This window comes from Phacochoerus africanus, chromosome 8 (assembly GCF_016906955.1).
Source record: "Phacochoerus africanus isolate WHEZ1 chromosome 8, ROS_Pafr_v1, whole genome shotgun sequence".
Taxonomy (NCBI): Eukaryota; Metazoa; Chordata; class Mammalia; order Artiodactyla; family Suidae; genus Phacochoerus; species Phacochoerus africanus.
This window is the reverse complement of record NC_062551.1, coordinates 128,299,487-128,370,957: the sequence shown is the minus strand read 5'-3', so window position 1 is coordinate 128,370,957 and position 71,471 is coordinate 128,299,487. Positions and strand designations below refer to the sequence as shown.

The 71,471-nt window shown below is 42.7% G+C and overlaps 1 protein-coding gene across 3 annotated transcripts; it reads right to left on the bottom strand.

Annotated features, from left to right (window-relative positions):
• Nucleotides 1-29,683: 29,683 nt before the first annotated feature.
• Nucleotides 29,684-47,325, bottom strand: LOC125133583 (taurochenodeoxycholic 6 alpha-hydroxylase-like). Of its 3 annotated transcripts, none has more exons than XM_047791877.1 (12): nt 47,100-47,325; nt 40,607-40,748; nt 39,951-39,995; nt 39,325-39,452; nt 38,254-38,378; nt 37,724-37,878; nt 37,172-37,278; nt 36,892-37,082; nt 36,654-36,787; nt 35,702-35,766; nt 35,476-35,552; nt 29,684-30,616 (listed from the first exon to the last, which is right to left on the bottom strand). In XM_047791877.1, the coding sequence occupies exons 1-12, from the start codon at nt 47,292-47,294 to the stop codon at nt 30,448-30,450; spliced, it is 1,533 nt and encodes a 510-aa protein (XP_047647833.1). In that variant the 5' UTR covers nt 47,295-47,325; the 3' UTR covers nt 29,684-30,447. The 3 variants fall into 3 exon arrangements, with proteins under 3 accessions (XP_047647833.1, XP_047647834.1, XP_047647835.1); XM_047791878.1 differs by having other exon boundaries at nt 30,395-30,616; nt 37,724-37,782; nt 47,100-47,294; XM_047791879.1 differs by lacking the exons at nt 36,892-37,082; nt 37,724-37,878 and having other exon boundaries at nt 30,395-30,616; nt 36,654-36,842; nt 47,100-47,294.
• Nucleotides 47,326-71,471: the final 24,146 nt, after the last annotated feature.

The following is a 71,471-nucleotide window of genomic DNA, read 5'->3' as shown; positions in this document are numbered from 1 at the left end:
GCTTTCACTCTGGTCCATCTTGCACCAGTCCAAAAATTTCACCTCTAGTAACACAATACAAATGACCCTGGCCATCCCTCTTAATCATGGCCTCAGTTCAAAACAAAACAACAAAAAGAACCATGGTCCTATTACATTATTCCTAGCTGCAGTATCCAGGTGGCTTGAGCCTGCTTTGAACGTAATTTTTTGTCATAATAAATGCTTCAGTTCCCATAGGACACTCAGCTAAGAGCATCAAGGGGGTACCAAGAGGCAAGGGGCAGGGATAGGCAGTGGCTCACCTCATGGCAGAGCACCCACCCACTCCCAACATCCAACTTCACCTTTTTAACTGCAGCAACTTTAATATACACTATTGAAGCTGAAATAACCACAGCTGCTGACATCAGACTTGCCTTCCAATGGATCCTTGCTGAAGGATTTAAGGTGGACTCATTTCAATTGCAGGGCTTCAAATGAGTCCTGTATTCTCTGTATATATATAAAATGGTTTTTTTTTTCCATTATAGCTGGTTTACAGTGTTCTGTCAATTTTCCACTATACGGCATGGTGATCCACTTACACATACATGTATATATGCTTTTTTCTCACATTATAATGCTCCTTCATAAGTGACAAGACATAGTTCCCAGTGCTACACAGCAGGATCTCATTGCTAATCCATTCCAAAACCACTATGAGAACAGTGTGGAGGTAGCATCTATTAATCCCAATTTCCCTATCTATTCCACTCCCTCCCTCTCCCCCTCCCCCTTGGCAACCACAAGTCTATTCTCCAAGCCCATGATTTTCTTTTCTGTGGAAAGGCTCATTTGTGCCATATATTAGATTCCAGATATAAGTGATATCATATGGTATTTGTCTTTCTCTTTCAGACTTACTTCACTCAGTATGAGAGTCTCTAGTTCCGTCCATGTTGCTGCAAATGGCATTATTTCATTCTTTTTTATGGCTGAGTAGTATTCCATTGTGTATATATACCACATCTTCCTAATCCAATCATCTGTTGATGGACATTTGGGTTGTTGCCATGTCTAGTCAGTGAATAGTGTTGCACTGAACAAATGAGTGCATGTATATTTTTCATGGAAAGTTTTATCCAGATATATGCCCAAGAGTGGGGTTGCTGGGTCACGCAGTAGTTCTATATTTAGTTTTCTGAGCTACCTCCACACTGTTCTCATAGTGGTTTTACCAGATTACAATACCCACCAACAGTGCAGGAGGGTTTCCTTTTCTCCACACCCTCTTCAGCATTTGTTATTTGTGGACTTATTAATGATGGCCATTCTGACTGGTATGAAGTGGTATCTCATGGTAGTTTTGATTTGCATTTCTCTTATAATCAGCGATGTTGAGCATTTTTTTCATGTGCTTGTTGCATCTGTATATCTTCCTTGGAGAAATGTATTCAGGTCTTTTGCCCATTTTTCCATTGGGTTGTTGGCTTTTTGCTGTTGAGTTGCATAGGTTGTTTGTATATTTTAGAGGTTAAGCTGTTGTCAGTTGCATCATTTGAAACTATTTTCTCCCATTCCATTGTTTTTTTTTTCTTTTTGGTTTCCTTTGCTGTGCAAAATCTTGTCAGTTTGATTAGGTCCCATTGGTTTATTTTTTCTTTTATATCCATTGCTTTGGGAGTCATAAGGTTGATGTCAGAGAATGTTTTGCCTTTGTTCTCTTCTAGGAGTTTGATGGTGTCTTGTCTTATATTTAAGTCTTTCAGCCATTTTGAGTTTATTTTGGTGCATGGTGTGAGGGTGTGTTCTAGTTTCATTGATTTGCACGCAGCTGTCCAGGTTTCCCAGCAAGACTTGCTGAAAAGACTATCTTTTTCCAATTATATGCTCTTGCCTCCTTTGTCAGAGGTTAATTGACCATAGGTGTCAGGGTTTATTTCTGGATTCCCTATTCTGTTCCATTGGTCTGTCTATCTGTTTTGGTACCAGAACCACACTGTCTTGATGACTGTGGGTTTGTAATGTTGCTGGGTCTTTTGTTGTTCCATATAAATTCTTGGATTGTTTGTTCTAGTTCTGTGAAAAATGTCATGGGTAATTTGATAGGGATTGCGTTGAATCTGTAGATTGCTTTGGGTAGTATGGCCATTTTTATAATATTAAGAGTCCTGTATTCTTATATTTTGTCACTACCTCCCTCAGTCAGTAGTGGTTAATTTGTTCCCTTGCTGCCTTCTTTGGAAGTGGTAGCCATTTCTCATGTTCCTTCTCTGGAATCAAACTATGATCCTGCATCTTTTGTGGTCACCATGTGAGGTATAGTAACTGTATTCAAAAGTTGATAGGGCAGGAGTTCCCATCGTGGCTCAGTGGTTAACGAATCCGACTAGGAACCATGAGATTGAGGGTTCGATTCCTGGCCTTGCACAGTGGGTTAAGGATCCAGCATTGCCGTGAGCTGTGGTGTAGGTCACAGACATGGCTTGGATCTGGTGTTGCTGTGGCTCTGGCGAAGGCCGGCAGCTACAGCTCTGATTAGACCCCTAGCCTGGGAACCTCCATATGCTGTGAGTGCAGCCCTAAAAAATACAAAAATACAAAAAAAAATTGATAAGGCAGACTTTGAATGGGTCACTGATACCGCAGGGGTGTGTGTGATCAGCCCAAGGTGGTCCTGAGTCACCAAAGCCACTGCTGCCCACATACCTGACATGGCCAGGGGGAGGTTGACAGCGTTGGTTTTGATCTGATAAATGCATGCATCCCAAGGGATTCAGAATCCGCCAGGATGTATCAACTCTAGAATTACAAGTTATCATCCAAACAGGACAGGAATAGGTGACCAAAGGGATCAACCAATTTACTGAGCCATTTGCAGTTTCACTGTCTCAGCCATGCATACTTGTTAGACATACATGGTTTAATCTTTGAGACAAGCACATGCTACTGGTAGCATCCACCAGGCAGATGAACATGTTACAAGGAGCCAGACCATGAGAGAGTGCTCAGAGCCATGCCAGGCATGTGGAACAAAGGGCACTGGAAACACAGCAGTGGGAGGAGGGCCAAGGTGGGAAAGGGGGAAGGCAAACACCAGGACCTGGCCATCCTCCCTGCCCAGGGCAAGAATGACTGACCATCCACAAGCAAACAAGGGTGGTGTGCCTAGGTGGCATCCCCAAGCACAGCCCCTTGGTGGCATGGGAGTAGGGCTGGGGCAATGGGAACTTATGTCAAGGCTAGCCAACACATGCTAGCATTTGTGTGGGCAGTGGTTGATATAGCCAAGTTGTCTGGTCACAAAGTCTTGTGAGAGCTCACCAGAGTGGAGTAAGGCAGGAGAAGGCAGATCCTTGTCCACATGCAATGTTACCAGAGCTAGGGGTCACTGTGGATACAGAGGAGAGGCCCAAGCATGCCCATGAGGAAAGCTACACCAGGGCACCTCACTGGGGTTGACAGGTAGTGTGGACAGATAGAGGAGGGAGGTAATGAGGCAGGGCTGGCACCAAAGGTAGGCACTGAAAAGCATTGAAGGAAGGGGGTCTACATGTAGCTGCAATGGGCATAGGGCTGACCAAACAACCTGGGCAGGAGTCAGCTGCGAGGGCATGGCACTGTGTCTCACTTCTGGAGAGCACATTGAAAGTCCTATTGCCTTCTTGGTCCCCAGGGTACTCTCACAGGGCTTGCAACCCCTACCTCCAACAGCACAGATCCACAGCCAGTCCATGAGAACTCTCTCCCACACACCAGTGATTCTTGGCCTCACATACACCTCCTGTTGCTGAGTCCCCCAGTGGGCCCAAGAACACTTCATCTGGGGACACTTCCAGCCATGGCAGCCAGGGATGAGGCAGACAGTGCAAGGCCATTTCAGTCCCAGTTGCTGGTGGTGCTAACAATCATCTGGGCCAGAGAGGACCAGTGATAATGGAGAAGGGCAGCAGCAGGCAGGTGCAGGGCCAGTAATCAGAAAAAGAAAGGCTCAGATGTGATTGGGCCGCCAGGAAAATGAGCGTGTCGGCTCACCACTAAAGGCACAAGATTGGTCCCACAACACTTGGGATGTCAGCCGGTCTTGACCACTTCTAAGTCTCCTTTGACCCAGGTACACCACCAGGCCCATGTGTATAAGTCCTGCCATGGAGGAACCACCCACCTGGTCACCCATCCATGCAGATCTCTCCATCTTCATCTGCTCTGCCCCAGGCTCATAGCCAGTGGAAATATTCCTGAGCTAGGCAGCCCAACCCATGACTGCATGTCATCACAGGCTGTGACCAGGATGGGAGTTGCTCACAGCGGGGGACAGAGGAGTCAGGATAGAGCACCCCCCTTGGCACTTGACTGAGGAACCACAGACGCATGCACACACACAGCCCTGTGCTGGACACTGGCCTGGCAGGACCCTCCCCCCGACATGGAGAGATGAGGCATGGCCCACCATACACAAAGATCTGTGCTTGGCTCCACTGTGTGATCAGCAACCCTTCACAGGAAGGTGAGGGACTCTGCTCACAGGCTGGTGCACAGGGTAGCAAGCTGGGTGGTGCAGTGCCCCAAATGCTCCCCCTCAGATCACTAGAGAGGGCATTCTCACTGAGGATACATCATGGTTCCCACACCCATTGTCACCTCCCTGTCAGGCCCACAGAGGCACTTCAAGAGATGCCAGGGCTGGGCTAGGCATGGGGTATTCGTGACACGAGTAAGCAAAGGGCCAACCTGAGCATTTAGAGTGAGGGCTGGGGAAACCTTCTCTATTTCAAGTGCTCTGTTTGCCACATGGAGGGGCTTGCCTGAAGTCAGACTGAGCTCCCTCCTGGCATTGCCTGGCCTACCACTATTGTGCGCATGCCTGTGTGCAGTCCTGGCAAAGAGGGAGCTCATGGCATGTGGCTGGCCAAGTTTGTTCCTCTGGCACAGTGAGGACAAACAGAATAAGCTTCTTGCTACACAAGTGGGACAAGGTGTGCCTCCCTTACTATCCCGACCCTGAAGAAAGCTGCTCAAAGTAATGGGAGACCCAAGGGGCTCACTGGGAATGGGAAAAACACTTTGCTTGGCCTCAGGCACCTGAGGGTCAACCTGGATCACTCCAGGAGCACCTCAGAGGAGCAGGTGAGTCCTACTCACACATCAAGGGGAGCATAAAGCACAGTGGTGGGGTGACCCTACCCATGGCAGGGAGGGCCACTCACAAGATATGAGCCAGGGAGGTGAGACGTATGTTCCCTGCATCAGATGACACTGGCCCACCAATACTCTGAAGAGGAGGGTAAGAGACAGATCAGGCCAGATTCCACACCCCTGCCTCCCACACACACCAACAGGGGGGGAGGAGAAGCAAGGGGCACAGAGACAGGACAAGAGCAGCCCCATTTGCCACGAATGCCTGTCTTTCATTAGGCGTGGCTTAGGCCTGGCCCTGGAGAGCATGACAGCACCACATCTGTCAGTCCGGGTGCTTGGAATCTCCACGTGAGAAGCCAGCGAGGACAACTGCCAGATGTGGCTGCCGTAGCCTCACCATCCACCTTCTCTCCAGTGAGAGGGCATAATAGTTCTGGGAGGACTGTAGCTGAATCTTGAACTGGCATGGACCTTACATGATGCAGTTGTCACATCTACTGCCATGGGCCTGTGGTGGGGAGCACACGGGGTGGGGGACTCACACCGCATGGTCCCCCTGCCCTTGGGCTGCCAGAGACCAGAGACTGCACCGCAGGTCAGGTCAGCTGGACACTCACTTGAGAGCTGGTGCAAAGGCCCAGGCAGGCAGCTCAAGAAGGAAGGGCAGAGATGGGTGTAAAGTTGCAGTCAAGCCTGGGGCCCTGTGCACATCCAGACATCCAATGTCCTTTGCTACAGGCAACAAGACCATGTCAATACCTACCTGGTGGTTAAAAAAAAAAAAAAAAAAAGCCAATTTGGGTAAAAATTTACTGTACCTGGCAAGGGAGCCTTTCCACTAATTGCATGGGGGGTCCCTGGGACCTCAGTCCAGCCACTGGTCCCCAGCAATTCTCCATCGCTGCCATCCCTGGAGCTCTCAGGGCCATCTAGTGAACCCAAGCAGTGTTGTGGCAAAGGAACAGGTACTCAGAGCGTGTGGGAGAGAGGGAACCGATTTGATATACCCTCCCTGTGGGCAGGTACCAGTCCATCCAAGTCTCCAGATTGGGACTTGGGGAAATTCTGCTGATGACCAGGGCCCACAAAGGGCAGTGCCCAGGGCTATGACACCCTATCCAGGTGATCTCCCACGGTCCAAGGGAGTCCTCAACTCCGGAGTTTGACTTGGAAAATGGGACTCAAGCATGCCTGCCATCAAGCCTGTCACACCCTCCACAGGCCTCACCACAAGCCAGCCCTCACCTCTGGAGCAGAACATGGAAAGGGAGCAAGGGACACTCTCCCTTTCCCTGTGGCAGCCCCACCCTTGTCAGGTCCATCCCTGGGGCCAGAGGGGCACTGGATGCTAGTTGCTTCATAGACATGCACACCCCGTCTCTGGCGAGAGCAGGATGCTTCTATGCCTGGGCACAATCTGGACGGTCACAGCCAGTGTAGTGGGCCTTCTGGCACTCTGCCTCAGGCGGGGGGCGGGGCAGCTGAGTCACCTCCCTCACGAAGGTCACCAAAGCTCTAGAGGGACAGGAGGATCTAAAAGATGCAGCTAGGAGTTCCCTTTGTGGCGCAGTGGTTAACAAATCCATCAAGGAAACATAAGGTTGAGGATTTGATCCCTGGCCTCGCTCAGTGGGTTAAGGATCCTGCGTTGCCCTGAGCTGTGGTGTAGGTCACAGACACGGCTCGGATCCCGCGTTGCTGTGGCTCCTGCGTGTAGGCCGGCGGCTACAGCTCCGATTTGACCCCTCGCCTGGGAATCTCCATATGCCCCGGGCGTGGCCCCAAAAAGACAAAAAAAAAAAAAAAAAGATGCCGCTAGATGGCGCCCGACAACCGCTGCAAACATCACGGGGAGGGACGCTGATCGCTGGTCTTCTGGCAGGGATGCATGACTGACCCAGCACAATCACAGGGAAAGAATGTGTGGGGGGTAGTCGATAGCTGTCCACTAAGCAAACCGAGTTCCAATACATCTTTACCATGCAACCCTATTAATGTGTGTCGTGTGTGGTTGTGATATGTTTAATGATGATAAACTGTACTCCAGTAAAAACAAACCAAAAAAAAAAAAGCCAAAAACCAAAACTCAAGTTGTAGAACTTCTGCCTACTGTTTAAGATATAAACAAAAATGGAAAAAACATAGATGTTTTTGGTCAAGAGTTCATATTAGAAAGAGATAAAAAAAATTACACAGCTCAATCCCCAAAAAACAAGTTACCTGTTGAGAAAAAGAGCTGGAGGTCTCAATAGACCTACAATTTGCAGCTCAGACAAAAAGGAACTCAGAAAGGTCACACACTTTTGGTTCTGATTCATCACAGCATCTCCAAAAATAAACTCATCAGGCATCAAAGACTTCAGCCTGATACCTGAAATCTTAAAATTCCAAGAAGAAAACACAAGAAATATGCTTGCTTTTTGACATCAGTCTTAGTAAGATTTCTTTAGATCTCTCTCCTCAGGCAAGGGAAAAAAGCAAAAAATTAACCCATGAGACTCCATCTGACAAGATGTGGCACAGTGAAGAAAATCATCCACCAAATGAAAAGGCAGCCTATTAAATCGGAGAAGAGATTTGCAAAAGACACATATATATCTAGATATATACAGAGGTATATTTTCTGTTACAAAGATAGGGTTATTTATTCAAATTATTCATATATATAAACATACACACATGTATACATATGTGCATACATATATACATACAATATGTATCAGTACATATCCCTGATATATTTATATCTGATATGTAAATATTGTATATCTATCTCCAGTATTCCTATCCAGGACAGATCAAGAACTCACGACTCAAACACTGAGCCTCTAAAAAAGTGAATAATCTGTTGGAAAAAAATAGGCAGGAGGCTGGAACAGATATTCTTTTTTTTTTTTTCCAAAAAAGACCTATGGATGGCAAACAGGCACTGTTTTCAACATCACTTATCATTGGGAAAATGCACATCAAAACCACAGTGATATATCACCTCACATGTGCAGAATGGCTATTCTACAAAAGACGACAAATAAGGGGTTAGTGAGCAAGGATGTGCAGCAAAGGAAATCCTTGTGCACTGCTGATGGGAATAGTCATTGGCACAACCACTATGGAAAACAGTGTAGCAGTCCCTCAAAACTCTAAAAAGAAAACTGCTGTATGACCCAACATTTCCATTTCTGGATATATTTTGAAAGTATACTCTAATAGTTTTCCAAACATTCAACAGTCCGAACAGAAACAAGATTTGAAAATTATAAGGTAATTATGCACCAGCTTTTTAAATTGACATAATTACATGCAGTCCTCACTTTGCAGGGTAGTTCAGGATCATAAAATGACCATGAAAGCTGAAACTGAAAAAAGCAATCTTTTTAATCAATGTGAAAGATATAATTGTTTAACAGCATTCAAAAATTTTCTCTAAATATTAAAACCTCACTTTCAATTAAAACTGCATAAAACATAAAAATACCAAAACATTTATTTACTATACCGTAATTGAAGACATTGAAATTAAATCATTTTATTATTTTTTTTTAAAATCATGGTAAAGTAGTTTGAACAGATCTGTATTCTTTGCATAGCATATTTGCTATGTCTTAATAAACTCATATTCCCTTCTAAGTTAAGATCAGCTTCTAACATGTTACCCTTTATGCTTTCAATGTCCTAAGGAATCTCTCTTGGGGTTCCTTGAATGGGAAGGCATTTGCCAATATCACTTCATAGTGTTGAGCTCTCTTGCATTCAGTTCCTCTGCTGGCATATCTACAGTCTCACACATGGTGTCGTGTGGTCATATGCATGCATAGCTGTCTCCTAAACACATCCAGTGTCATCACTTTTTGTTTTTTTGCTACACTTTTTCATCTTACTTGGGCAATTCTTTTTAGTTTCCTTTTATGGGAAAAAGGTAGCAACACAACTACACCTGGAAAACAGACCCACACCTAGCAATCACCAATAGGCTCTGAAAAGGATTTGTTACTAATCATGACACACATTTGTTATCTGTGGTGTGACTGCAGACTAAACAGCCAGCAACAAACGTTATACTTCATACAGTCACAGTTTATAATTTGTGGAAACTGAGATTTGAACCGCATTGTTAGGGTATTGGTGTCCTAAGCCACAATCATTGAAATTTATACATACTGGAACCATGCAAAGTGAGAATTCTCTCTCTTCCTCTCCTCTTTTTATCTCTCTATATTTATATTAAAACATCTGGAGGAATATATTTTTTTGCTACCTGTATTTGAGCACACTTTCATTTGTGTCTACCAAGAAATAGATATAAATTTATTTAAAATATTTCATTAGTGTCCTTTGAAGATCTGTAATATCTATACTTATATAACCTCTATTATTCGTAATTTTTCTGTTTTCTATTTTATTGATTTCCAGTTTAATAATTTTTCTATTTTATTCTCTTTTTAATCTTTACTAGTACTTATTATCTCCTCTGTTTTCTTTGAGTTTAATTTTATTTTTAAATTTAATTTTATTTTTATTAGAGAATTGTTGATTTACAGTGTTGTGTCAATTTCTGCTGTATAGCATAGTGACTCAGTCATACATATATGTATTCATTCTCTTTCTCATACTATCTTCCATCATGTTCTATCCCAAGAGAATGTATATAGTTCCCCATGCTGCACAGTAGGACCTCATTTCTTATCCATTCTAATTGTAGTAGTTTGCATCTACCAACCCCAAACTTCCCATCCATCCCATTTCTTCCCCTCTCCCCCTTGGCAACCACAAGTGTGTTCTCAATGTCCCTGAGTCTCTTTCCATTTTGTAGAGAGGTTCATTTGTTCAATATTTAATGTTACACATGTAAGTTATATCATATGTTATTTGTCTTCTCTTTCTGACTTCATTTGTTATGAGAATCTCTAGTATCTGTGTTGCTGAAAATGGCATTATTTCTTTTTACGGCTAAGTAGTATTCCATTGTATATGTGTACAACATCTTTTTTCTTTTTAAATTTTTTTATTAAAGTGTAGTTGATTTATAGCATTGTGTCAATTTCTGCTATATAGCATAGTGACCCAGTCATTTATATATATGTATATATATATATATATATATACACACACACACACACATATATATGTATATATATGTGTATATTCTTTGCTTATACTGTCTTCCATCATATTCTATCCCAAGAGATAGTATATAGTTCTCTGTGCTGTACAGTAGGACATCATTGTGTATTCATCTACCAACCCTAGACTCCTCATCCATCCCACTCATCCATCCCACTCCCTTCCCCCTCCCCCTTGGCAACTACAAGTCTATTTCTGTTTTGTTGATAGGTTTATTTGTACCATATTTTATATTCCACATATAAGTGATATCATATGTAATTTATCTTTGCTTTCTGATTTACTTCACTTAGTATGAGAATCCCTAATTGCATTCATTTTGCTGCAAATGGCAGTATTTTCTTTTTTTATGGCTGAGTAGTATTGCATTAGTATATATACCACATCTTCTTAACCCATTCATCTGTCAATGGACATTTAGGTTGTTCCCATGTCTTGGCTATTGTGAATAGTGCTGCTATGAACATATGGGTGCACATATCTTTTTGAATTGTAGATTTGTTGAGACATATGCCCTGGAGTGGGATTGCTGGATCATATGGTAGTTCTATATTTATTTTTCCGAGAAACCACAAAATTGTTTTCCTTAGTGGTTGTACCAATTTACATTTCCACCACAGTGCAGGAGGGTTCCCTTTTCTCCACACCCTCTCCAGCATTTGGTATTTGTAGACTTGTCAATGATGGCTATTCTGACCTGTGTGAGGTGGTACCTCATTGCAGTTTTGATTTGCATTTCTCTGATAATAAGTGATGTTGAGCATTTTTTCATGTGCATGGGCATCAGTATATGCTCTTTGGAGAAATGTTTATTTAGGTCTTATGCCCATTTTTCAATTGGGTTATTTGTTGTTGTTGTTGTTGTTGAGTTGTACATGTTTGTATAATTTGGAGATTAGGCCTTTGTTGGTTGCATTGTTTGCAAAGATTTTCTTCCATTCTGTGGATTGTCTTTTTATTTTTTATTTTAATTTAATTTAATTTTGTCAGAGGAATATTTCATTAAAATCTGTCATTTTATTTTTTAATGATTTCTTTTTTTCAGAGCTACAACTGCTGGCCTATGCCACAGTCACAGCAATGCAGCACATCTGTGACCTACACTGCAGCTCATGTAAATGCTGGATCCTTAACCCATTGAGTGAGGCCAGGAATGGAACCTACATTGTCATAGATATTAGTTGGGTTTGCTACCACTGAGCCAAAATGGGATAGTGGGAAAAGAACCAAGGAAAGTCTAAGAGACCTCTGGGATAACATTAAACGTATCAAGATTTGAATCATAGGAGTTCCAGAAGGAAAAGAGAGAGAGAAAGGGCCAGAAAAAATATCTGAAGTGATTATAGCCCAAAACTTCCCTAATATGGGAAAGGAAACTCTCAATCAAGTTGAGGAAGCACAGAGCATCCCATACAGGAAAATCGCAAGGAGAAACACAGCAAGACACATACTAATCAAACTGATATCAATAAATATAAAGAAAAAGCTTTAAAAGCCACAAGGGAAAAGCAACAAACAATATGCAAGCCACAAGGGAAAAGCAACAAACAATATGCAAGGGAACCCCCAGCTGATTTTTCAGCAGAAACACTACAAGCCAGAAAGGAGTGGTAAGATATATTTGAGGTGATGAAGAGGAGGAACCTAGAAGCAAGAATACTCTGCTCAGCAAGGCTCTCATTTAGATTTGAGGGAGAGTTCAAAAGCTTCACAGACAAGCAAAAGTTAAGAGAATTCAGCACCTCCAAACAAGCTCTCCAACAACTATTTCTTTTCTTTTCTTTTTTTTTTTTGTCTTGTGTCTTTTTGTTGTTGTTGTTGTTGCTATTTCTTGGGCCGCTCCCGAGGCATATGGAGGTTCCCAGGCTAGGGGTTGAATCGGAGCCATTGCCACCGGCCTACGCCAGAGCCACAGCAACGCGGGATCCGAGCCGCGTGTGCAACCTACACCACAGCTCACGGCAACGCCAGATCGTTAACCCATTGAGCAAGGGCAGGGACCGAACCCGCAACCTCATGGTTCCTAGTCGGATTCGTTAACCACTGCGCCACGACGGGAACTCCTCCAACAACTATTTCTTTAAGGAACTTCTCTAAGCAGAAAAGGAAAAGCTGCAATTAGAAATAATATTATGAATGAAAAAGCTCACTGGCAAAAATAATATACAAGTACAAAATCACCCATTGACAAATATGATATCAAAACTAGTAAGCACAAGAGGAGAGAACAAATGCAGAACATTGAAAATGCATTTGGAATTAAGAGACCAGCAGCCCAAAACAATTCTCTACACGTAATAGATGTTTATATAAAAAATATGGTGGGAACCAGAAACAACAAAACTTTAATGGACACAGACATAAAAAAGAAAAGGCAATCCAAATACAACACTAAATATAGTTAAAAAATCATAAAAGAGGACGGAAAGGAAATAGACCAAAAACAACCAGCTAAAACAATTAAGAAAATGCAATAAGTGGTTAACGCAGTGGTTAAGGAATCTGACTAGGAACAATGAGGTTGCAGGTTCGATCCCTGCCCTTGCTCAGTGGGTTAGCGATCCGGCGTTGCCATGAGCTGTGGTGTAGGTCGCAGAGGCGGCTCGGATCCTGCTTTGCTGTGGCTCTGGCATAGGCTGGCAGCTACAGCTCCGATTCAACTGGGAACCTCCATATGCCTCGGGAGCGGCCCAAGAAATGGCAAAAAGACGAAAAAAAAAAAAAGTCACAAGAGACAAAGAGGGACATTACATAATGACCAAAGGATCAATCCAAGAAGTAGATATAGTAATTGTATATATACACATAATGTTTGTGGATATTCAGACAGCGAAAAATATTCAAGAAACACTTGGAAAAGAATAAAGTAGTAGGACTTTATGTAGGTTACCAAGTCTCATGATAAAACTACAATAATCAAAATATTATGGTCTTTAAGCAACAATGAACCAATACACCCGTGGAACAAAATATAGTATGTAAATACAAGAATACTTTCTCTGTGAAGATGGTATTGCACAGACATGGAGGAATGGTGGTCTTTAATAAATAGTATTGGGACATCTGGGTTTGCGCAAAGGAAAAAAAATGGAGCTAATTCCCATCTCATACTATTGTCAAGAACTGAATTCCAATTGTATTTTGAAACTGTATTTGTATTCTGGAAAACAAATCAAAAAATTTTCTTAGGAGGTAATGTTTCCCCATCTGAGCTCATTGACACCTTCCACATTTACTTCTCCATTTCCCTCACCACCACCCCAAGCTTCTCTCTCCCATGCATTGACCAGCTGCTTAACTGCCAAATCAAAGATTCATTTCAGTCCTTTCCCTACTTAATCTCTCCCCTTCACTCTTTTTTGAGCTCCTTGGGGACAGAAACTGTGTCTTCATCATAGTCATGTTTTCCTTCTCTAGCAGAGAGCAGGCAAATAACAAGGTCTCAGTTCTGTCTTTTTACGAAGCTGGTCTGAAGCATTCAGCTTTCCATGATAGCATCCACTCTCCTCCTCAATCTTAGCACCTTATGATTTTCTTCATTACTTTACAATAATGTCTCCCTCCCTTAAAAGTCGTCATCTTTACATGACCTTTGCTTCAGATTCTTATTCTCCACTCACTGTCGACTATTTCAATTGAAGCCATAGATCTATATCACTACCTATACTGTTGATAACGCCACAAATTCTTTTCTCTTTTAAAGACATGCATGGATTTCTAATCATTTCCGAACTTGATCTATATATATATACAGGTACCATGACACCTAAAATTCACCGTATTTTAAAAAATACTAAACGTACCCATAAGCACACCACTTCTAAAACTTCTTCTATTTGCAGTGTTCAGATGCAATGCTATCACTTGGTTACTCTACTTGGTTACTCAAGCCAGAACCATGGGACATATATTTTCAATAGGTCTCTTGATTTCATATACATCATTTCCTTCTTGGAATATTGCAGCTGGTTTCCCTGTTTCTGGTCATGCTCTGTTCTTACCCATTGCCCTCACCCCTTCTAGAGTGCTCATTTCTCAGTGCGTGCTTAATTGGTTCAGTACCCTCTGTCAGTTTCTCCCCATTGCTTACAGAATCAGTTGTGAGCTTTTCGGCAAGGCATACCTGATCTTCCTTATGATCTCAACCTGCTTGGTCCTCTAGCATAATTCCTTGTCTGTTCTACAAATTCACACTGTGAAACAGCCTCACTAAACTATATACACTTCTCTCTTGCAATGTTACTTTATTTTCCCTTTTCTCTTGACCCATATGCCTCCTCACTTCAATTCATCCTCCAACCCACGATGACTATCATCACGTCCTCCATGAATGGATCCCGTAAGGCTGCACATTGTGTTACATATATCCCTGCATCATAGCAATTACTGCATTGATTTATAACTATTTATATATCAACATCAGCGTTATGGCCTGTGGTCTCTCAAGGAAATTATGTTTACATTCTACATGTGTATGAGAACTAGTATGATGTAGTTTGAGCATCTTTTGAGGGAAACAGATGATAATTTAGTTACTTGTTCTGTAAGCAGAGATAAACACTTGTATCAGATATTTAATTTATCTAATTCTTCTGTAAAGTTTTAAGTAAAAATGGGATAAAGCAAGATGGAAAATATTTATGCAGTGTCTGGCACAGATAAGGCTTTTAATAAGTGATAGCTGTACCATTACTGGTATCATTACTATTGTTATTGTTTAATTCCCCAGCCAATCTCAATATTGTCTGGTTCCTATTAGATATTAAGTGTGTTTGATTATATATATATATATCTATCTATCTATCTAGAGACTGGTGTTGATATTGGTTCTACTTAATAAATACTGGACTCCAAATAACTTTATTTATTTATTTATTTTTTGGTCTTCTGTCTTTTTAGGGCTGCACCTGCAGCATATGGAGGTTCCCAGGCTAGAGGTCCAATCAGAGCTGGACTTACACCACAGCCACAGCAAGGTGGGATCCAAGCCACATCTGTGACCTACACCACAGCTCAGGGCAACACCGGATCCTTAACTCACTGAGCGAGGCTGGGGATCAAACCCGCAACTTCATGGTTACTAGTCGGGTTCATTAACCACTGAGTCACTATGGGAACTCCCCAAATAACTTTTAAAATAAGTCTTTTCAAACGGTAGGCATTTACTAAATCTTGGGTTTTTCTGTGATCTTTTGCTTCTTTGGAAAAGATGCAAATTTGATTTCCTCACTTATTTCCATTCACACTTTTATAGACAGTAATAAATGTATAGAGTCTATATTTGGATTAGATTAAAGATTTTATTTAACAGAGTTTCAAGAAGTTAAAGGTGAAAATAAGCCCAGTATGATATACTCAATTCTTCTGAGCAGAAATAACGTTAAAATATTATGTACTGTGCAAAAACTAAGATTACAGCTCTCCTGTTTAATATTTGATTGTGTCTGATTATAAAACATTCAGGATCTATTAATAAAATATGTGATATATTTGTAGATTTAGTTTTTTAATTATTTAAAAGGAACTCTGGTGTGGCAGCACCATTATGTAAATATAATAAAGTAACTATAATGATGCCTGAGCTACTGAAGATAAAGACTTAGCATTATCTTTTTGGTATTTATGGCATTTATCATTAAGCTTGGTGGCCAATATGACAGTGGCCATACTTACTATGGCTGCTTTGGGTTCTAATGATGACCTCATTATGAATGTCAGTGAATGCATAGTCCAAATTATTAGATATTCTATAAAACGCACTTTCCTAAGCACATTAGAAATATCTTACTTCTGCACCATGAAGTTTCCAAGTAAAACCAGCAAAACAATGCCAAAAGACCTTTGTTTACTAAAAAATGAAACAGAATTTCAAATAAATCAATAAATGACACCAAGTGTTTCAACCTCCACAATTTAAAAAATTGATATCCTGTGGTTTTAGATAAGTTTTAAGTTTACAGTTTTAAGTTTAAATTGAGCAGATTGTTCAGAGAATTCCCATATACCTCCTTTCTCCCATGCTCAGTTTTTGCTGTTACTAATATCTTGCATTACCGTGTGGCAATTGTCTCCATAGATGAACCAATATTAATCCATTGCCACTAACTAAACTGCATACTTTACATTAGGATTCATGCTGCAGAAAATCCTACAGTTTTGACAGACATATAATGGTACATATCTACCATCACATCATCACCAGCATCACATCAACATTCACTTGCCCTGAGGATGGGCTGTCCCTGGTTGAATCGTTAGGCTGGTATTTCCCTATTTGGGATGTTTCATTTTCAGCCCATCTCCGTATTTCTACTACGGAATCATGAACACATGGAAAGGCAGGGCAAACTCTGTTATTTCTGAGATTGCATTCAGGCTTAGGTCAGTTGTATTTTTGGAGGCATCTCCACTGATCTAAGGTGATTTGTAGGATTTCTCTTTCCAACGGCTGTTCCTCCTAACCAGGGATTCTGAGACTGGAGCCTCTTTCAGGACCCCCTTTTGGCTGCCATGATTCCTGTATAGTCAGCCCTTGGGGATTTTGGTTTCCACTTTTTGACATTCTTCCAGGGTCTCATTCTGAGTAATTATTGCGGATATAAAAAAGGACACAGGAACATTATCTCTGGGCAGAAGAAAAGTCACAGGTGGTTACCTTAGCATTGTCCATTTTATATCACTGGCCATTTCCAGGTTTAAAGAAAAAGAAGTAACATCCTCTGTGCATATCTACCATCTACTCCACTCTGCCTGCACCACTAAGGCATAAAGCACATAAGCAAGCAGTTTCGTCTTCTGCTCAAGATGTATGTTACCAAGCAAGGCAATCAGGACATCACCCTTTCTTAGTCTTTTTATCCCTGTGAAATCTGAGCAATTTTGCATTTCAAGGAGGATAAGGGGTTTGTAGGCTATGTGCAAAGCCAACTTCTTGGGACAAACACTTGTTATCATGCAGCTCTTCAGGCTTCACCAAATATCTAAAAACTTGGTTCACCCTCTGAGCTGTCTTGACATCCAGGATGAAGCCCAGATAATGGTCAAAAATGTCTGAAACACCAAGGCAGTGGAGACCAGATTTGAGATCTCCCGGACAACTCCAAATATTTGAGTGGTGTTCTCTGAGTAATGATCTAACAGCTAGAACCCTCCCAAACACACTTACTGCAAGGCATCCACAGTGATCATCAGAAACTCATGGGCAGGTTCTTCTCGTGTTCGTGGAATCCAGTAACCATTGTTTTGGGGTCTGAATAATGCTCCAACATAAAGGAGTGCCTGGGTAATGTAAGCTTGTATAGCACACAGCATGCATAATGTCTGATTCTGACAGTTTGTCCAGTGCTGCCGGGACAGCATAGAACTGGCCAGGAGTGGGGTGTGTGAAGGACTCTGTAGCACTGCATTCACATAGCAGTATTTCTCCATGATCTGAAGTCAGCCCTCGCCACATGAACTCTATTCCAAATCAGAAGTTTCATTGTGAAAAAACCTACTGAAACAGGAGCCAAATAGCATGCAGGCTGACATTGTCTGTAATGTCGGTGATAGTTTCTCATGTAGAAGGGGGTCCCCAATGGACAACAGTACTGTCTGCTTTTGACCAAGAAGATTTGTGGTTTACAACACTGCACTGTATACCATATACAAACTTACCACGAGGAACCTAGATATCCTCTGTTACCTTAGAATTGACCCACATGATCCGCTGCACCCTTTACACCTGATATCCCTGCCAGTATTCACAACTTAACTCCATTCTCTGTAAGTTTGTAATTATTTATGTGACCTTAAATATGTTTATTATTTTTTTGTTGGTTTGTTTTTTATATTCCACATATGTTTGAAGTCGCACATTATCTGTCTTCTCCATTTGATCATATAATTTTCATTGTTGGAGAAAATGGCAAGATTTTATCTTTTATTGCCTGAATTGTAGTCCATTGGATAAATACAAGTTTGTCTTTATCTATCTTCATCAAGGAGCATTCTGCTTTTTTTTTCTTCTGGGAGTTTTACACTACACTAGCAGAAGACTTCAAATACCTCAAAGGATAAGAAATATCTCCATGTAACCAGGTAGGATGGTAGGAAAAAAGAGAAAGAGCCCAGCGATGAGCACAGCCCACCCCCCTAAAATACCACTGCAGTAACACACTGCATTCACGACCAAAAGCTCCAGAAGCCAAACTCCCCACCACGCTGATTCTAGAAAATGGCACCTCCAAGATTCAAGCCAAGTGTCTGGGTCCAGAGTTTATATCCAAACAAGCAAAGGGCACTCTGACCCCAGATGGACTGTCAAACTCTCTAATCACTGGGCAATCAGACAGGAATTTTGTGATGGCAGAACTAATGTCTCCTCTCTGGTTGAGGCAAATAGTGCCAGAGTTGGAGGCACCACATACCTATATGCACATGTCTTGGAACTTCCTTGGGCTTCCACCAATCTATCTCCAACTATGTATCTGAGGCTGGAGATGTGGCCAGGGAGCTACAGAGTGGATCTGCTGGTGATCTGGCGCCATCTGGTGGACATATGCTCTAACAGTCATTCTCAGCCTGGCCTCTGCCTTTCACAGCAGAACCCTGGTCTGCCCTGGCCTGGGACAATTGCTAGCGTGATTTCTTTTCTTCTCTCTTTCTCGGCACACGGAAATACATGTCAGGTGGGGATATGACTATCTCAAAGTTAGCCAGGGCTCTCGCCCCACCTGAAAGCATTATACTCCCTGAAATCAGAGACCCCACTTGTTAAGTCCATTGAGTCAGCTTTTAATCAATCAGCACCCTTCAGCCCTGGCCTCAAGTCAAGGACCTCCCAGGCATTACTCACTTTACCTTGATTTAGGTGGGTTCCTTGACACAGGGGTCCTGCAGGTGAGGAAGAGGCTCAGGTGGAGAGAAGGAAGGAGGTTGTGTAGCTCTCTGGAGAGAAAGAGCCCAGGGATGAACACAACCAGCCCCCTAAAATACCAATACATGTCCACATTGCATTCATGACCAGAGGCCCAGCTTTCCAGGCACCAAACTCCCCACCAGGCTGATTCTAGAAAATTGCACCTCCAAGATTCGAGCCAGGTGTTTTTGGGTCCAGAGTTCTGCCTCCAAACAAGCAAAGGACACTGAGACCTAAGACAGCCTTTCAGGAGTTCCCATTATGGCTCAGTGGTTAACAAACCCAACTAGTATCCATGAAGACACAGGTTCAATCCCTGGCCTCGCTCAGTAGGTTAAGGATCTGGCATTGCCATGAGCTGTGGTGTAGATCAAAGATGTGGCTCAGATCCTGCATTGCAGTGGCTGTGGTGTAGGCCGGTGGCTACAGCTCCGATTCGACCCCTAGCCTAGGAACCTCCATATGGCAGGGGTGTGGCCCTAAAAAATAAAAAAATAAGAAAATTAAAAAAAAGACAGTCGGTCAAACTCTCCAATCATTGGAAGTCCTGGCCAGCCAGAACTAAATTTTGCATGTGATATCCCCTTTCCAAGTTGAGGCAAAATTAAGCCAAATGGTCAGAGGCACCATGGACCCCAACACAAGGCTCTGGGCACCTCTTTGTGGTTCCTCCATCTCATCTCCAACCACTTCTCCGAGCCTGGAGATACAGCCAGGAGCAGCAGAGTGGATCTGCTGGTTCTCTGGTGCCATCTAGCAACCATCTGTGCTAACAACTTTCAGACTCCCCAGCTGTTCTAGGGTCTGCACTGACCTGGAGCACTTCCCAGCATCATCTACTTCCTCCTCTCACTCTCAGTGCACTGAAATGCCCTACAGCCAGGGTATAACTTTCTCAAAGTCAGCCAGGGCACTTACCCGCCCTATACCACCCCACTCCCTGAAATCACTCAGTCACCCCACTTTTTAAGTCATATGAGCAGGCTAAATTTCAACCAGCATTCTTTAGCCCTGTGACCCAGCTTTAAATAAATAACCCCCTAACTTTATGCATGTGACCAGATTTTAGTAGGTTTCCCCCAAAAGGAGGTGGAGGAGAGGTGGAAGAGGCTTGATTTAAAGAGATGGAGGAAATTGGCAAGAACTCTCAGGAGAAAAGGAACAGGGATGTCCACAGGGACGCTTGAGCTGGCTGGAAGTCCCATCAGATGCTAAAAACAGAAATATGTCCCTACTGTGAGGTGAGGTGACTTGGGCCAGAGAGTCAGAGGTATTTTGCAAATAACCTCAACACTCTGGGCACCTCCTGGGGGTTCCATCAACCCATCTCCAACTGCATGGCTGAGCCTGGAGGTGTGGCCAGGGAGCTGCAGAGTGGCTCTGCTGGTGCTCTGGCTCCATCTGGTGGCCGTATGCTCTAACAGCAACTCCCGTTTCCCTCCGCAGTCCCTGGGGCTGCACTGGCCTTGGGCACCTGCCAGCACCTCCTCTCTTTTTAACCTATATGAAATAAACTACAGGTGGGGGTATGATTTTTCTCAAAGTCGGCCAGGGCATTCACCCCACCCAACACCACCCCAAGCCCTGAAATGAGTCAGCCAACCCACTTTTTAAGTCACGTGAGCAGGCTTAAACTCAATCAGCACCCTTCAGCCCTAGGACCCAGGTTTAAGTCAACAAACCCACAAAACTTTATACATGTTACTGGGTTTTAAGTAAGTTCCAAACAACAGGGGTTTTATAGAGGAGGAAGAGGCTCACATGGCAAGAGAAGCAGGAATTTGGGAAGAACTCCTGAGAAAAAAGGCACAAGGATGAGCAAAGCCTGCTCACTAAAATGCCACCACTTTTACAGTATTATGAGCACAAGTCCAGCTTTCCAACCGCCAAACCCCACACAAACCTGATTCTTGAAAACTGTAGGCCAAGATTCAACCAGGTATTTCTGGGTACAGAGTTCGGCTCCTGGAGAATCAAGAAACAGACCCCAGACAGCCTGTCAAACTCTCTGACTACTGGGCCTCCTGACCAGGCTCAAAATGACACACAGTTGTGAAGACAGAGCTATATACCCTCTGTGAGGTGACGCCGTTTATGTCAGAGGCGGCCAGTAATTAACCCCTGCTCTCTGGGCATGACTTTGGGGTTCTGCTTACCGCATCACGAACGGGCATCTCAGAGCCTGGAGGTGTGGCCAAGAAGCAGCATGTGGGCTCTGCTGGTGCTCTGGCGCCCTCTAGTGGCTGTTCCCTCTAACAACTCAGAGCCCTTCCTTTTGCCTCCCTGCTCAAAACCAGGGTCTGCACTGGCCTGGAGCATTTGGCAGCTTGATTTCCTTCCTCCTCTCTGAGTAAGAACAATCAGGTGCCCTACAGGGGGTGGGTGGTATTTCTCTGAGTCTCCCACTGGGCACTCAGACCTCCCTATTCAACAATACTAATTTTATTTTTTTAATTTTTAATTTTTAAAAAATTTTTTATTTGGGGAAAGCCAGCAATACTAATTTTAATCAATAATCCGAACCATCTTTTAGTCACCTGTCTTTAAATAAATCACATACACCCCTTAATTCTCGCGACCTGGTTTTAGGTCAGCATCTTCCCTCAGGGTCAATGCCAGGAGCAAGAGGCTCAGATAGAAAACAAAGAAGAAACCTTGGAAAGACTCCTGATAGTTCAGAGGGATGGGAACAGCCTGCCAACCAAAGTACCAGAGCAATTATACAATGCTCCCCACCAGCGGCCCAGCTTTCCAGATGCCAAATCCCAGGAAAGGCTGATTCTACAAAACTGCCAGTTCAAGATTCAAGGCAGGTATTTCTGGGTCCAGGGTCCTCACTCTAGAGAATCAAAGAGCAACCAGGTCCCAGAAAAAAAAAAAAATTGAAACTCTCTGGACACTGGGCTACCCACAAAGGCTGGATCTGTCCATCAGATGCTTAGGACAGAACTATGTCCCCTCTGTGAGGTGAGGCAATTTTTACAGGGTCGGGGCACCCTGTAATCAACCCCAACTCTCTGAGCACCTTCTTGGGGTTCCACCACCCCATCTTCAACCCCATCCCTGAGCCTGGAGGTGCAGCCAGGGAGCTGAAGAGGCTCTGCTGTGCTCTGGCGCCATCTTGTGGCCATTTGCTCTAACACCAACTCTCAGCCCTTCCTCTGCCTCCCACAGCAGGACCCAGCACTGCCCTGGTCTGGGGCACGTGCCAGCCCTCCTCTCCCTCTCAGTGCATTGAAATGCCCTACAGGCAGCTGTATGACTTTCTCAAATTCTGTCAGAACACTCACCCCACCCTACATTACCCCACACTCTGAAACCTGTCAACCAAACTGCTTTTAAGTCATGTGAGCAGGCTTAAAATCAATCAGCACCATTCAGCCCTATTATCCAGCTTTAAATAAGTAATACCCCAAACTTGATCCACATTACCAGATTTTAGGTAAATTCCCCCAAGTAGGGCTCGGGGGGAGGAGGAAGAAGCTCAGATGGAAAGGGAAGGGGGGGCGTTTGGGAGAGATCTTGAAAGAAAGGGCGCGGGAATGAGCATAGCCCCCCTCCAAACACCAAGTCCTTAGCTAGACTTCAGCTGCCCCCTAAATAAGGCCCTGGGCTGTCCCTGCCAGCTTGATGTCACTCCTCCTCTCTTTCTAACCTACATGAATAAACTACAGGTGGGGGTATGATTTTTCTCAAAGTCGGCCAGGGCATTCATCCCATCCTACACCAACCCCAAGCCCTGAACTGAGTCAGCCAACCCACTTTTAAGTAACATGAGTAGGCTTAAACTCAATCAGCACCCTTCAGCCCTAGGACCCAGCTTTAAATCAACAAACCCACAAAACTTTATACACGTTACTGGGTTTTAAGTAAGTTCCAAACGACAGGGGTTTGATAGAGGAGGAAGAGGCTCACATGGCAAGAGAAGCAGGAATTTGGGAAGAACTCCTGAGAAAAAGGGCACAGGGATGAGCAAAGCTCACCCACCAGAATGCCACCACTTGCCTCTAAACTGAAGGCCTGCATGTCCTTAGCTAGACTTAACTTTCCCCTAAATAAGGCCCTGGGCTGTCCCTAACTATGGGCCTGAGATGTCCCTAACTAGACTTAAGTTGTCCCTAACGAAGGCCCTACACTCTCCCTAACTGAGGCCATGAGCTGTGCCTAACTAGACCTATGCTATCCCTATTTAAGGGCCTGCTCTGTTCCTAACTATGGCCCCGACCTCTCTCTGAGACCTTACACTGTTCCTAACTAGACTTAAATACAATAGGACTGAGGTCCTACAAGAAGAGACTAGGACACAGGCACAGGGGAGACCACATGAAGACATGGCTGCATGCCAAGGAGAGAAGCCTCAGTCTGCAGACACCTTGATGGCCGATAGCATCCAGGACTAGGAGACAGGTCTGTTGTTCCAGTGCCTGGTCTGCGGTGCTTGTTGTGGCAACACTGAGCAGACTCAGACGCAGGGTAAATCAGGTCTCAGACTGGATAGGGCCCACGCGCCATTCCCCTGTAGGTGAGTTACAGGAGCCTCAGGAGCTGAGGAGGGGGCCCCCCGAGGAGAGCACAAGAGAGAAGAGGTCAGGCACTAATGCGACTGCACTCATGTTACACGGGCCTGATCCACATGCGCACGGGATGGTTTTGTCCTGTATGTGCACCCACGTCAGTCTGCACTGCGCATCTTTGGCTTCACCACCTTCTCTGAGAACATTAGCTTAACCTGCTGTGGGACACCTCCTACGGGACTTGCAGAACCAGAAAGCATTCCAGAGCTCCTGCCCATGTGTAGTCACATTGCACAGGACCCAGAGACTGTGCGCTAGCATCCTGGCGACCCTGCTGCAGCAGAGCCGCACAGCTCCCACCACAACCCAGTGATCCCTTTACCTGCTCAGGGCTGCCCTGCACCTCCCAGCCTTCCTGTCCCCTGCAGCTGGGGCACAGCATCTCCTGTTACCAAGGGGAAGAGGCGGAGGTGGTGAGGGCCTTGGCCAACCTGTGTCACTGCTCCCCATTCTAGAAGGCGAAGGTCTGTCTTCTGAGGCTGCTTCTGACTGAACATGGGCATAGGTTTTCCCTGGATTGGAGGAACAGAACTGGTCCTGCCCAGCCTAAAAATAAGTCTAATTGTCACCAGGCTTCAGCCCCAGTGCTTGTATCCTTGTGTTAGTATCATCTAAAGCTGGGGGGCCTCGAGTCCTTTACTAATGAAGTTGACAAGGCAGTTAAGGAGGCAAGGCCTGAAGATGAGCAGGAGGTTAACAGTGGGCCAAGAAATGGATGAAACCAAGTTAAACTAGAAAGGCTCTGTTTGACCATTTTCCAGATTGAGCTTGGATCAGGATGTTTTGTGGTATGTCTTTGTAAACTTTGAGCTTACTCATATATCTATTTTTATGTTTACCTCAATCTGACCAGAGTTTTTGACATGCATGTGGTGGGTTTTATTAATAACCATGCAGAATTTCCCTTGCTCGGCCAGGAGATAGTCAAGAGCTAGCCTGTTGTCAAGCACAATATTTTCTACTGAGTCCAGAGATATATGGGGTCCTCATGTTTTTAGGAAAGTCTTCAAGGGCCCATGTGAGATTTCATACAGCGATTTCATGGGTTGCAGGACCCCCCGGTGGCCGCCCGTCTAAAAGCATTCCCTCCTCCTGCCAGAATGAGTCTTATTGCCCTTTTATCTTGGGCTGGGTGATATTATGAATGATTATACCTATATTCCTAGAACTTAGCCAGCCTAGCATGCATTGTGCACAAACTGGGCATCATCTAAGCAAGGGTTAGCTAGACCCCATCCCAGAGGAGTTAGGGCTGTTCTGATGGGGCAATTGATTTATTCCTGGGCTCCAAAGGAACAGGTACCCAGAGGGAAGTGTTGCCTGTTGCACTTCTAAGGAGTTGAACCATATTCATAAGAGGCTAGCCCAAGAAGGGGGGCCCTTTCAGTGTGGGAAGAGAAGCCCATCTGCATAGTGGGGGTCACTGGGGGATTGTTGACTGGTGGCTTTTTCCACCAGTCAAGTATATGTTAAGTATATGGAGGGCCATATACTAAACACCAGACAGGCTACATCTTCCCTTTCCAATAAATACATTCCCTGTCTGGTCCCTGTGTGAATTCATGGAGTCAGTGCAGAGGGCACCAATGGGAAGATTTCCATAGAAGTCAATCCTTGGACATATAAATTGTGAGGTAATGGAAGAAGCATTGATCAGAGTCCAGAGCAGCTGCAGGGTGTTATTACAAGATTCTCACTTTGGTAGGGGCTTTAGATGGGGCAGTGGCAGTGAGATCGGTTAGAGAGATGGCACTTTAGAGCGAGTGCTTTGTATTTATTAGAGATAGTAATGCAGGGTGAGGTCCAAGCAGGTAAGCTACATTAGGGATGGGACATGAACTTCAAGAGGGGTAAGTTCAGCAGACTTGGGAGCCAGGGTGAGAGTGAGGTTGTCATTCTTAGGGGTAAATTGTAATAGCTTTAATCCATAGAAATCACTGTGTGGGTGGGGGTGATGGACCAGCCCTGGGATAACTTTTGTCCATGGGCTACAATCCTGGAGAAATTTGCAATTGTGTTAACTTCCCATTCTGCATGAACAATTGTAAAAGATAGAGCAGAGAATATAAGAAAGAATAGTCAATAATGGCTACTCATCCTGCTTTCTGTATTAATATCCAGCAGGGGCAGATGAGATGTTTGCCAGAAGATGGAATCTGGCAGAACAGTAGAAGCCAAATAAAGCGATAGCAATGGTAAGGCTGAATACTAAGCCTGTCCACCACATTACTTATCTGTTGACACTTTCGTCATTTTTTTTGGGAGGGGGGCTTTTTGCCTTTTCTAGGGCCACTCCTGTAGCACATGGAGGTTCCCAGGCTAGGAGTCTAATCGGAGCTGTAGCCGCTGGCCTACGCCACAGCCACAGCAACGCGGGATCCGAGCTGCATCTGCAACCTACACCACAGCTTACAGCAGTGCCAGATCCTTAACCCACTGAGCAAGGCCAGGGATTAAACCTGCAACCTCATGGTTCCTAGTCGGATTCATTAACCACTGAGCCAAGATGGGAACTCCCAGATACTTACGTCCTTTTGAAAAGTAACTTCAGGCCTGGGACAGGTTCACAAGTGGGTGGCTCAGTAACTTCTTTTTCAAGCATAGGTTCTATCTTCACTCTGGTGTGATGGGGTCATGGGGTTATTCCCTGTAATTTTAGGGCAGAATGAGTGGTCAAGATGGCTAGATAAGGTCCTATCCATGTGGAGGTTAACTGGTCATGTAGATTTCCAGCCTTCCAGGTTTTCAAATAAACCCAGTTCCCAGGGGAGAAAGGATGTACAACCATGTCAGAAGGGGAAGGTGGTTCTGGATTGCTGTATGGTGCAAAGCTGTGAGTATTTTCCCCTCTCTAGTCAGAATCATTACCACTGAGTCACAACAGGAACTCCTTGTCTTATTTACTTTTATTCTCCTACAAAGACAGCAACTCCCAGGCAAGTCTTTTAAACCTAAATATTTGCTTACTTTCCTCATCCAAGGGAAGCCATGGAACTATCGTGTTTATTTTTGGCTGAGGACAATCTGTATCACTGCTTCCCACCTGGAATGAAACACAGAGGTGATGCTGAGAAAGTGAGGTATCCTTACTCAGTAAGTTGACTTTACAGGGGCGGAATTGAGGTGGTTTCTATGTTGCACTACAAGCTGGAATAATCTTCCTAATGAAAAACTTGAATGCTGAGAAGAAATCTCTGGCTGCTGTGTTGATAGGGGGTTGATGGCAGGCAGCAGATGGAAGCAGGTGGACACTTTGGGGTTGCTGAGCTAACCAGGAGCAGTAAGAGGGTGGCTTGGACTTAGAGCCATGGCTGTGGCACTTGGGAGGGAACTGAGCCCAGGAATGTGTAGGAGGGTGACTGTCCAGGAGTGAGGGAGCAGAAGGAGGGAGGGATACACCTTGGGCCTCCCTGAGCATCCTCCTCTCTTCCCTGCCCAGGGCCTCTGGACCAGGCTGGTGATGCTGGGTTCCTGAATGGCCTGGCCTTCTGTTGTCACTTCAGATCCAGCAGGTGGGGAGCCTGGATGAGGTGGTATCTGGGACTCACCTCTACATCCATCCAGTCTTGCTTGTACAGTTCTTCGGCTTCCTGAATATCTATGAGCCTGAGAGCTGTGTACAGCTGAGGAGGTAAGGGCTTCCAGGGGAGGATGGGCTTCCTGAGAGCAAAGGGGCCAAGGGTCCAGGGCCTGCATCCTAGTCTGGGCAGTTGAGGTCCCCACCCTATTTATTACCAAGACTCCTTTGGGAATCCTTCAGTCCTCCTTGATTCAATCTTCTCTTTCTTGTGTGATGCTAAGGTCCAAGATGTGTATAAATTCCTCCTCCAGTGGATTGGTGAATGGACACCTGCCTTCCATGCCCTTCCCACTCCCCCTCGGTGCTGGGGGACCAGGACCTTTTCCTGACCTGTCTCTCTCTGCTCTATTCCCACTCAATCCCATCTACCAGACCACCTGTCCCCACGTTCCCCTTTAACATCAGCTGCTGGGTAAATAGGCCTTCTCCAGCTGGTCTGCCTTTTCCTGGCACAGACATCTATTTTTTTTTTTTAATTTGCTTTTTAGGGCTGCAGGTACGGCATATGGAAGTTCCCAGGCTAGGGGTCAAATTGGAACTGTAGCTGCCAGCCTACACCACAGCCAAAGCAACACAGAATCTGAGCCATGTTTGTTACCTATACCACAGCTCATGGCAACTCCGGATCCTTAACCCACTGAGCGAGGCCAGGGATTGAACCTGTGTCCCCATGGATACTAGTCAGGTCCGTTACTCTGACCCACAGCAGGAACTCCCCAGACATCTATTCCACTAGTTCTGTTTCTCTTTTAGAACCTTAACTAATACAGATTTTGATGCCCACGATGGTTCTAGAGGAACAGAATCTTAAAGATGAGTTTTCTGTATAGGTTCTGGGTTTTCTGGAATTGCCCATCTGGTAGAATTAGTTGGAAAGGCATTAATGACTCTGTGGCCAATGGTAAAGAGGATACAGGTAGAGATACACAAATCATCCTCATTAGATATTGCCATCCAAATTTTTATAAAAAGCAAGTTTCTGCTGACCATATAGTTGATACCTTGTAACTTTTTAGTTAAACTAAAGAGTATGGTAAGATTGGGTGGTTGCTCCTAGCTACACTGGAGAAAATGGGCAAAGGAATAGATTCCTAACCAAAACTACACATAACATACCAGAAAGCTTCTCTCTCTAACCTGAAAGATCTTTGTTTTCTGTAGTCACAGCCTTCAGGAAGGGCTGAAGTTTTTGAAAACTAAACCTGGGGTTTTACCCTGTCAGTGTCTGAATTATGGTGAAAATTGAATTCCCAATCTTCTGTAGAAGTGTGAGCATTGATTGGGAAGTTGATAGGAGCCTGAAAATTGGAATGGGGACATGTGGGAAGATGCCAGTAAACCTGGAGACATCAAATCCCTACATTCATCTGAGTTTTCTTTGCCAATAGCTGAATATATTTGTTCCAATTATGCATTCCAGAACAAGAAAAATAACCTTAGGATATGTTTGGGTTTATAGCACCAGCTAGATGGCAATAACAACAGGTCTGTGGTAAGGTTCTCCAGGAGACTGTATATGCTATGAATCAATGCCCAATATATGTTGCTGTTTCTTTTATAGCAAAAGGGCACATTCCAGGAATCGAGGGAGGGAAACAGGTGTGGCACCACTCATGATTATTATGCCCACTGATCCTATCAACAAAATGTTTGCTTCCTGTCCCTGCAATCTTATGAGCTGTTAGCCTAGAGAACTTAGTTCCAGAGGGAGAAATACTTTCGCCAGGAGACAGAATAATGAAAACATTGACCTAGAAGTTAAGATAAGACTGCAATCTGGCCACTTTAGGCTCCGCATGCCTCTGCATCAAAGCAGTTACTGTACTGTATTGATCCGGGATACCAAAGTAAAATTGGTGGGTTCCTCACCACTGAAGGTGACGAGGAGAATGTTCAATATGGAGTAGATACCTCAGGCAACTCTTAGAACTACCATGCCTTGTCATTAAAGTAAATGGGAAAATGCCACAATGCAATTCAGGCAGGCTAGTGATTGCTCAGATCCTTCAAAAGTGAAGGTTTGGGTTATGCCACCAGGCAGAGAACCATGACTAGTTGAGGTGCTGTCTGAGGGCAAAGAGACAATGGAATGAGTGGTGGAAGAGGGTAGTTATAATCGCTTTTTATGGCCTGGTGACCAGTTGCAGAAACAAAGACTGTTTAATAATTATGAGTATTTTTCATTATTTTATTATGAATATGACTGTGTGTGAATGTTTGTGTGTTTCAGGTACTTTTCTTCCTATTCTTTTTCCATTTACATATAACATAAAATGTACCAATAGTGGTTAACTTTACATCACAGCATTATAGCTCCAGGATATCAGGGAGAAGAGTGAACACCATCTGATGGCTTTGCAATGTCTTGAAGGTACACTTTTCAATTATACTCAGGATAGTGGGCAGAAGTATGATTTAACACAGTTTTTATTTGCAGATTAAGTATGGTTCCAGGGATGCATATGGATGCCAAGTGGAAGGGGTAGACGGTGATGCCTAGTTTGTTGTGTCAAATTGGATAGTTAACTTGTAGCAGCCAGTTACTCAATTAAACCAAAGTCCAGGGTTTGCTGTGAAGATCTTGTATATATGATTAACATCCACAATCCACTGAATTTAAGAAAAGCATATTTCCTCAGTAATCTGGGAAGGCCTAATGCACTCACTGAAAAGGCCTTAAGAGCCAAGTTCTAGAAGCTGGGAAATGCAAGAAAAGACAGTCTCCGTTAGAGCTTCTGCAACACCTTGGTTGTGGCTCTGTTAAATCCATTTCAGATTTCTGATCTCCTAAATTGTAAGATTATAAATTTGTGTCATTGCATGTCAGTAGGTTTCTGGTGAACTATTATAACAGAAAGAAGAGATTCCGAGAAGGCAGACAAGCAGGCAGAAGGGAAACAAGGCAGGGAGAGGGCAGACTGGCTGGAACAGGCAGGTGATGAGGAGTTAGCAGGACAGTCAGAGACACAGGTGTGTAGGAGAAAGGCAACAGAAAACCAAGCAGGAAGCCTCGGAAAGGGTTAGGGAGTCTGAGAGGAAGGAAGTAGATGAAGTAGGCTGGCAGCTGGGCAGAAAGAAAGCAGAAAGTGGGCAGAGAGGCAGGCAGGGAGAGTGATAGGAAGAAAGGATGGCAGGGAGGAGGCCCCCAATGTTTGTCCTTGTCCCCTCAAAGGTTAGGGGAGCTTCCTGAGATACAGGTGGATACCATTCTTGGACTTCAACACAACTCTTCTTAGTGGGATAGGGACCCTGGAGGCATCCAGTGCCAGCTCAAAACGGAGTAGGGTCAGGGCCACAGCCACCTTCATCTCATTCATGGCAAACTGCTTCCCGATGCAATTCCTGGGCCAGGGAGGGAAAATGAGAGGGCAAGTGATATTTAAGCCTGTTCTGAGCTGGGCAGGCTTTGGCCACTGAGCCCTGGCCAGAAACATGTGCCCCAGCCCTGACACCTTTTCCTAACAGGTCACACTTGCCTTGCTGTGAAGCCTTGGTCCACTCTCCCCCTGACCTTTGACAAAGCCCAGCTCTCTCCAGGACCAGCTCCTCACTCCTACTTCTGCTCATAGCCCCAGGAAATCCTTTGGGGAGGGTCAGCGCTCTAAGCCACAGAGTCAAGGGGATCACTAAACATGAATTAGTACTTTGTTCACTGGTCTACAGGCAGTTTCTGGTTTCAGGCCAGGCCCTTTTGGGGGTAGGGTGGGCCACATTCTCAGTCCCTCATCATCTACAAGGACATACAGGGACTCTGATCCCAAGATAGGACTAGATAGAGTTGTGTAAGGAAGTCAGAATGGCAACTTACTAGAGGGGCCAGGCAGATAGCCCGGAGGCTTCCTGGAGGGGCTAAGGGTTAGCAACCCTCAACCTGTTGGACCATTTGTCTCCCAGTCCCAGAATTATGGATTCAGCCTCCTGCCTCCTCTTAGCTCCTCAGTCAATGCACTTCTAAAGCCTTCCCATTCTTCTGCAGAAATGTCCCTCTTCTAGAGCCTTCCCATTCTTCTGCAGAAATGTCCCTCCTGGCCAACCCTGGGTCTCCTCACCCAGCTGCTTCTGTGTCCTTGCTTCCCATCCATCTCCTGAAGGCATCACAGCTCCAGCCCTGCCATCACAGGGACGACACATCCGAATGCTCAGCTGGCATCAAAGCCCTCTCTGGGTTGTTCCTTACTAGCCTCTTACCTTCCAGCTCCTCTTTCTCATTAAGTTTCTGTTGAGGTCATTGAGAATGTCCTTCCTCTACCTCTTCTGGACACATACTCAAGTTTAAGTCCAGTGACAGCCCACCCTTACCCTCTCTGTGGGCTGCACTTCTTCCTCCCTGGACCCCCAAGGTACCATCACTATTCTACTCAAGGACACCTCCCAGGACAGTATCTGGAACACGGAATTGTCAATAATCTTCTCAGGGAATGAATGAGTGAGTGAGTGAAAGAATGGATGAATGAATGATGTCTGGCTGGAGTAGGCATTTGTTTCTTGACTGTGAACTCTTGGAGGCAGGGACAGTATTTCTTGTCTCTCCATTCCCGTGTTCCCATCTACAAGCACAGGAACTGGCGCACAGAGAAAGCCTTAATAAACAGTTTTATACTGGAATCAACTTAACTATATTGAAAAAAACCCCTTAATGGAATAAAAGTCAATAATGACTCTGATGTTAGAACTGAGCTGCCTAATATGTCCTGTCTTCTAGTTGTATACATAGGACATGCAGCCAGTGTTTACTAGGAAGGACTGGACCATGGCAGAAACCAAATCCTAGAGCCAATTCTGGAAGGATGTTTTCTTCTGATCTGTTCTATGAAGGTTGATTCACCAGTTGAAAATTATATAGAATTATGGATTCAGGAAAAACTTATTTCTACTAATTACAAAGCTATGAAAGTTTTTGCCTCACAGGATGATTTCAGCAGCCTGGAAGGATTTTCCCAATAACCATTATGGAGTGTTCTTTTCCAGCTCAAAGCCTATTTCAAATATGCTTTATATTTCACACATCAGGAACTTTTCCATTGCATGTGTCACATACAAAAAATGGATTTTCTCTCTCCCTCTCTCTCTCTCTCTCTCTCACACACACACACATAAAGCTTAGGAATAAACCTGATCAAGACCAAGAAGGTGAAAGACTTAAATGCTAAGAACTATAAAACATTAATTAAGTAAATTAAAGAGGGTTCAAAGAAATGGGAAGTTATCCCACACTCCTGAATTGGAAGAATTAATGTGTGGTTAAAATGGTCACACTACCCAAAGCAATCTACAGATTTAATGTGATCCTTATCAAAATACCCATAACACTTCTCACAGAACTAGAACAAATAATCCAAAAACTTAAATGGAACCATAAAAGACTCAGAATTGCTAAAACAGTCTTGAGGGGAAAAAAACAAAGCAGCAGGCATAACTCTCTCAGACTTAAGACAATATTACAAAAACAGTAAAACAGTGTGGTATTGTACAAAAACAGACATATGGATCAGTGGAACAGAATAGAGAACCCGGAAATAAACCCAGACATCCACAGTCAGTTAATCTTCAACAAAGGAGGCAAGAATATATAATGGAAAAAAGTCCATGATTTTCTTTTCTAAGGAGACAGTCTCTTCAGCAAGTGGTGCTGGGAAAACTGGACAGTTTCATGAATATCAATGAAATTAGAATACCCTATACACCATGCACAAAAGTAAGTGAAAAATGGCTTAAAGACTTAACATAAGACATGACACCATAAAACTCCTAGAACAGAACACAGGCAAAACCTATGGTTTATGTACATTATACCATGCAATGTTTTCCTAGGTCAGTCTCCCAAGACAATAGAAATAAAAACAGAAATAAGCAAATGGGACCTAATCAAACATACAGGATTTGCACAGAAAAGGAAACCATAAAAAATATGAAAAGGCAACCTACAGAATGGGAGAAAATATTTACAAATGATGGAACTGACCAGGGCTTAATTTCCAAAATATACAAACAAGACATACAACTCAACAACAAAAATACAAAAAACCCAAATGAAAAATGAGAACAAGACCTAAGTAGACATTTCTCCAAAGAAGACGGATGGCCAATAGCCACATGAAAAGATGTTCAACATCGCTAAGTATTAGAGAAATGCAAATCAAAACTACAATTAGGCCCCACCTCACACTGGTCAGAAAGGCCATCATTAATAAGTCTAACAAATGCTAGAGAGGGTGTGGAGAAAAGGGTACCCTCCTACACTGTTGGTGGGAATGTAAATTGTTTCATTCATTATGGAAAACAGTATGGTTGTACCTCAGAAAACTAAAAATGAAACTACCATATACTACTCTTGGGCATATATCCAGAGAAAACTGTAAGTCAAAAAGATGCATGTATCCCGGAGTTCCCATTGTGGCACAGCGGAAAAGAATCTGACTAGGAACCAAGAGGTTGCAGATTCGATCCCTGGCCTCGCTCAGTGTGTTAGGATCTGGCAATGCTGTGAACTATGGTGTAGGTCACTGACGAGGCTCGGATCCTGCATTGCTGTGGCTGTGGCATAGGCCAGCAGCTGTAGCTCTGATTTGACCCCTAGCCTGGGAACCTCCATATGCCATGAGTGCAGCCTTAAAAAGCAAAACAAAAACAAAAACAAAAAAATCAAAAAAAGGTACATGCATCCCTATGTTTATAGTGGCCACTATTCACAATAGACAAGACATGAAAGCAACCTAAATGTCCACCAATAGATGAATAGATAATGAAGATTTGGTACATATATACAATGGAATACTACTCAGCCATAAAAAGGATGAAATAATGCCATTCTCAGCAACATGAATGCAGTTAGAGATTATCATACTACGTGAGGTGAGTCAGAAAGAGAGAAATAAAAACAATATGATATCACTTATATGTGGAATCTAAAATATGGCAAAAAGGAACCTATCTATAGAACAAACATACTCACAGAGAACAGACATTGCCAAAAGGAAGGGGGAAGGGAGTGGGGAGGACTGGGAGTTTGAGGGTAGTAGATGCAAATTATTACATTTAGAATGGATAAGCTCTGAGGTCCAACTGGATGGCACAGGGAACTATATCCAGTCTCCTGGGATAGACCATGATGGAAAAGAATATTAAAAAAAAGAATGTACACAAATGTATAACTGAATCACTTTGTTCTAAAGCACAAATTGTACCACATTGTGAACCAATGATACTTTAATAAAAATATTAGAGGATTTTTCCCTCAAAAAGCACTTGATCGTTTCATTTCTATACCTTTTGCTGTTTGGACAATTGAACTCAATGTAAGCTATCATGGTATATAGATTCTGGATTACAGGAAATGTTTTGAAAACTGGGGAAACTGTCATGTGAAAAAGACATTAATATGCCATCAAAACTTCTTGTGGAAAGACTACAAGTGCAGAGGTGACAAAAATTGGTATCAAACTTTCTTGAAAGGCTGCCATCACTTTTCTAGCATGTGGCCTCAACAACTGAGACATACAAGGCATATAAAAATGAACACAAAGTCACAATATTCATGATGAAGCAGGATGGAATGGTGAACTAAGTAGAAAAGGTGGGACTGAGAAGATATAAAATAAAAATCCTTTTTTTTTTGATAGCTGTACCTGTGGCATATGGAAGATCCAGGACTAGGGATCAAATCAGAGCTGCAGCTGCAGGCCTATACCTCAGTCAAGGCAACCCCAGATCTGAGCCTCATCTGTGACCTATGCTGTAGCATGCAGACAACACTGGATCCTTACCCCACTGAGCAAGACCAGGGATTGAACCTGCACACTCATGGACACTATGTCAGGTACTTAAGCCCCTGAGCCACATAAGAAACTCCAAAAATCCACCCTTTAAAATTATGACAATGAAAACAGATGACACTTGGACTTTAACTAAGGTAAGTAATTCTAACTCTGTAGTCATCATTTTATGGTAAGGAAAACACTACAATACCCTATACACTGGAACAATCACCACTACAGGAATGTGGCCAGCCATTGAGTGAGAGCCATGGTTCAGTCTGGGGTGGGAGATTAAGGCCACCTTTCTTTTGGACAGACAGATAAAACACTCCCTCCCCACACCAACATAAAGGGCATATCTGCATATATCGCATGTAAATATTCAAGGTCACAGACCTAGGGTAGTATCCAGTGACACTTGGCTGACCCAAGTCCAAAAGGCCTCACCTGGATCCCCCTGAGAAGGGCAGGAAAGCGTGGCTGTGTTGAGCAGAACCGGGGGCAAAGCGGGATGGGTCAAACACCTGCAAAGAGAGCGTGGGGGCCAGGACGGTGGATGTGTGTCACACTCCTCCTCTCATCCACAAGGGGACAAAAATCCCAGAGAAGGAGTGGAAGGAGGTGTTGATCTGAAGACAGCATCCCATCCCTCCTCCTGGGGCCATCATCATACCTCTGGGTTCGGCCACACCTTTGGGTTGTGGTGAAGGGCGTAAATGGAGAGTGAGATTATGATTCCTGTGGGGAGATGGAGAGAGAAGACTGATGGTTTGCATGGCAGCAGGGGCGTGTGCCTGCACAGAAGGCTTGGGAGCCACCATGAGAGCCACTCCCCATTACTCTGAATGAATGATGCTGATGCAGGAGAGGTGGGCTGGACATGAGAAAACAAGGAACACAGACTAGGAGAAGGTAACCATGACCCATCACTGAGCGGCCAAAGAATTGAAGGCTTACTTTTAGGACTGACTTAGGTGACAACACATATTTGTCAAGTGCTACCAAGGAGCCCCTGGGGAATATGCAGTAACTCATCAAATCCTCACAGAAGCCCTCAAGGTAGGCACTCATATATATCCCTGTGTTCAAATGAGGACCTGAGCCTCAGGCTACACAGCTGGTCTCGGACCCTACAGCCAGGATGTGGCAGGGCTGGGCGTCAGACCCAATGGGAGGTGAGCCAGGGGGTGGCCTCCAACCATGACAGGGCTCTCAGATCTGGTCATCAGCTGCTCTCTGCATCCACCTGAGGGCTCCTCAGAGACTGACCATCTGACCCATGACAGGGGGTTCCCTGAGCTCTGTCATTACTTGGACCCCAGATGGAAAGAACCACATCTGCTCTGCTTTTCTGTGTCTCTCAAGACTTCACCTCCAAGAGAATCATAATTTGAGGGCTCCATGACAAGACTACATTCAGGGGCTAGCCTTTGTTTCTTGAGCTTTCGCTGGGTTCCAGTTCTGCATTAGGCATTTCACAACCTCACCCTATTACGTATAAGTATGGCTCTTTATAGGGAGCAATAAGACTCAGAGCATGCTGGAACTGGGCTGGACATGTGGATGTCTGAGCTTCCATGTGTTCTTGTAGATGCTGAGGTTAGTATGTGTGGTGAAGTTCATACCTGCAGGTAAGGAACGTCCATCAGGGAAGGTGATGGGCTTGCCGAGCTCTCTGATAATGGCTGGTACTGGAGGATAGAGTCTCATTGCTTCCTTGATGCACATGGTGGTGTAGGGCATCTGCCCCAGGTGGTCCCTGAAACAAAGCCCATTCTGAAGCTGTGCAGGGTTGGGCAACCAGGGATTCTCCACTAGCTGGGGGCAGGGGCAGGGCAGGGCTCTCATTTCAGGGGCACTCACCAGGTGATGGAGGTACCATCCCCCAGGAGGCTCTGGATCTCCTCCCGGCACCTCTGCTGATGTTCAGGGTGGGAGGCCAGAGCATAGAAGATCCAGGAGATGCCACTGGCTGTGGTGTCGTGGCCTTCAAACATGAACGTGTCTACTTCAGCACGGAGGTCGGTGTCAGACAAGCTGCTCCCATTCTCCATCTGCAGAGGCAGGGTGAGAATGCAGGCCCCTTCCTCTGTGCTTCTGGTCAAAACCTCAGGGCTCCCCCCACACACATACACATACTCACTCTGGCAAAGAGGAGGATGTCCAGGAAATCCAAGTGCCTCTTCTTCCTCAAGTTCTCCATCTCTCCTTCCTTCTGCAGGTGAGCCTTCCTCAGCCGGATCACTTGGTCTGTTTCAAAACAGTGGTTCCCAGGCTGAGCTGAGAGCTCTGGGGGTCCGAGACAGCACACGGAGTAGCCCCACCCTGATTCATGGCCCAGTTTTGGTGGCAGGTGGAGCAGGATGAGGGTGGGTATAGGTGTGTATGTCAAGACTGAGAGCGCCAGCATCGTGTGACACAGGTTAAGAATCCCCTTGATAGCACATCCCCAGGAGGCAGCAGGAGGGAGTCACAATCAGCCATCACTAATGTGGTGACACATGTAAATCCCTGTATAGCACCTGCCACCCTGACAGCTCAGTTCCCAGTCCCTGTCCCGGGGAGGTACCTAGTGTGGGGATGTTCCAGCTTCTGAAAGGGAAGCAGGAGGCTCACTCTGCCTGGGGGTCAAAGGGTAGTCCCTTTCAGATGTGCCTGATGAAGGAAGAGAGCAGCCCAGGAGCAGAAACAGAACCTGTGTGTTGATGGGCCAGCTGGCAGGCCTGGCGGCTCAGGCGGCCTTCAGGGCTCAGCCTATAGATGATGTCGTTCTGGTAGAGGGCACTTCTCAAACGAGCAACAAACAGACTGTTGAGGTTCCCAACGGCCTGAATGTAGGAATGGGAGTTCCTGAAGGGAAAGGATGCAGAAGAGAGAGTGGAGGGAGATGCTGACGTGGATAAGGAGCGGGGCTCTAGGGGGAGGCGTCCTCAGTCAGTGGGGAAAGGTAGCACTGAGGCATTTGTCCTTCTGTCCCACAGTCCCCTGGACCCTCTGTCCTTCATAAGTGGCCTGAGCAGCCAGGTGTCTCCCTGTGTTGGAGATCAGGATCCTCTGTGACTGAGTCAAGGTTTCGTCTGGGCTGGAATCTGTCCATGATCCCGGACTCCCAGCAGAATGTTGCTTTTGGGGCTGGGAAGCACCTGTGCTGCCCTAAGTAGCTTCCAGGGAGGTCCTCCCCATCTGGTGAGAACAAGCACCTGCCACTGAAAGGTTGTCACTGACCTATCTGTCTGGACGCTGCCCTGGTAGCTGAAGGCACACTTCATGACGGTGTCTAGGGTCATCAAGGAGACGTGTCCAAAGATCTCCAGATGTGAGTCCTGGGTGACAAGCTGCTCCCATTTGTCCTGTAGTGGGAGGAGGACAGGAGATCTGTTCTGGCAGGGCCGGGGTCTCTCTCTGTCTCTCCACATCTTCTGATGAGATGCCCTAGCTTTCTAAGTGCATGTGTTTAGCAATTTAAGACTGTAAAGCACATGAGTAATGCAATGGCTATTTTCTCAGAACCATTTATTATATAAATAAACAGGTTTTATCCAAATATTCTGAATTTGTGTTCAAAGTGGGAACAATTTATAATGATAACCACCTTCTAACAGGCCAGAAAGCATCATTTCTCAGAGGACAAAGGGGAAATCTTTGTGACCTGAGAACTGAGCTAGACAATTGATGTCCAACATGACAAGCAAGTTTGTCAGGCAAGAGAAAGTGGAAGAGTCTAATACTGGGGTCTCTAAAAGAGAATCATACACTTTTTTTTTTCATCCATAAAACGTTAGCTGAGACCAGGTGGTGATAAATTAGAATCCTAATGGGGGGTGTCATGTCATGGCAGGACCCAGGTCTGAGAGGGTAGACCTGGTCTCATTTCTTCTCATGAGTGGCCCAATTCCATGCAGAAGCCCCGGGCTCCAGGCCAGAGCCCATCTGAGTGACATCCTGGGATGTCCACCCTGCCCCTGAAGCTGTCTTTGGCCAGGCCAGCCATGGACAGCTTTCCTGGTGCCTAGGGGAATGACCCTTGCTCTAGTCTACTGTTTTAAAGACACAGAGGTGGGAAGAGAATGGACCCTGAAAACACCAAGGCCCACATTTCCCTTATTAATGACTAGAGTGTAGATCCAAGGTGGTGCCCAGATCTCATTCGCTTTGGGAGAGCAGTGTCCACACTAAGGTTAGGTGAATTATTCTGGGCCACTGTGTTTGATGGGTTTCTGGGGGCATGAGTGTCTGAGTGGATTTGTGAGTTGTGCTGGGGGTGAGCGTGTGCAGGTAAGAGAGGGGTGTACTCACCAGCATCACCTTGACAGAGTCGGCCATGAGATTCACATAGGGCTTCAGGATGTCATAGTGGAAGGCTGGGGTCAGCATCCGCCGGTGCTGGAACCACGTCTGCCCATCCGATAGGAGCAAACCATAGCCTGGGCCACAATTGGGTATGTTGTGAGGGTGGAAAAGGGATCAGAATGATGGCTGGGGACAACACGGGAGCAACTAAGGGTGGCAGGAGAAGGCACATCATTTCAAAGGCAGGAGGAGTCAGTACATTTCAGGAATATAAAGTTCCAAAATGGCTTGTCATATCATGTGGGTACAAAATGTGATCCCAGCTGGAGCATTTTTTCAGTTGGAGATAAAAGTTGAAAAAGAGTAGGGGGAAGGTGATGGAAGAACTTAAATAAAAGCCAGACTGAGAACATTGTAGAGACCCAAGAAGAAATGTGGAAGAGGTTGAGCTTCAAGAGGGTTCTCAGAACCATTATGAAGGGTAAGGGTTTCATCAGAAGAGAAATGAGGTTTGATTCAGAGAAGAGGATGGTGACACGGTGCCAGGCACCTGTTGCTCTCTGTGAGCCAAAGAGGCAGCTCTTGGAAAACCCATCTTGGGAGGGGCCACAGTTATATTTAGATGTACTCACCAATCCAGGGAGACAAGAATTTGTGGATATCTGTCAACTTTGGATCTGAAAGGTAAGGAACAGCATTACAGGAAAGAGGGGAGACCAAATGAGGCAGGCAGCCCCCAGACTGTGGGCTGCCTGCCCTTCCTGATGATTTGCAGCTGGCGGTCTGTCTTAAGCCACCTCCAACTGCCTCCCACCCGTGACTTTCTCTGTCCTGACAGTCACTATGGGCTCAGGAAGGCACACTCCCACATAGGACTAAGATGCTGAATTGGCAGGAAACCCAGGCTCCGTTCTCAGTGCAAAAGATAAGACAGAAACCTGTGGTTTTCCTATAGTATGTGCCAGTTTAGCCATCCCATGACCCAGGACATGGAAATACAAGTCAGCATGCATAAGAATTTGTCTTTCAGATCTGGAGAAATTTACATAAGAATCATCTCAATTGGGTTAAAAAATAAGAAGAAAAAATAGAGCCCCACAGAGTTGTTTAAGCTTGTGGTTTAAGTGAAGAATGTTGGTCTTGGACTGGCCTGTGTGCTGGGTGTTGGGATGGTAGGGAGCTCAGGTATTGAGGACTGAACTGCTAGTCTCTTCTGGAATTTCCCAGACCCAGGTGGGTCAGCCAAGAAGGAAAAGATGTTCCAGATGGCATCATCTTTTGCACTCACCAGATCTCCCCAGGACTACCTTCATGTAGTCAGGGTCATAGATCACCAAGTGAGCCTTGTTCCCCCACAGCCAGTATGGACAGGCACGTGGGAAGTTCTTCACCCTCCTCAGTGCCTCTTGCAGGTCGTTGTCCTTCAGGTGCTGTAACAGAGGGAAAGACAAATTGGTAAACTTTCTCTTTAGGACCAGTGTTTGGTGTGCTGGCAGAGCTTAGGACAGCAAGCGGGAGAGGGTTCTGGATTGATCAGCAGCAGTTAAGAGTTTGGAACTGTTTCTGGAAAGCTGGGTGCTGATCTGGATCTTGCCCTTCTACAGAGGCTGGCCTAGTTCCCTCCCCAAAGCTGCCTTCAGAATCTTATGCATAGTAAGCCCTTTAGAGGTTTAATAATGGGCTCTATGGTGTACGAATGTTTTTCAGAGACTTATGTTAGAGTAATTGGTTACATTGTGCCCCCTCAATCCTAATCCCAGTCCCTAAGAATGTGACTTTATTTGGAGATAAAGTCTTCATGGGGTTATCAAGTTTGAGGTCATGAGGGTGGGCCCTAATCCAGTGTGACTAGCATCTTTATTACAAAGGGGAGAAGTGTTGACACAGAGTCAGATACTCAGAGAGAGAAGATGATATGAAGAGACATACGGAAAATTAGTGATTTACCAGTCAAGGAGCAAGGCCTGGAATAGATGCTTCCTGCCCAGCCTGCAGAAGGCACCAACCCTGCCAACACCTTGATTTTGGGTTATTTTCTCCAGAACATGAGATGACAAATTCTGTTATTTCAGCCACCCAGTTTGTGTACTTTGTGGCAGGCTTCTGCACTAGTACAACTCTGTAATGATCTAGGCAAACCTGTATGAGGGAGGGATGATTATATGATCCTGTATCACTGCAGAGTGAGAAAACATGTTAAGGATACACCAGGTGAGCTACACTTAAACCCAAGCCTGCTGATCCCAAGGTGTCCCTCCCTAGGGTTCCCAAGTCTCCCTGAAAATTTCTATTATCATGTTTCAACTCAGTGTTCCAACTGTGGGACAACTGACATTTTATAGCTATTATCCTGCTGTTTATAGAGCATTGTTCGTAGGTATTACACTTCATTTTTAAGAGAATCAGTAAGTGCATGAAAAAAGAATAACATTAAAAAATAACTCAATTAAAAAATGGGCAGGAGACAGTATAGACATTTTTCCAAAGAGGAAATGTAGACGGCCAACAGGCACATGAAAAATGCTCAACATTGCTCATCAATAGGGAATTGCAAATCAAAGCTGTAATGAGTTATCACCTCACACCTATCAGTATGGCTGTCATCTACACTTTACAAATAACAAATGTTGGCCAGGATGTGAAGAAAAGGGAAACCTTGTACACTGTTGGTGGGAATGTAAATTGGTGTAGCCACTGTGGAAAACATAATGGAGATTTCTCAAAAAAAAAAAAAAAAACAGAACAAGCTTATGATCCTGCAATTCCACTCCTGGGTATGTATCCAAAGAAATAAAAATAAAAACATTCATACAAAAATATACATGCATTCCAATGCTCATAGCGGCATTATTTACAATTGCCAAGGTATGGAAACAACCCAAATGTCCATCATCGAATGAATGGATAAAGAAGCTGTATAGTGTAGTATAGTAGAGATAGACAGGGAGATAGATAGGTAGAATATTGTATATATATTTATAGGTAATAGTACATAGTATATCTATCTATAGATGGATAGTGTATAGTCTCTCTATCTATCTCTCTGTCTGTCTATCTATCCACCTATCTAATGGAATACTACCCAGTCACAAAAAAGAAAGTAATGTTACCATTCGAAGTCACATGGATGGACTTGGAGTGCATGGTGCTAAGTAAATAAGTCAGACAGAGAAGGATAAACATGTATGGTATCTCTTTATGTGTGGAATCTAAAAAATACAACAAACTAGCAATAAAACATAAAAGAAATAATAATTAAAAATAAAAATTAAATAATTTAAATAAAATTAAAAAAAAGAAACATACTCACATATATAGAGAATGATCTAGTGGTTACCAGTGGGACAAGGTGGGGAAGGGCAATATAGGGGTTGGGGAGTGGGAGGCACAAACTCTTGGGTGTAGACAGGCTCAAGGATGTATTGTACAACATGGGGAATACAGTTAATATTTTGTAATAACTGTAAATGGAAAGTAACCTTTAAAAATGAATAAAAAATTAAAAATTATTTTAAAATGGAAGGAATGAGTACATTTGGGAGTGTGAATGAATGGGTCTTGAATAAAATTCTTGTTGCAAGTGACAGCATATTGAGCTAACATATGAAAAAGAAAAAGGACCGAAGAAGGGCTGGGGGCCCAGGGTATCTTAGGGAGTCCAGGGGCAGGGGGCATTCAGGGTGGGGAAGGGGTAGAATGAGGATCTGTGGGGCTGTTGGGATGAGTCTCCCTTTTTTCCTCCCTCTAAACCCTTGTGTTCATTCTCCACAAATGTTTATCAAGGCTCTACCTTGTACTGGACACTTTTCTAGAAGTTGTTGATATGGTCACAAATAGACAACAGCCCCTGTCCTTGTACAGTTGGGTCTTGGCCATGGAGGAGGGCACGTCACACTTCTGGGGTGTGCACGGGACCATTCTGCCACGTACCATGTCTGGGTGGCACTGCTGAATCCTGTCCTGAGAACTGGAGTCTAATATTGTGGCCACAGCGTGGCTGTGATCACCTGTGGCTAGGGATGAATAGGGCCCACCTTTTGTGTGGGAAGAGATCTCAGGGCAGGTGAGCTGGGCAGACATCCCCAAAAGTTTCCACTCCAGTGAATGTCAATGACATGAATGAGTAGATGGGTTATGGGTGCATTTACTTGATTATTTGGTGAGTATCTACTGAATGTTTACTCTGGATCAGTTGCTGTACAGGGAGCCAAGGACTCAGCAGTGAACAACAGAAGTCCCTGCTCTCATGAAGCTCATGTTCTAGTGGGGGTGTGGGTGGGACTGACAAGCCTGCCCTGAACTGAGAAGCATCCTGCCTGAACTACTTATGGGGCTGCTCTGTGTCCTCACCATGTCTGCCCTTCTACATGGATCCAGTGCAGGGACTGACTAGGGGGAGCCTCTTTCCACCCCAGCTCTGTTACCTGGCTTTTTTGGATCTCCTCTTGTCTGCCCAGCAGGGGATTAGGGGTCCCAGTTTCTGCACAGGAGCATGCCTCCTTTCACATTGCCACTCAGCTCCCACCAGTCCTGCTCCTGGGGACTGTAATTAGTTCCCTTTGGGGACCCCAAGAAGCTGAACTGTCTGTCCATTCCCCTCTCTGGATCATCCTGGTGCCCACTGCTCAGTGAGCCCACCAGGCTTCTGGTGGAGGCTGGCATGTGTCTTGAGCATGTCAGGCTAGACCCACTTGAGACTCTTCTAGAAGCCATGGTGCCCACAGTGGTGGTGGCGTTGACACTGTAGGCAAAAGCCCAGCCCTCTGGCTCCCAGGCTGCAGCCACTCAATGCAGGCAGGGCTCCAGTGGGGTGTCCTTACCTGGTTGCTTCTGCGACTGTAGCCATAAAGGAAGTTCCCCAAAGGGAGACACAAGGAGAGTGAGGATACAGGTAATAAGGGGGCTGCACAGGCAATTGTCAGATGTGTTGGCTCTGCTGGCAAGGCAGCCACACCTGAGGTAGGAGGAAGGACACGGGGAAAGACAGGGCAGTTTGGGCTTATCTGAATTCTAACATTTGAAGTTCCCCTTTAAATAGTCCTTGTTGGATTTCACCTTTAATGAAGCAAGTTTGTTAAACCTATAAATTGTTTGTCTTTTACAGGCATTAATACATTTTTCTTCTTTTTTTTAAATTTAATTTTATTTGGAGTTCCCATCATTGCTCAGTGGTTAACAAATCTGACTAGCATCCTTGAGGACGCAGGTACAATCCCTGGCCTTGCTCAGTGGGTTAAGGATCCACCACCTACAGTGGTGTAGGTCGCAGATGTGGCTTAGATCCTGTGTTGCTGTGGCTGTGGCTGTGGTGTAGGCCAGCAGCTTACAGCTCTGATTTGACCATTAGCCTGGGAACCTCCATATGCAGTGGTGCGGCCCTAAAAAGCAATAAATAAATAAATAAATAAATAAATAATTTTATTGGAGTATAGTTGATTTACAATATTGTATTAGTATTAGGTGTACAGCAAAGTGAATCATTCATACCTATAAGTATATTCATTCTTTTTTCCCATAGAGGTTATTGCAATATTGAGTGGATTTTCCTGTGCTATACGGGAGGTTCTCATTAATCATATATTTTATACAGTAGTGTGTATGTCATTTCCACCCTCCTAATTCTTCCCTCTTCCCAATAGTTTTGCCATATTTTAAATTCATACAAATTAGAGTGATTATAACTGTGGCCATAGCTCTGTGCCAGGCACCAGTCTAAGACAATAATACCTCACTGAATATTATAATTATCATCGTCATCCAGTACTAAGAATGAGGAAACTGAACTATAAACCAGGTATTTAAAATATGTGGCAGACAGGACATGGGGACAACCCAAATGTCCATCAACAGATGATTGGATTCGGAAGATGTGGTATATATACACAATGGAATACTACTCAGCCATAAAAAAGAATGATATAATGCCATTTTCAGCAACATGGATAGAACTAGAGAATCTCATACTGAGTGAAATGAGCCAGAAAGACAAAGACAAATACCATATGATATCACTTATAACTGAAATCTAATATCCAGCGCAAATGAACATCTCCTCAGAAAAGAAAATCATGGACTTGGAAAATAGACTTGTGGCTGCCTGATGGGAGAGGGAGGGAGTGGGAGGGATCGGGAGCTTGGGGTTATCAGACACAACTTAGAATAGATTTACAAGGAGATCCTGCTGAGTAGCATTGAGAACTATGTCTAGATACTCATGTTGCAACAGAAGAAAGGGTGGGGAAAAAATGTAATGTATATAAATTGATCCCCTTGCTGTACAGTGGGAAAATAAAATAAAAAATAAATAAAATATGTGGCAGAGCTCAGATGTGAATCTAGGTATTTTGGCAACAGAACCAAATACTTCACTGCCCACCTCGTCACTTCTAATCTGGCCTAAAATTTTAATTTGATCTAATTACATGTGGCATTCTAATTCCTGACTTAGCCAATAACAGAGAATAAATGAAAATCTCAGACAGTGTTATGAATGTAAGAAAAATATGGCTGCAGTATCTGTTAGGCCAGCAGCAGTTGGGTGGTGATTCAGCACTTGAGTAATATGAAGAATATGAGTTATGAAAATAGACATCATCTATTTACTGGATCTATGTATTATCTAATGGCCATCAATCAGGGTAATGAGAAAGTCACCAGAGGAATTTCCAGTTGTTCCTTATGTCAGATCCTAGCTCAGAAATGTTATGACTAGTCAAACAAAAGGTCACAATTTCTCTAAATCAACAAACTATCAGGAAGTCATGGGGAAACAGTTTGCATGAACAAACTGGGCTTTGGCTGTCTCTCTGTGGCTAGTGCTAAGTTGCCTCCCTCTTTGGCTTTATTTTGCTGATAAGCACTTGGCCTCCTCTCTGAGTCCAAAGCCTCAGGTCTCTGCAACCCCCCACCTCCCAAGACCTGTTGAATCCACATGCCCTTAATGAGCCCTTCTCCTGGTAGCCCTCACCTTGCTCTCCTCCCTCCCCTCTGGGATCAGAGATAGCAGACTGATGGGTGGGCACTGCCCCTCACCAACATGCAGGCTGCTCCTTCTCTGTCACTCTGCACACCTGGGTCCAACCTCCCTTTGTGCTGGGCTCTGGGTTGGGTCCTGGGGAACAGGAAAATGAGGGTGTCTGCAGCCCAGCGGCTTCGGGGTTGGGAGCTAGAAGTAAACAGATTCTGCTTAATGCTACAGCTCAATCATCAGCTCTCCTTACCTGGCTCCTGCTGGAAGACTTCTCACTCATGTGTGTCTGGGTTCACCCCCCATCCAGGAGCTGAGCTTCCTTTCCTGTGACCTGACACCATCTTTGACTCCTGTGTGTCGTCTCCACAGACAGTGAAGCCACAGGGCAAGGACGCATCAGATGGATGTCTGCTCTCAGGAAAGCTCAGGGCTGGGCAGAGAGGATGGGATGGAGTGGCTGGGGCAGGGAAGCCTCTAGAAGCTTGTAATGTAAGCTGCTCAGCCTGGAGCTGGGGAGACTCAGGAAGAAACAGCCACTGTCCTCAAAGTATAGGGCTGCAAGTACAGCCTGCAGATCCACCTAAGGAAGGAGTGCCCCACAGACCCGAGGACACCAGCACAGGTTCCTGTAAGGAAGTGAGCTGCCCAGAGAGGGATGAGGAGCCAAGGCCTGAGAGGTGAGCTGGGTTCTTACATGGAGCCATGTGCTCTCATACAACAAGGCTCTGTCCCAAGAACTTGCTTCCCATGACCATGACCTGAGATCAAGGCCCTCCCTGCCCTCCCACTCCCCTCTCCTGCTCCTACCTACCTCCCGGCTGTGTCCATAGAGCCAGTGGGAAGGAGGGGATGGGAACTGCTGAAGGGCTTTGAGCAGCCACTGTCTGTGCAGGTAGAGCTGTGTTGCCTTGAGCAGAAGCAGGAGCAGCCCAAACACCAAGGCCACCTGCAGGAGCCCAGAGACACTGCCCAGGGCTCCTATGGGACTCAGTGCAGAAACACTCATGGTGCAGGCACTTCTGGATGGCTGACTGTCCTGACTGTCACTGACATCCCCTAAGCACCCTACCTAGTCAGGGAGGGTGGCCCCGCCCATCTGGGGGAGGGTGATGGTGAGGGCAGATCTCACACCTGGGCCTCCAAAGCTGATGAACTGTGGAGGATACCCTTGGAGTGGGCACCAAATGAGTTATGGAGATCAGATATAACTGATTTGATCAGGGATGGGAACAAAGTTATCTCTAAGTCTCCTACCCTCACCTTTTTCATGTTTCTCTCCATCCAGGAAGTCTGACTCCAGAAACTCTGCTATTAACCATGAACTTGAAGAGATGATTACTGGGTTGGGACTCTGGTGCATACATGGCAGCCCCCAAACTTCCAGGGGTGTTTCATGTTTGATCTGCTTTACCCATTGTTTCCAAGTAGGTGGAATTCCACATACTGGCATCAATGCACGACTCACTATCAAGGGCAGCATTTGTGAGAAATGGTTAAGCAAACCATGTGGTTAGATGTAGCAGTCAGGGAAATGACACTTATGGAGAATTTTCAATGATCTGAGAAAGCTTATTACAATGTGTGGAAAGGAGAATGTACAACAGTCTGGGGAGTATGAGCTTAACTCAGAAAACTGTCTTAGTAATGGTCAACCTTTTTAACCAATAAATCTCTCTCCCATTCATTTGGTACCCAGACACCCAACAAAGAACTCCTTAAAGGTTGTCAATGGATGTTCTACGTCTTTATAGTTTCCATAGCCTGGAACAGAGGACTGTGCCTGCTGATGCTGCCCAATAAATACTTACTGATGTGATGAATGAATGAAGGAGGGAATGAAGATAACTTTGATTGGTTAGATCACCATCTTAGGCAGACTGGGTTCATATTTCTTTGTCATATTTTAAAAAGGAAATTAATACATTTATTCCTGGATATTTTCTGGTTCAGCTTACAGGCAACAGAAAACAGAGGAGATGGCGGTCTATCCCTAAGGCAGGAGCTTGAAGCGATTATTTCTTGGGTAAGTCACTCCAGGCATTTCTTTCTCCTAGGTTTGATAAATTTGGGTTTGACACTGCAGCAATGTATTGTGTTTACTTTAACTCTGCCACAAATATGAATCTTTCAGAGTTCCCCTCATGGCTCGGTGGTTAACAAACATGACTAGCATCCATGAGGATGCAGGTTTGATTCCTGGCCTTGCTAAGTGGGTTAAGGATCCCATGTTGCTGTGAGCTGTGGTGTAGGTCACAGACATGGCTCAGACCCCACGTTGCTGTGGCTGTGATGTAGGCTGGTGGCTTCAGCTCCGATTGGACTCCTAACCTGGGAACCTCCATATGCCTCCATGTTTGCCTAAAAAGACAAAAATATGAATCTTCCAGGTAGAAGCTTTTTATTTTTTTAAAAAACAGCCTAATTTATATGTATTTATATATGATGCAATTCATCCATTTATCATCAATGGTTTTTCATATATTACATTATTATTTTTTAATTAATAAAATATATATAATACAAAGTTTGCCACCCTAACCATTTTAAAGTATATGATTCAGTGGCATTTTTTTACATTCACTTATTTTTTCCTTTTTCAGCCACACTCGTGGCATATAGAAGTTCCTGGACCAGGGACTGAATCCTAGCTGCATCTGCAGCCTATGTCACAGCTGGAGCAATGCTGGATACTTAACCCACTGTGCCAGAGTGGGAACTCATTCACTTTTGTGCAGTCATCACAACTACATATTTCCAGAATTTCTGCGTCACTCTAAACAAACTCTATATCCCTTAAGCATTGACTTCCCATTTTGCCTTCCAACAACCCCTGGTAATGTCAATCTACTTTCAGTCTCTATGAATTTACCTATTCTAAATTCCACATATAAATGGAATCATGTGATATTTTTCCTTTTGTGTCCAGCTTCTTTTACTTAGCATAATGGTGTCAGGGTTCACCCATGTGGTAGCATGTATCGGAACACCATTCTTTTATGACTGAATAATATTTCATTTTGTGTATGTGCCACATTTTTGTGTATCCATTCATTTATTGGTCAACACATATTCTTTCTACATTTTTTCTATTGTAAATATGTTGCAATGAACATTGCCTTACCAGTATGTGTTTTGAGTCCTTGCTCAATCCCTTTTGTATATACTTAGGAATAGAATTACTGGATCCTATGCTAATTCATTGTTTAGCTTTTGGAGAAATTTCCAAATTGTTTTTGATGGTGACTGTGCCCTTTTTTTATTTAGTTTTGACTATTCAGAGTCCCTTGAGATTCTACATAAATTTTAGGATGAGTTTTTCTAGCTCTGTAAAAAAAAATCATTGGAGTTTTGGTAGAGATTGTATTGAATCTATTGATTGCTTTTGGTTGTATTTTCACCTTAACAATATTAAGTGTTTCAATCCAACATAGGATGTTCAATGCAACACATGATGTCTTTCCATTTATTTACATATTATTTAATTTCTTTCAGTAACGTATTATTGTTTTCAGTATACAAATCTTTTACTTTTTTACTTAAACTTACTCCTAAGAATTTTATTCTTTACAAGGCTATTGTAAATGAATTTTTAAGTTTTTTCTCAGACTGTTTATTGCAAGTATATAGAACTACAACTGATATTGTGTGTTTATTTTATATCCTGCAACTTTGATGAATTAGTTTATCAACTCTAAACATTTTTTTGTTGATTCTTCAGGGTTTTCTACAAATAATATCATGTCGTCTGCAAAGAGATAATTTTACTACTTTCTTTCCAACTTGAATGCCTTTTATTTGTTTTTCTTGCCTAATTGCTCTGGCTAAAACTTCCAGTACTCTGTTAAGTAGAAGTGCTGAAAGCAAGCATTCTTGTTTTTCCTGATATCACCAGAAAATCTTTCAGTCTTTCATCATTGAGTATGTGGGCTCTTTCATACAAGGCCTTTATTATTTTGAGGAAGTTTCCTTCTGCTTCTAATTTATTGAATTTTATTATAATTTTATTATTATAAAAGGGTGTTGAATTTGTCAATTTTCTGCGTCAATTAAGATACTTATGTGTTTTTTCCCCTTTGTTCTATTAATGTCATGTATTACATTTATTGATTTTTCTATCTTGAACCACCCTTACATTCATGGAGTATATTCCATTTGGTGAAGATGTATAATTCTTTTAAAATACTGTTGGATTTGGTTTCCTAGTATTCTGTTAAGGATTTTTGCATATATATTCACAAGAAATGTTGACCTGCAGCTTTCTTTTGTTGTGGTGTCTTTGTCTGGTTTTGGAATCAAGATAATTTTGGCTCTATAGGAAAAGAAAGGAAATGTTCCCTTCTCTTCAACTTTTTGGAGGAGTTTGAAAAGAATCAGTGTTATTTCTTCTTTACACATTTGATACAATTCACCAGTAGACCCGTCTGATCTGGGTTTTTCTTATTTGAGAGGTTTTTGATTACTGATTAACTCTCCTTTCTAGTTTCAGTTCTATTCATATTTTCTATTTTTTTCTTAAGTCAAGTTTGGTAGATTATGTGTTCCTAGAAACTTGTCAATTTCTTCCAGGTTATCTAATTTGTTAGTATACAACTGTTCATTGTATTCTTGTATAATCCTTTTTATTTCTGTAAAATAAGTAGTAATATCCCCACTTTCATTTCTGATTTTTTAACTTGAGCCATCTCTTCCTCTTAGTCTAGCTAAAGGTTTGTCATCTTGTTGATTTTTTTTGAAAGAGATAGCTTTTTTTGTTGATTTTCTCTATTGCTTTTTTATTCTCTAATTTATTTCTCTCCATTCTAATCTTTATTTTCTCTTTTTTTTTTCTGTTAGTGTTGGAATTAATTTGCTCTTCTTTTTCTTTCTTAGTCCTTAAGGTATACAGTTAAATTATCATTTGAGATCTTTCTTCTTTTTCAATGTATGTTATTACAGTTATAAATTTCCTTCCTAACATTGCTTTTACTGTGTTTCATAAGTTTTGACATACTGTATTTTTCTTTTCACTTTTCTCATGGTATTTTCTAATTCTCTTATGGTTTTGACCCATTGGTTGTTTCAGAGTGTACTATTTAATTGTATGTTTTTCTTTGCTTTTCTTTTCTTTCTTTTCTTTTCTTTCTTTCTTTCTTTTTCTTTTTATTTTTTTCCTTTTTTTTTCTTTTTAGGGCTGTACCCAGGGTAGCAGTCAAATTGGAGCTGCAGCCACTGGCCTACACACAGCCACAACAATACAGGATCTGAGCCCTCTCTTTGATTCACACCACAGCTGACAGAAACACTGAATCCCTAACCAACTAAGCAAGGCCAGGGATCAAACCTGCATCTTCATGGATACTTGTTTTCATTACCACTGAGCCATGATGGGAACTCCACATTTGTTATTTTTCAGTATTCTTTTGCTGTTGATTTCCATGTAATCAGAAAATCAGTATTCTTTTGCTGTTGATTTCCATGTAATCAGAAAATATACTTTGTATTATCTCAATCTTATAAAATTATTTAGACTTGCTCTGTGGTCTAGCGTATCGTCTATCCTGAAGAATGTTCCATGTGCACTTGAAAAGAATGTGTTATTTAGTGGAGTACTCTGTATATGTCTGTTAAGTCCAGTCGATTTATAGTGTTGTTCAAGTCTTCTGTTTCCTTATTAATCTTCTCTGGTTGTTGTATTTATTATCAAAAGTGGAGTATTGAAGTTGCCAACTATTATTGTAGAATTATCTATTTCTGCCTTCAATTCTGTCAACTTTTGATTCATCTATTCTGGGGCTCCTTTTTTAGGTATGTATGTGTTTAAAATTGTTATATTTTTTTGCTGTTTTGAGCCTTTTATCAATAGATAATGTCCTTTATTGTCTTTTATAAACTTTCTGTGTTCAAAATCCATTTTTTTTTTCTGATAAGAATATAGTTATCCAAGCTCTCTCATGGGTACTATTTTCATGCAATATTGTTTTTATTCTTTTACTCTCAACAGTTTTGTGTCCTTATGTATAAAGTTTGTCTCTTCTAGACATCATATAGATGGATCCTGTCTTCTTAATCTAATTTTCCAACTCCTGCCTTTTAATAGAAACATCTAATCCATTTATATTTAATGGGTTTATGTTTATAAAAAAGCTTCTTGTTTTCTGTGTTTCCTATATGTTTCGTGTTCTTTATTTCCTCCACTAAGGCCTTCTTTTTTGTATCTAATTGATTTTTTTTAACAGTATATCTTTTTTATTCCCTTTACCTTGCCTATATGTGTATTTTAAATTTATTTTCTTTCTTTCTTTTTTTTTTGTCTTTTTGCTACTTCTTTGGGCCGCTCCCATGGCATATGGAGGTTCCTAGGCTAGGGGTCGAATGGGAGCTGTAGCCACCAGTCTACGTCAGAGCCACAGCAACACGAGATCTGAGCCGCGTCTGCAACCTACACCACAGCTCACGGCAACTCGGGATTGTTAACCCACTGAGCAAGGGCAGGGACCGAACCCGCAACCTCATGGTTCCTAGTCGGATTCGTTAACCACTGCGCCACAACGGGAACTCCTAAATTTATTTTCTTAATGGTCATCTTAGAATTAACTTACAATTAACATCTTAAATTTATACCAATCTTATTGAATAATACTTAGTTTCAATAGTATATAAACATTGTGCTTCTATACATCTCTGTCCCATCCCCTTATATTATTATTGTCACAGATTATATCTTTATATGTTGTATACCCACTGACACAGATATATAATTTTAATGAACTTTGCATTTAAATTATGTGGCAAAAAGAAATTACAACCTGAAAGAAAAGTACAATAATATTCAGATTTATATTTACCTTGAAATTGCTTTTACTCGTGTTCTTTAACATATGCTTTAGTTTTCAAGTTACTGTTTAGTGTCTTTTCATTCAAGGCTGAAGAACCTTATTTAACATTTTTTTTGTAGGGCAGGTAATAAATTTCCCCAGCTTTTGTGTATCATGGAACGTCTTTATTTCTCCTTCATTCTTGAAGGATAATTTTGTCATATATATAATTCCTGGCTGACATTTTATTTCAGGACTTTATATATAACATCCCATTGCCTTCTGGCCCTCTTGATCTATGGTGAGAAATCAGCTCTTAATCTCATCCAGGATTCTTTGTATGTAATGAGTTACTTCTCTCCTGCTACCTTCACAATTCTCTTTCTCTAGGTTTTTATAATTTGACTATAATATGTTTCAGTGTGGATCTCTTTAAGTTTATCCTGATTGGAGTTCATTGAAATTCTTGGATGTGTATACTCATATCTTTCATTGGGTTTGAGAAGTTTTTGACCATTATTTCTTCAAATATTTTTTTTCATCCCCTTTCTCTGTTTTCTGAGTTTCCTATAATGTACATATTGGTATGATTGGTGGGTCCCACAGGTCTCAGACTCTGTTTATTTTCCTCTGTTTATTTTCACCTTCTTTCCTTTTTCTCTCTGTTCCTCTGACTGGCCAATTTCAAATGTCTTTTCTTCAAGTTCACTGATCATTTCTTCTACTGCTTAAATTTGTTGTTGAATTTCTTTAGTGAGTTTTCTTTTTGTCTTTTTAGGGCCACATCCCTGGCATATGGAAGTTTCCAGGCCAGGGGTCAAATTAGAGCTGCAGCTGCTGGCTTATGCCACAGCCACAGCAATGCAGGACTGGAGCTGCATCTGTGACCTACATAGCAATGACATCTGTGATATCTGTGGCACAGCTCACAGCAATGCCAGATCCTTAACCCACTGAGCAAGGCCAGGAATTGAACCTGTGTCCTCATGGATACTAGTAAGGTTCATTACTGTTAAGCCATGATGGGAACTCTGAGTTTAACTTTTTCATGATTGTGCTTTTCACATTCAGAATTTCTGTTTGGTTTATTTTTATAATTTAAAGGTTTTTATTGATAATCTCATTTTGTTCAAACACAATTTTCCTAATTTCCTTTAGTTCATTGCCCATGATTTCTTTTAACTCATTGAACACATTGATTGACATCTTTGACCAAAAATTCCAATGTCTGAGCTCCCTCAGGAATGGTTTATGTTATATTGTTTATTTCCTTTGAGTGGGCCACATTTCTCTGTTTCTTTGTATGTTTTGTAATTTTTGTTGATAACTGGGCATTCTGGCTATTATGTTCTAGTAACTTGGAAATCTAATTCTTTCACTCCTCAGTCATTATTTGTATTTTACTTGTTGTGGGCTGGAGCCATACTTTTGAAACACTTCCAAACTATTTTTGCAAAATGTGTATTCCTTGTTGTGTGTAACCCAGTTATTTTCCATTGTCTCTGTGGTCAGCCAGTGACCTGACAAATATTTCCTTAAATATCTAGCTCACAAGATGAGGGGAAATGCATCCTGTCACTTTAAATTCTCTCTTAGCTGGGAAGATATTTCAGCCTGTAGGAGCCAAAGCAATTTGTGATGAAAAGCAGCAATCAGCAACTGAAATACTCAACTTGAGTCTTGGGAGGACAAGGCCTATTGCCCATCCTGGCTCCAGCATGTTTCACTGGGAACACACACCACTGTTCCTATAGCTGCCTGCCTGGAAATAGTATCCACTAGTGCAAGAAAGCTGAAATTGACTGAAATTTATCAGTCCCATCATCAAACTCTCTTCTGGATGCTGCAAGTATTCTACTAGACTCAGAGTTCCAAAGTAGTTGCTTCAGGACTTCCCATTGTGTCTCAGTGGGATAAAGACCCAACATAGTGTCTGTGAGGATGTAGATTCCATTCTTGGCCTTGCCCAGTTGGTTAAGGATCTGGCATTGCCGCGAGTTGCAGTGCAGGTTGCAGATGCAGCTCTGATCCGGTGTTGCCTTGGCTATGGTATAGGCCAGCAGCTGAGGCTCTGGTTTGACCCCTAGCCCAGGCTTCCACATGCTACAGGTACAGCCTTAGGAAAGAAAGAGGTGTTCCCATTGTGGCATAGCAGAAATTAATCTGACTAGTATCCATAAGGGTGTGGGTTCAATCCCTGGCCTCACTTAGTGGGTTGGTATCTGGCATTGCTGTGAACTCTGGTGTAGCTCACAGATGTGGCTTGGATCCTGCATTGCTATGGCTGTGACATAGGTTTTCAGCTGTAGCTCCAATATGGCTCCTAGCCTGGGAATGTCCATATGCCATGGTGTGGCCCTAAAAGGCAAACAAACAAACAACCCCAAAAAACAAAAAAGAAGAAGAAAGAAAGAAAGAGAACAAAACAGTTGCTTCAGAGTGTTCCTACTACTGTTTCAGTGGAGAATTGGATTCCTGGGACTTCATCTTCCCTAATGTCACTCTGGCAGAGAGCCTTCTAATATTCAAATATCTAAATACTTGCCTGCTTTTCCCATACAAGTCAAAGCACTTTGTCAAGTTTCTCTTCAGCTGGGAACATTGTGTATTACCACTTCCTGTTTGGAATGAGTCAGAGTCAAATTCTAGGAAAGTGAGATTTTCCTTCCTCAGTACCTGACACAGTGCTGGCACATAGTAGAGGAACAACAGCAACACAATGTGTACTCTACCTTTGCCTAGTGCTTAACCTTTCCAAAGCACAATCATATCTACTCCTCAGCTTATCAAGTCTTATTAACCTTATTTTCCAGACAATAAAACTAAGGCCCAGAGATAGTAATTGCCTTTCTCAAAGTTACAAAGCAAATATATGTAGAAGTTAGGACCCATACCTCAGATTTCTAACTCCAGTTTTGCTGCTACTACCTGCCTATCATTTATTTAGTGCAATACTATGTTTTCAGTATTGTACTAAATTAGTACTTACATTACTTTAATACTTATACTATCCTGTAAGGTGGTTTTTAGGAAATGTTCTCTCTGTAATTACACCTGTAAGGAAGCAAGGGCACCGGAGATTGGGCAGGGGGAGAATATGAACTGTGAGGCAATTGAAATAGTTGTCTCATGCAATCTCATGGTAAGCACTGAATCTGGGGTGTCCTTCAGAGTTGTTATGAAAGGAGGTGAGGGGAATACACCATTTTATCTCCACACTGACCCATCATTGGTTGCAGGCTGCCCCTAAGTGAGAAATGTAACCTTGCAAGGTAGGTTTGTATGGCCTAAGGACTCTCCTAGAGAGGAACACAAATGTGAGCCATAAACAGCTAATACTCCTGGTAGTTGGGGGAATATGTACCTCATTCCTAAAGGGGGAATTCAATAGTATGCCATAATCTTCTTTATAATCTGCACTGTACATTGCTTGGATCCACTGGATTTATGTGGTAAATTCATTGGGAAAATTAAACCGCTAATGAGATGACAATTTGTGGTCTTAAGGTCACAAATGATACTAATTATCTCTCTCTTCTACTACTTCTTATACATTTTCCTCATCTTCAGCTAGCATCTCTGCTGGTCCTGATAAGGTAACCTAGCTCCTTATCCCTGAGGGATCAAACCTTTTATCACCATAATCATCTCAGGATGCAGCTGTCCTTCTACTGTCATAATTGGGCAGGGAAATACCAAAAGATTTCTTTTTTTTTTTCAAAAGATTTCTTAATGGATCATTTGGGTACCTGAGTAATTTACCCTGCTCCCATCAAGAATAGCAGCCATACCTCTTCCTAATGATAAGGGTCATCATTAACTTTTACAGGATGGGACTCCTTTCCTTTTCTGCTTGTCTCTTGGTACAAGAAACCTGAGGTAACTGAGTAGAAGCCATAGTTTAATGTATAGTAGGACTTTTGCTGTGTCCCTGGTAGAAATATCTCCCCCTTGGGAAGCAAGTCTTTAGATCCACAGAGACTAGTGTTGTGCCTAAAGGAAGCACTGATTCCCTAAAGTGAATCACTGAGACAGATGATGAACAGAGTCAAGTTTTCTTCCACTCTTTGGTTTCTAGACCCATGAAGACTATCCACTGAAAACACAGAACCATTAGGTCAATAAGTGGGTTGTGTATTACATGCTGCAGGATGGGGCTCCATCTTCACAAGGTATCATCTCCAAGTTAGAGCCTCAGCTATGCCTTCAAAAGGCAATTTCATCATTTCTTCAGGACAGAAACTTTTTGGTGGGCAGTATGTGATGGGCCCATGGATCCCATGGTTATGTATTCACTACCATGCATCTTTTCCTTTAAAGTAGGTCTTATGGTCCAAGGTGATGTTGTGTGAGATCTTGTGTTAGTGAGTCAAACTCTGTGTAATCCCTTGGACAGTGGAGTTAGCTGAAGACCTGCGGAAAAGAATGGCAACCCTCCTTACAAGTGGAACTTGGCTAAATCCAGTTAAGATTAATTCTGTTTGTTTCAGGGTGTAAGATGTCCAATGCGCTTTTCTTCTCAGGGGATGGTGCTGTTTCAAGGGCTTAGCATTGATTTATTTTGTTGGAAGATTGGATGTTTCACAGTGGCAGTAGATAGGTCAAACCTCATAAGAAGGAAAGAGTCCATGTAATTGGGCACATTCATTATAGCCTCTTTCCCTGCCACCGTGATGACCCTTTGTTCCTCTACTGGAACGTATGATGACAAAGGCTGACTGATGTTAACGGATTGAGTCCCTTTGTCTACCAAGTTTTTCATGCCTCTTTTGTGATAGAAACTCTTGGCTGGGTATGAGGGTGCAATCCAAAAATCTTCAGACTTCATGCCCATTGCCACTTTTCCATCCACATGTCTGTTTCCCAAATCTCCTTGTCCTCTATTTTCTAATCTTTCTCCCTCTAGATCCCAGTCAAGCTAGCCAAGCCACTTGCCACTGCTAATAATTCTGTATATATTATTTTTCTAGTTTTCATTAAATGGATGATCAGATTCACTTCACAAAGCTCTGTCCATTGGGAAGATTTCCTCTCATTGCTCCCCTTCAGAACCACCACTGAATGGAGCTGTAGAGGAACAGCAGTCCATTATCAACTTGCCCCCATACCCTGAACCAACCCACATGTGCACCACACTTAACATTTTTTCTCTTTCGTCAGCAAGTTATAAAGGACTGCACATGCAGTTATGGATATGAACTGAAGGTTCAGTTATTGGTATGAATCAGTACTGAAAATGCCCATTTTACAATAGAGAAAACTCAGTATCCAAAGAGGTAAAATAGCTTGCTCAAGGTTACACAGAAAGTAAATAGCACCCCATTATTAACAATTTGTTTGTTATGAATACTGAACTAAGAATTTTAACAAGTATATTATATATCATGAGTGTGTTTGCCAAATACCTCAGCTTCAAAAACCTACTTAGTTACTTGGATAAAGCCTTCAGTTAACTTTGGGATTACTTTCTGCGGTATGCAGAAAAATAACCTATCAAATATGTCCATGGTTCTTATCCTCAGAACCTGTGAATATGTCACCCTACATTACAAAAGGAACTTTGTTTATGTGATTAAGTTTAAGACTTTGAGATAGGGAAACTAGCCTGTATTATTTGGGTGGGTCCAAATTTAATCTATGGGTTCTTAAAGCAGAGAACTTCTCCAGGCTGTGGTCAGAGGGACACAAGACTACAGAAGGGTTAGAAAGATCCAATGTCCCTTTTTAAATTTATTTCATCTTGTTTGATTTACAGTGTTCTATTTCTACTGTACAGCAAAGTGACCCAGTCATACACACACACACACACACACACACACACACAAACACACACATATATATTCTTTTGCTTACATTATCCTCCATCATGTTCCATCACAAGTGACTAGACATATTTCTCAGTGCTATACAGCAGGATCTCATTGCTTATCCATTCCAAATGCAATAGTTTGCATTTATTAACCCCAGACTCCCAGTCCAGCCCACTCTATCCCCCTCCACCTTGGCAACCACAAGTCTATTCTCCAAGTCCATGGGTTTCTTTTCTGTGGAAAGGTTCATTTGTGCCACATGTTAGATTCTAGATATAAGTGATATCCTATGGTATTTGTCTTTTTCTGATTTACTTCACTTAGTATGAGAGTCTCTAGTTCCATCCATGTTGCTGAGAATGGCATTATTTTGTTCTTTTTATGCCTGAGTAGTATTCCATTGTATATATATATAACAACTCTTCTTAATCCATTCATCTGTCAATAACATTTAGGTTATTTCCATGATGTGGCTATTTTGAATAGTGTTGCAATGAATATACGGGTGTCATGTATACTTTTCAAGGAAAGTTTTGTCTGAATCTATGCCCCGGAGTGGAATTTCTGGGCCATAGAAATGGTAGTTCTATATTTAGTTTTCCGAGGTACCTCCATACTGTTTTCCATAGTGATTGTACCAATTTACATTCCCACCAACAGTGTAGGAGGGTACCATTTTCTCCACACCCTCTCTAGCATTTGTTATTTGTTGACTTGTTAATTATGGCCACTCTGACAGGCACGAGGCACACCTCATAGTAGTTTTGATTTGCATTTCTCTAATAATTAGTGGTGTTGAGCGTTTTTTCATGTGCTTGTTGACCATCTGTATATATTCTTTGGAGAAATATCTATTCAGGCCTTTGGCCCATTTTTCAATTGGGTTGTTGGTTTTTTGGCTCTTGAGTTGTATAGTTTGTTTGTATATTCTAGAAATTAAGCCCTTGGCAGTTGTATCATTTGAAACTATTTTCTCTCATTCTGTAAGTTGCCTTTCTTTTTTTTTTTGGTTTCCTTTGCTGTGCAAAAGCTTGTCAGTTTGATTTGGTCCCACTGGCTATTTTTGCTTTTATTTCTGTTGCCTTAGGAGACTGACATAAGAAAACATTTCTATGGTTGATGTCAGATAATGTTTTTCCTATGTTCTCTTCCAGGAGTTTGATTGGTGTCTTGTCTTATATTTAAGTCTTTAAGCCATTTTGAGTTTATTTTTTGTGCATAGTGTGAGGGTGTGTTCTGGTTTCATTGCAGCTGTCCAGTTTTCCCAGCATCATTTGCTGAAGAGACTTTTTCCCATTTTATATTCTTGTCTCCTTTATCGAAGATTAATTCGCCATAGGTATCTGAGTTTATTTCTGTTTTCTCTATTTTGTTCCGTTGGTTTGTATGTCTTTTTAGCACCAGTACCACACTGCCTTGATTACTGTAGCTTTGTAATATTGCCTGAAGTCTGGGAGAGTTATGCCTCCTGCTTGGTTTTTGTTCCTTTGCCAATTCTGAGTCTTTTATGGTTCCATATAAATTTTTGGATTGTTTGTTCTAGTTCTGTGGAAAATGTCATGGGTAATTTGATAGGGATTGCATTGAATCTGTAGAGTGCTTTGGGTAGTATGGCCATTTTTAAGATATTAATTCTTCCAACCCAGGAGCATGGCATATCTTTCCATTTCTTTGAATCCTCTTTAATTTCCTTGATTAATGTTTTATAGTTCCCAGCATATTTGTCTTTCACCTCCTTGGTTAGGTTTATTCCTAAGTCTTTAATTTTTGTGGGTGCAATTTAAAAAGTTAATGTATTTTTATATTCCTTTCCTAATATTTCATTGTTAGTATATGGAAATGCAACCTATTGCTGAAGGTTAATCTTTTTTTTTTTTGTCTTTTGTTGTTGTTGTTATTGTTGTTGTTGTTGCTATTTCTTGGGCCGCTCCCGCAGCATATGGAGGTGTCCAGGCTAGGGGTTGAATCAGAGCTGTAGCCACCGGCCTACACCAGAGCCACAGCAACGCGGGATCCGAGCCGCGTCTGCAACCTACACCACAGCTCACAGCAACGCCAGATCCTTAACCCACTGAGCAAGGGCAGGGACCGAACCCGCAACCTCATGGTTCCTAGTCGGATTCGTTAACCACTGCGCCACGACGGGAACTCCAGAAGGTTAATCTTGTATCCTGTATTTTGCTGAATTTGTTGATCAGTTCGAGTAGCTTTTTTGTGGAGTCCTTAGAGTTTTCTATATGTAGTATCATGTCATCTGCATACAGTGACAATTTTACCTCTTCTCTTCCAATTTGGATACCTTTTATTTCTTCTGCTTTTCTGATTGCTGTGACTCAGACTTCCAATACTATGTTGAATAGCAATGGTGAGAGTGGGCGTTCTTCTCTTGTTCCAGATTTTAGTACAAAGGCTTTCAGTTTTTCTCCATTGAGTTTGCTGTGACTTTATCATAAATGGCTTCTATTCTATTAAGGTTTGTTCCTTTTATACCCACTTGGGCAAGAGTTTTTATCATGAATGGATGTTGGACTTTGTCAAATGCTTTTTCTGCATCTATTGAGTGTTTCATGTGGTTTTTTACTTTCTTAGTTAATGTGGTGTATAACATTGATTGATTTGCTTATGTTGAACCATCCTTGTGAACCTGGGATGAATCTCACTTGGTCATGGTTTATGATTTTTTTATATGTTATTGGATTCAGTTGGCTAAAATTTTGTTGAGAATTTTTGCGTCTATATTCATCAAAGATATTGGCCTATATTTTTCTTTTTTGGGAGTATCTTTGTCTTGTTTTGGTATTAGGATGATGGTGGCTTCATAGAGTGTCTTCAGGTGTGTTCCTTCTTCAATCTTTTGGAAAACTGGGGAATGGTATAAGTTCTTCTTTGTATGTTTGGTAGCATTTGCTTGTGAAGCCATCTGGTCCTGGAGTGTTTTGTAGGGAGTTTTTTTGTTTGTTTGTTTGTTTGTTTTTACATATTCAATTTCATTTCTAGTGATCAGTCTGTTCAATTGATCTATTTCTTCCTAATTCAGTTTTGGTGGGCTGTATGTCTCTAGAAAGTTGTCCATGTCTTCTAGGTTGTCAAATTTGTTGGCATATAATTATTCACAGTATTATCTTGTGGGTTTTTTTTTTTTGTATTCCTGCAGTATCTGTTGAGATTTCTTTTTTCATTTCTTATCTTGTTTATTAGGGTTCTTTCTCTCTTCTTGGTGAATCTGGGCCGAGGTTTGTTAATTTTATTTACCCTTTCAAAGAGCCAGCTCTTGGTTTTATTGATTTTTTTCTACTGTTTCTTGAATCTCTATTTTATTGATTTTTTTCTCTGATTTATGATTTCCTTCCTTCTGCTGACTTTCAGTTTTGTTTTATCTTCTTTTTCTAATTTGCTGTCTCTTTCTTCAGCTGTCATCCCCTTGATAGGGTGCTGAGTGAGAAGGAAGCAGTGGGCAAGGCTAGTAGTCAGTGCCCTGTTGCTGGACTCTTGACAGTAGCAAGGGTCTGCAGGAAGGTGGCATGGACTACTCCTGGTTGCAAGGCCCTGGGAAGTGGTAATGAGCCTCAGACAGATTTAAGTGGTGCCTGGAGCATTTGGCAGTGGCAGAGGCAGGGTGTGTGAGTTCCTAGGGGAGTGAGAGCAACAATGGGTAGTGTTCATTCACAATGCCCTTCTCTGTGGTGAACCTCTGAGGTGACTAGGGCCACAAGTGGTGCCTGTTCATGGTCCTCTAGTGGTAGCAGGCCACCCATACCTCTGGAATCGGAGATAACAGTGCTGCTTTGCCCCTACAACCTGTAGACCACTTAAGAAGCACCCCATCCCACTTAGCCCACACAGGAGGTGATGTACAGGCTGCTCTTAGTTGCAGGGTCCTGGGAAGTGATAGTGATCAGGCATGTGTGGGTGTTGCCTGGAGTGTTTGGCAGTGGCAGCAACAGGGCAGGTGTGTTCCCAGGAGAGTGAGAGCAACCACAGGTGGTTGTCAGTTGCAGTGCCCTCTTTTTTGCCAACCTCTGAGGTGACTGGGGCTGCAGGTGGAGACTGTTCACAGACCCCTTGTGTTGGCAGACCATGCCCCCATTTGGTTCCTAAGATGATTGCTGTGGTTTGTCCTGCTACCTGCAGATCAAACAAGAGGCTTAGCCACCCTCCCCCAACTCCCCGCTAAGCACATCATGGTTTGCCTCTGGCTCCCCCACCCTGCTGCCCTTAGCCCACACAAGAGGCACCTGGGTTCCCATAGCCTGAGCAAGTGGCCTCTTGCCACCTGTAGCCTGCACCAGAGGTACCTCACCCTTTCAGAGCTCACCTGCACACACACAGGTGTGCAGGTGAAGAGATTTCTCTGGTGGTCTGCCCCTCCTCCTCTCACCCTCCCCAACAATGGCCTTGTTTCTCTTGCAGGCCCAGGCCTCCTCCCAGGTTTCTTCTGCTGTGGCATTTCCTCTCCCCAACCCATGTCTCACCGCACCCTAGCCCTTCAGGCTGTCTCCACACAGCCAACTCCAGTCCTCTCCCTGGAACTGACTGAGGACTGGAGCCTAAGTCTCAGTGTTCAGCTCCGCCCAAGTGTCTCAGGCTGTAGTGTCTGGGGCAGTGGTGCAGATAATCTGTGTGGCTCTCACTTTGCTTTGCCCTCCTAGTCCAGCTGCTTCACTTTTCTTGGTGACTTTCAGGTCCCTCAGTCTCAGCTGTTCTTCCTGTAGATAAGGTGGCTTCCCAGGATATGGGTTCCTTTTTTATTTAACAGCTCCCTCTCAGGAGCGCTAGTCTCATCCTGATTCCTTTTCGCTCTCTCTATAATTTTTCTTTTGTTCTACCCAGTTATGTAGAGGGTTTCTTGTCCTTTTTGGAAGTTTAAGTTCTTTTGCTATTGTTCAGTAGATGTTCTGTGCACATCTTTTTCTGTGCACATCTTTCTACATATAGATGTGTTTTTTCTTTTATCTGTTTGTGGCAGAAGGTGAGTGCAACATCTTACTCCTCCACCATCTTGATCGCTAGTTCCAACATTTCTGACTTTGCACATGCAGGAAGAAATCTATGAACCAAGGAATGGGGTTGGTCTCTAGAAACTGGAAAAAGCAAGGAAACAGATTTCCCCCAAGCCTTCAGAACAAAATGAAGCCCTATGGACACATTGATTTTAGCCCAGTGAGACGCATGTCAGACTTCTCATTACAGAACCATAAGATAATAAATCAGTATGATTTTAAGCCACTAAGTTTTTGGTAATTTGTTACAACAGCAATAGAAAATGAATATACCAATAGAAAAATGTATATTCTTCCTTTGAGATTATTCCTGCTTCCCTCCACTTGTGTAGCAATAAGAGGTGCACAGGCTTAGCTGCAAAAAAAATTGTTTATGATGAGGATGGTTGTACACCTTGGAATATATTAAAAAAAAGCCACTAAATTGTGCACCTTAAATTCACCTTAAATGGTGAATTTTGTGGTATGTGAATTATGGCTCGGTTTTGAAAGGAAATACATGCACTTCTTAACAGGGTTATTATTAGGAGATGGAGAAAAAATACACAAAAATTTTGTAAAATTATAAAGTGCCGTTTTTTAGTGAGGATCAGTAGCATTAGTTGGGAGTTGTTGTTGTTGCTGCTGCTTATGTTTTCATTGAAAGTAATAGAAACCTAACTTGAGACTTTACCAATTTGTGTAGATAAACCATAGGCCCTGGAATTAGAGACTCCAAGTTGGCCACATTATCTCCACCTCTCATCTTGGCTTTTCTTTTTTAAAAGTTTTATTTATTTATTTATTTATTTATTTATTTTTGGATATAATTGATTTACAGTATTAAATACATTTCATGTATACAATGTAGTGATTCAAAATTTTTAAAGATTATACTCTGTTTATAGTTATTTTAAAATATTGGCTATATTCTCTGTGCTATACAATATATCCTCGTAGCTTATTTATTGTACAATAGTAACTAAAACCTCTTAATCCCCCTACCCAAACTTAACTTGCCCTCTCCCTTCTTCTCTTATCCCATGGGTAACCACTAGTTTGTTCTCTATATCTGTGAGTCTTTTTTTTTGTTGTTATATTTACTGTTACGACATACTGTTACGACATACTGTTTTTCAGATTCCATGAATGTGATGACATCAGTATTTGTCATTCACTATTTGATTTATTTCACTAAACATAATACCCTCCAATTCCATCTACATTGCTACAAATGGAAAATTTTCATTCATTTTTATGACTGAATAGTGTCCTATTGTGTGTGTGTGTGTGTGTGTGTGTGTATCTCCACATCTTCTTTATCCACTCTTCTGCTCATCTGTTGATAATGGGCACTTAGGTTGCTTCCACATCTTGGTTATTGTAAATAATGTTGGTATGAACATTGGGGTACATGTATCTTGTCAAATTATTGTTTTCATTTTCTTCAGATGAATACCCAAGAGTGGAATTGATGGATCATATGGAGTTATATTTTTAGTTTTTGAGAATCTTCCATACACTTTTCCACAGTTGCTGCACCAATATAAAATTCCCACCAACCATGCACTGGGTTCCCTTTTCTTCGCATTTTGGCCAATATTTGTTACTTGTTATAGTTTTGATGACAGCCATTCTGACAGATGTGAAGTGATAGCTTATTGTAGTTTTTGATTTGCATTTCCCTGATACTTAGTGATATTGAATATTTTTTTCCCTGTGTCTGCTGGTCATCTGTATGTCTTCTTTGGAAAAATGTCTTCTCAGGTCTTCAGCCCATCTTTGAATCAGAGTTTTTTTAAATATTGAGTTGTATGAGCAGTTTATGCTTTTAGATATACCTAGGAGCAAAATCAGATGTACACTTTGAAGCTGACTCTCTTTGTCATATGTGAGTCCCTTGATTTGTAGGAATACTAGATATCCATTTTTCTGGAACACTCAGGGTGTAATAGGACCTTTTGTTAGTAGGATTCAGCAAAAACTGTGTCTCTGAGTCAAAGGTCTTTACACAGACAGTGAGGATGGGATGAAGGCTCCATCCTCAGCTGCATAATTGGAAGTGAGAGATACTTTGGGAGATCAACAATGTGGTCCTGACAATCTCAATGGCAGGGAATGGCAGTGATTCCATTGAAAGAAAATTGGCTTATGAAAAGAGACCTTCTAAATTGGACATCATACTCAACGAAAGACCCTGGGAGTTTTTAGGGAAAGGAATGATTTTTGCAGTGGTTTGTGCCTGGTTCAGGTAGTTTTTTCTGGTGCAGTGCTTTGAGATACAGTGGCTGAAATGGGAGAGAGTGCCAGCTAAAAAGAACTGTGACCTTGGCAATTGCCTCAGTGGGTGTCCCTGACTGAAGCTTGAACAAGATTAGTGATGCCTTAGCATCACTCCCAAGTGGCTTCATACAGAGCAAAACCAGTTTCCAATAGTGCCACCTCATGGCAGTGAAAGCAATGACAGTAGCCAGGCTAGTAGAATCCACTCTGGACTTGACCACCTCCTTCCAGACATGGACAGAGGACCCAGGGGTGGGGATGTGTGGGAAGAAAGACCTCGAGAGGGACCTGGCTGTGCCCATTGGCATTCCTGGTATGAAATGAATCCCTTGCTTTATCCCCCATGATCTTCTCCTAGCTGTGAATTCTCTGCTGGGATCCTGAGAGCCTGTCCAGCTGGGAAGGAGAAGAATTAGGAAGTAATCAGAAGGGAGGAACAGTGAAGGCAAAGGCTTGGAAAATGGTGCTTCTAGGGAATGATGAGGTGAGTGTGGCTAAGGGCTAAAAATGACAATGGAAGATGGAAATGGAAGTTAAGAGTAGAGTTTAATTTGTGATGTCTTGCATATCAAGAAATAGGACTTTTCCCAAAACCTATGATGGTTTTGAGGCAAGGCATTGACTTGATCTAGGTCTGACCTACAACCATGGCAGCCCATGACTTAATAGGATGGGGTGGGGAATGAGGGGTGGGGTGGAAAAAACTTCCTGAGCTCCCCAGAATAAAGAGAAATGACTTAGGAGCTTCTACCCTGACTCTCAAAATACAGGCTAAAGAAGGGTTTTTGGAACATGGGTAGGGTGTTTTTCCTACCCCAGAATCTGGGGATCTGGATCTAGCTTTATTACTACACCCTAACTTTTTGTATTGGCTCTTGATCTACGCCCTGACATGACTTCCTCATCTGGGGCCAGACATTAGAATCCCTTGTAGAGGGTCATTTTAGTCTCTCTGACTTATACAATATTCCCTACCCCAGGAATCCCACTTTTTTCCTGACTTCTCAGCTCAGCCTCATCAATACTGGCTGGTTGTCTGACCTCCACTCTCTCCTTTCCTACATCCTCCTTCCTTCACACCTCATGGATGCCCTCCAGCCAGTTCTGGAAAATCCTGGCCGGAGAGGGCTGAAAGACACACATGCCAGTGTCTTTGCAACAGGTGCTGAGAGCCAAAGCTGCAAACAGTGACATGGATTGAGTCTCACTTTTGCATACGGCTCACCCTGGCTGCTCTCTGTGTTTCTGTGACCCTATCTGTGAAATGAACCTTGTGTTGCCCTTTCACAGAGCTGTTGGGAGGATTAGCAAGAGAATACTTCTGAAAGTGACGTATTTCTGGAAGCTCTTATTATTTCCACTTTCTTGTATTCCAGGTATGGAATTTATTTTTTTAAAATACAGGAGTACAAAAGTTCATTTTTCTCTAAAGTTCCTTTGTATCAAAACTAAAGTCCTTTACTAATCGTGCTACTTACCTCATTTCTTCATATTTGATCATCTTTGTTAAAAAGGTTTTGGCTGTGCTTTTCAGTTCTTTAGTAGCACATAAGGTAAGGTCTAACTTTTAGCTTCATTCATCCCACCATTTCCTCAATAGTGGTAGCTGCTCTAGCTGGTTCATTCAGAATTTTTGAAAAGGTAGGGATGAAAGCATTGAAAAAGAAGTTTGAATTGTGGCTCATTCATTCACTTAATAAACATTCACTCAGTGGGAAGTATGTAGGAGATGGTAAACTGCATGACAGCGTCCCTAGATCTTTGCGTCTTTGCTTATTGAAGGTATATGTTTAATACACACATCATTTGTTTAAGGTATGTTTGTTTAATGACTCAGTGGTTGAATGACACATCCCTTACTTCACTCCCTGGGTCTCCCTGGTTGGACCTTGGTTTTTCTGATAATTACAATGTTTAAAAATGCCTGTGCTCTTACTGTTCCAGCACAGGGCCCAGCACTATGCATTTAATTCTCACAGCAACTGACAGTGATAGGTGCTATGGCCATTGCCATGCTTTATGGTTGGGAAAACTGAGGCTTAGAGAGGTGCCACTTGCTTAAGTATCACATGAGCCCAAGGGTTATGTTCCAGCCACAGAACAGCACATTGCAGGAAGCTGGTCAGCGGTTTGAACTATAAGTAGACTTGACACAGGATAATTTTGGAGATGTTGATTCACATTTCCCTCTTTTCTGCTCCCATTTACTGGCTTGTGGATTTTTTGTCCTGGGGAAGGTTTAATACAGGGCAGGCAGGGCAGAAAGTTTGCTTTCTTCTCTGGCTTTGTTTTCCACGGCTGCCACCTAAATGCTATGCTCCCAACTCTGAGCAGAGTTTCAGGTACAAGGATTATCAAGTATCATTTTTGTTATTCAATGATAGAGTGATTATTTAGCAATTTTATCTTTTTAGGAACTAACATGCTGATGTCAACATACTTTCATTTCTTCCTCCAACCCAATTATTTTGAGTGAAGGAAAATCTATTATAAAAAATATAAAGGCTGCAAAAAAAAAATCGAGTGACCCATCAGAACTATTACCAATACAATCAAGCTTTGAATCAAATCATTAAAAATGAAATTGAGGAGTTCCCGTCATGGCGCAGTGGTTGACGAATCCGACTAGGAACCGTGAGGTTGCGGGTTCGATCCCTGGCCTTGCTCAGTGGGTTAAGGATCCGGTGTTGCTGTGAGCTGTGGTGTAGGTTGCAGACACGGCTCGGATCCCGCGTTGCTGTGGCTCTGGCGTAGGCTGGCAACTACAGCTCTGATTAGACCCCTCGCCTGGGAACCTCCATGTGCTGTGGGAGCGGCCCAAGAAATGGCAAAAAGACCAAAAAAAAAAAAAGAAATTGAAAAAAATAACACTTTTTCAGAGTTGCTGAGATCATTATTATAAATACAATATATATGCAAGTTTTGCAAAATAGGTTCTTCAGTCATTTTATTTTGAAATTCCCATCTTTGTCTCTATAGTAGAATGTCTTTCTCCATATTAAAAATTAAAAGCCATTTAAGTAACACAGTGGAATAACTATGATTAATAGAGCTAGTGTTATTAACCATAGAAGCTAAAACAACTGGGAAAAAAGGAAGTAGTAACACATTTATAATTTTGCTAATGTAAAATTACAAAAAGAATATTTCAGTAAGTAAATTTACTTGCCTTCTTTAGTCTTCATCGAGTTTCTCGTTAAAGTTTTAAGATTCCATATTCGTTTATGTTGCTTTTGTTTATCAAAATAGGTACCATTTTGTGAATAAAGTTATGTGGTATTTACTTACATAAAATTAGCTCTTTTTGTTGTCCAGGGAAAATTTGGGTCCTGTTTTACAATAATATAGGGACTTGGATATATTTTTCTAATTTTGAGTAAGGTCCAGAGTTCACTGTATTTGGAGTAGGTAACTCTGCTCTAAGCTTCAGGAATTTAAGTAATTTAAGGAAGTATACAGAGCTGTCATTTGGGAGAACTTAGAAATAAGTGAGCTGAATTTGATAATATCAAACACTTCAAAATGTATAGATCAAGCTGACTTTCCTTTTTTTGTTTCTTACCAGGTTAAAATATTAATATTTAGCCAACAATGAATGTGGGTTGATGTTAGAAAATTTTGGTCAACTTTTGGCTTACTATATGTGTCTGTTTAATGTGAAGAACTAGCAGGGGAGAGGTTTTATGATACCTTGGAGACACCATGTGATACAGAGATTATGGTCAAGTGACTTAGCTTCCCTAGACTTCAATTTTCTCTTCTGTAAAGTGAGAATGGTAAGGCCTACTTAGGAGAATGGAGACAGTACATGTAAAGTGGCTGACATGTGGTGTGGGTTCAATGTTATTTTGATACTATTATTATTTCAGATGAGAGTCTATCTTGGCATAGGCTATCTTGGCATAGGCTATCTTGGCATATACTTTATAGTTAAGTTACTTGTGTGATTGCTCAAATACATTTTTTTGAATTGCACCCAACTCAAACAAATGTGAGAGGTTGCTAAAGGCATCTGTTTAACTTACTGTTAAGAATAGCAATTTCTTTAACTCGTTGTGCAATATACTCAATCAGATAACTTCAATGTGCTTTTTAAGTATTTTGAATTCAAAATAGGTTTGAAGCTATTTTTTAAATGATTTTTATTTTTTCCATTATAGTTGGTTTACAGTGTTCTGAAGCTATTTTAACATTTATATTTTTTTAAAAAAGAAGCTAGAGACTGGATCTTGACATTGTCAAATTGAGTGCTGTGAATATAATGTAAAACAATCCATCATCTGGAGACTTTTTGTGTGGGATCTTTTTGGGGTTTACATTTTGTGCTAATCTCTGTCATAGTTGGAAATACCACAAAGTGTGAAATTCTGAATCTGCCCCAATATTTCCTTCTTCCTTCTAGTTCAAGGCTAGAGACTGCATTAAGGATCCCAACCTCTCTCTCTTCTAGGAAATGGGGTGGAGAGGAGGCCTTAACTTCCCCACCGGGTGACATCCTTATTCTTTCTTTCTCAGAGCCAAACAGTGTGAGAGTTAGTACTTTCTCCACAGTCTCAATTAATTGCCATCATATTCACTTCTCAACCCACTTTATTAGCTTATATAGCTATCAGTTCAACAACTCTTCCTACAGTTACAATTGACTTCCGTGACTCTAATTCCAATAAACACATTTTACCTTGGTCCTTATTGTCTCAGGAGTGCTCGACATACCTTTTCATTTCAAGAGTTTTAACTCTCTCTCTTGTACGCCACCACCCTTTGTCCTCCTGGTCTCCCCCACACATCTCTGCTTCCTCCTTTTCCTCTTCTGGAGCCTCACATTACTTGACCCAGCTTTTAAGTATTGGAATTACTGAAGGCCCCAGAGCAACAGGATCAGACACCTTCAAAGATTTCCCTGATTCATTGGCATGTCATCCCAAGGAACTGGGGAAATCAGTGCCACTGCTGTGTCACACGGGTGTTAAGGAGGAAAGGGAAAGGTCCTCAAAATCCTCAGTCTGGAGAGAATGGGCTTAGCGTGAACCCCTTTCCTTCTTTCATGTTTAATTTCCTTATTTGGAAGACAGGACAAGGTCTAGCTAATCCACATAGGTCCTTCCAGTTGCAGCATTTACCCATTGTACTGTATCTCTTTGCTTACCCATCTGTCCCTTCCACCAGATTGTGAGCTGCCCCAGGGAAAGACCTACTCTTGATCCACATTTGTATCCTGGCGTTGCCTAGCACTGACTGGTATACAGGAGGCAGCAATGCATATGGGGACTGGATCTAGACCTCCTTCATGAACATTTCCATTCTCTTTTCTCCAGGC

Bases quoted from the DNA above. Each gene is read 5' to 3' on its own strand.
- LOC125133583 (XM_047791877.1), bottom strand. From the start codon at position 47,294: ATGAGTGTTTCTGCACTGAGTCCCATAGGAGCCCTGGGCAGTGTCTCT. The intron at 37,279-37,723 runs GTTCTGTTTCTG...GTTTTGAAACAG, and splicing joins GCTGGCCCATCAACACACAG to ACCAAGTGATCCGGCTGAGG. The intron at 35,553-35,701 runs GTATGATGATGG...CTCTCTTTGCAG, and splicing joins AGGTGTGGCCGAACCCAGAG to GTGTTTGACCCATCCCGCTT.